This window comes from Adiantum capillus-veneris, chromosome 20, assembly GCF_014529385.1.
Source record: "Adiantum capillus-veneris isolate H3 chromosome 20, ASM1452938v2, whole genome shotgun sequence".
NCBI classification, from domain to species: Eukaryota; Viridiplantae; Streptophyta; class Polypodiopsida; order Polypodiales; family Pteridaceae; genus Adiantum; species Adiantum capillus-veneris.
In genome coordinates, this window is record NC_140950.1 from 130,573,087 (window position 1) to 130,645,175 (window position 72,089).

Here is a 72,089-nt window from a genome sequence, read left to right on the forward strand (position 1 = left end):
GATTGAGAAGGGTGATTTGGTGATGAAGTATGAGAGATACCTCAATTTCGATGTGAAGCAAAGGGAGAAAAGAGTGGCAAAGTTCAATCAACACTTGCCAAAGAAGTAGATAGAGAAGGGTGATTTGGTGATGAAGTATGAGAGCTACCTCAACTTTACATTCCAAAAAAAGTTCAAGAAGAAGTGGATAGGGCCATACAAGGTACATCCATCTTTTCCCAATGGTACCTACCAATTGATGAGGATGAATGGTTGATTTCTCAAGCACAAGGTGAACGGTGGACATCTCAAGTCATATTTTGAAAAAGAGTTGGTGACTTTGTGCATCATGTGTTGGTCAAGGGGGTTGGCAACAAACCTAAACAGGAGTCATCTACATCAAGAATAATTTCTTGTACATAAAGTAGTGATTTTTTGCCTAGCTTATAGTGTTTTCTAGTTTTGCAGTTTCTAAAGTTCAATAGACATGTTTTTGGTTGAACATAAATGTTTAACAAGGGGGTTCCACAATGATGGTGCAACTAAAGTTGGTCGATGATATAAAGTGTGCAAGGTAGAGCTATGTGTGTTTGCAGGTCTATGATGAGGCGGCAAAGCAGATACCAAGGTCAAGGGAAAGTAAAGGGTAGTAGGTGTGTATCCTCTATGTGGTATTTTGGGCCAATATGCCTTTCCAAGGTGCTTATCAAAGGTGTCTAGTCAAAGTGATCAAAATGCAAAAATGGAAGTGCTAGAGGTGGTCCTCATTGTGCTCTCCAACCTGGTCTAGATGGCGCTTCAAACGGAGCTATCGAGTGCAAGTTTTGGTAGTTTGAAATTAGAGATGGTTTGCAAATCCCTAGAAGATCAAGTAGTTGCGATGGTCAAAATGGAATTGAATGCATGGGCCTAAAGTGCTTAACTTACGGTGCATGTCGATCTTTTTGGATCGGCAATTGGAGTTCATATGGCCAAGTTATGAGCAGTTGAAGTTTTGTCGAGGGTCAGTTACGTGCTGCAAGAGTACTATGCAGCATGTGAGGTCCATTGGAATTTATGGTAACTCAACCGGAGTTCGGGGTACAAAGATATAGCCAATCAAATTTGGAGGGCAATCACTGCGGAATAGTGCTAGATGGTTTTTGACCGCTTTTGGGCTCATCGTTTGAGGGCATGGAAAAGTCAAGAAGCGATAGGATTTGTTGGGATCGAGGCCAACAATGTGGACTATTTGTGGAGTTTTATAAAAGATTTATCTGACACGCAGGCAGTAGATGACAGTTGATTGAAGGGGGACAAAAAAATCCTTAAAATTATGGGGGTATTTTTTGAGAATTTGGGAGGCCTTCTTGTGGGGGTGATGCCACATGGTGGGGCATATAGTCCCATATACAAGGGTGTAGGATAAGAAACTACCATATGTATAGAGCCTTGGGGTGCCTCCATTGTGCATCAAGGGGGGGCAGAGAGAGAGAGAGAGAGAGAGAGAGAGAGAGAGAGAGAGAGAGAGAGAGAGAGAGAGAGAGAGCTCATGGCCAGCTACGGCGAGGCTCTATGTGAGCGCTTCCTGTGGCGCATGGTGGTGTTCTCTCAAGTTAAAACATGACCAATGTACCATGGTGCAGCTTATGGAAAGTGGTCGTTCCCACAAGATTCCATGGCAAATTAAAGACGAGAGAGAGAGAGAGAGAGAGAGAGAGAGAGAGAGAGAGAGAGAGAGAGAGAGAGAGAGAGCTACCTATGCTTCTTCAAGAAGGAGAGAGAGGCCATGCCGAGACTTTCTTCCCGCTTCTCCATCGCTCTTCTCCCTTGAACTTTGATACCAATCTAAGAGAGAGGGGGCTGTCACATGCAAATCACCACCCAACCATGCCCTATAGCCATACTATTTACAGGACCCCCTTTATCGCATGTCTGCCCTTGGCCTTGGCCTGCCCAGTCTTACATTAGGCATGACATTATGGCAGTAGCTGCATATAATGTACATGCGTGGCAAAGTCACTACTAAACATATGCCATGTGATGCAAATAGTAAACCATATGCATAACCATCCCACACTTGTGAAATATTGCAAAACCATAACCTATCAAATACCTATTGTCTGCAAATCTATAAATTGTCAAGACATGTGATAGCCAACTAGGCTAGAGCAAGTCAAACAATAAATGTCATACATCACAGACAGAAACCCTCATGGAAATGCAAATCTTCTCTCAAAACGCAAGACATCTATGAGCGCATGAAATCTACTACAGAGGGCAATGTATAACTCCACTTGTACTTGTAAGTTGGCATGGCTATGCTAATAATTAGAGAAAACCATTCTCTGAACCACAAAGAACATACATCAATACGCACTCTTGTGTGTCTCAAAACACTGCTCATCAATGTCAAGGCTATGCTAGGAATGTTGGAGAAGAGCCTAATCTACTCTCTCTCTCTCTCTCTCTCTCTCTCTCTCTCTCTCTCTCTCTCTCTCTCTCTCTCTCGATTGCGCAATGTGTCGCTTGGAAGCCGGAAAGAGGGCTTATTATGCATTTGAGAATATGTGCAATGCTGGAGAGATCAAGTGTTGGGCTCTCAAAAAGTACCTCTTTGACACATTGGTGACACCGGTGCTTCTTAATGGAGTGGAGGTGTGGGGTGGTAGCATTGGGAAGTCTACTTGGAAAGAGTTTGAGAATGTCCAAAACCGTTTTCTCACCAACTTTCTCCAAGTCAAGACACAAACACCCTACATTCTCTTACTTCTCGAGTCTGGATCGCTTCCCATTGAGGTCTTGGGCATGCAAAGGGTTGTGGAATACATGCTTAAGACACAACGTAGCCCTTTGTATCAACTTCCTAGAATCCCATATGAAGCAAGCCAAAAGGTCCAAAAGACATGCAAGAACAAAATACTAAGTTCGGGGTGGATGCTTGACATCAAGAAATGGTTTGGAAGATGGGATGCATGTCACTTGGTCAAGGATGCGTCGAAGATCGACTCCCAAGTTAATGAGGCCTTCTTACAACGCCAATGTATCACGGCTTGGGAGAAATCCGGAGGTTCTCGCTTCCGCCATTACACCACACACATTGCCCCAAACTACAAATCTCTCTTCTTTTTTGAACGCAATAACCAAACCCATCCCTACATCCTTGAGCCCATCCCATTGAGTGCGATCCGCACCATTGCCTCCACTCGTCCATTCTCTACATTGAAAAACAGGACATTGGGGCAGTGGCGAGGAGTCTCATCGACTTTGTACCTTATGCCCTCGTCAAGTGCGAGAGAGTGAATACCACACACTACTTGAGTTCTCAGCTTTTGACCACATTAGGTCCTCTTTTCCCCACATATTCAGCCATGAGCTCTCCCTGCATACCTTCCTCTCCCAACCACGATGTGGACTCTCTATTGCGACGCTCGTTTCAGCCATTTTTGAGCATCGAGAGTCACTTATGACCTCCATTCACACCACGTGACATGTTCATTTGGTCCCATAGGTCATATTTGACCTTCGAGGATGATAATAGAACTCTCTCTCTCTCTCTCTCTCTCTCTCTCTCTCTCTCTCTCTCTCTCTCTCTCTCTCTCTCAAAGAAGCCGATGCCATTGAAGATGATGTTGTTGAAGTCAATGTCAAAAGTGCCGGAGGAGAGCCGATGTGCTCTCTCTCCCTCCCACGCTCTATGTCAAAGCCAAGAATAGTCTTTGAAAGATCGATTATTCCAATGAAACTAAGTGCCTTTCCATGAAGGCTATGCAAATCTGTGAGTTACTGTAGATAGGTAGAGCCATTGGGAGAGCTACCAACTATGTTGTGCTAAACTCTTATGAGTTGTTGGGTCATGCCTAGAGATGCCAGAGTGCCTCTCACTGAGTAGAGAGTGTTTCGTGCCGTTGTATATGGTTGTAAATGTTTGTGTGCACCTTCTTTTCTACATGCAAAAATGTTTTTTGTGTGTTCCTAGAGCTACATGATGGCCAATCACCTCCCTGTGTATGTGCCCATGCTTGCTACAGAGAGTTACCAAGATCTCAAAATGTCAAAACGTGAGCTTCTTTACTCTCATGATTCACCAATAATTTCAATGCTTTTTATATGGGAGGCTTTCAAAAGTCAAAACGTTGAATGATTGGCAAAGTCATTTCTATTTTGAGACTTTTGACACACAAAAACCTGCAAAAAATTTCAAATTGTTGAAGAAGCTTCCCCTATGCTTGCTTGTTTTGAACAACATCCCCCTCTTCTAGCTTTTCTCCTCCTCCTAGAACACAGAACACCTCGTGAGCTTCGATCTAAGTGAGCCTTAGCCGCCCCCATCCACTTGATTCCACTCTCTTTCTCTTGCTACATTTTTTACAAATCCATATTCTTTTGCTATGTGCTAAGGCACTAAACCTTATCTATTTTTGAAGCTTGTGCATGTGCCACAAAGGTGGGTCAAGCCAAGTGCTCCCCTCTCCAATCGGATCCGGATCTATGAGGTTAGATGACATGCTTTGTGGCCGTCGCTCCCATGCAAAGGGTCATCGCAAAGCTCCCAAAGAAACCATCCTCCTGCTCTGCCAAGCCGTAGCTCTGATACCACTTGTGAGTGCACGATGCATGCATGTGTGTGAGGAAGGGGAGAAGTAGGAGCACTCTATGTAGGTGAAGAATAGAGCACCAAGATTTGTCTCCTGATTCTATTGTATATAAATAATAAGGGGATAATGCATATAGTGGGTGGCCAGACACTGGACATCCAGCTTAAGGGAAAGATACATCCATCTTTAATCCCAACACAACAACACATTGGGCTTTTACAAGGAGCCCTAACCTGGTTTCTAAATACCAATCATAATTTTTGTCACATCAATTGATGAACCCTAATCAATTATGGTGTCTGTGGTTAGGATTGGTGCAAAGAGGTCCATAGAAGGGTAACAGGACTTCCAACTGCTTGTGGTGTGATTGCCTCAATTAGATCAAGAATGATTGATAAAAATTTGCAGAAGCAAAGAACAAAGATTTGGTTTTTTGGAAGGATGGGATGATCCACTTGCAAGAAACAAGTTTTCCCCTTAAAACCAAATTTGGGGAGAGGTGGATGAGGGAAAGCATGCAGAAGATGTTGTATCAACATAATGAAAGTCTTGTAGAAGCATTGACCTATGGCTTGCAAATTGAAAATAAATTCTAGGGTAATCCTACTGAAGGTTCTTATGGAAATGGATTTTTCTAGCCATATTCCATGACAACATCAGAGAAGAGGAAATTTAAACATCAACCACTATGCTAGGTGGGCAATTGCATCAAAAAGACCACTAAGTGGGAAGATCTTGTTGATTCCCTCTCAATGTATGTTTATATAGTTAGGTCTCAAGACAAAGAGGCTATTGTGAAAGATAAGAAAAAGAGAGGGAAGAGGAAATGGCTAGGACCTCAAAAAGGGCAATGAGGTTGGCAACAAGAAAGAAAGGAGAATCCAATGCAGGTGTGTCTCCTGCTCCACTAGAAATTTCAATGGAAAAGGTTGAGAAGGAGAAGGTAAATTGAAGGGACTTTCTTATAATTTCACATCAAAAATTAAATTGGCTATTAATGTGAAGAAGGTACATGAAGAGGGTATTTTCAATTGTAGGGTGGAGTTCACGTTGGATGAAATCCTAGGAATTGCAAAGCTAGAATTCAATGATAGCATTGTAGATTTCTAGACGAATCACATTATATTTTAAAGAATCGAGAATGAGTTGGAATTGTAGATACATCATAATTGATATCTTGAAGAGGAAGTGCCATATATTGTAAACACTCAAGAATGAGCCAAAAAGAACACATGGACTATAGAGCATTGACGAGAAGAGTGAAGCCATCTTAGCAAATGGAATTAATGAGGACAAATTTGGAAAAGAAAATGGGGGAGCATTGTGGATAATGGGGAGCTTCCTAAACAAGTAAAGCATGTTAGATTTCACGACAAGGGTCATTGTTGCGGGAGCGAATCACACCACCTATAAAGTGCATGCAACACTACCTAGATCAAGATAATGTCAATTGAGGACACAGATGACACGATAGGTGCACATAGGCAGTCTCTATAGCTTGTCAGGCTGAGACCATCCCACACATACAACACTCTGGAAGGCCAACTAAACCAAAATCAAGAATCTCACAGCTCTCAACTACACCATCCAACCCACATACACACAAATGGAAGGAAACTCATCAAATCATACCAGAATCATATGAAACTTAAGGAACACCATCCCCTCACTAGGATACACTTGCCCAAGAGCCTTTACACTCAAAATTCTCACTCCAAACCCATTTGTGAAAATCCCGTATGAAGACAGAGCAAAAATTTGAACGTGCCCAAAACTAAAATATATGAGTATCTATGCGTAGCTTATGTCGCCACGATTCTAATGACTACTTGCACGTAGAATACAGACATTGTTTGATACACTTACGACCACAAATAGCTCGTAGATGTGTTAGCACGTGTGCTCCATTTTGTGTAGAATGCTTGGCATTGTTGCGTAGCTCTCTCCAAGTTTATTGCAATGGTAATCAAATCTCCAATGCAACAAGCAAGCAGGGAGTTGCGTCAGGATGAAGCTCACGCTCTCTCTCTCTCACACACACAGTCGATGGCGGCAGCACAAAATTTGATTAAGATAAAAGTTCTCTTTACAGAATGACCTAGGTACCTTATATACTAAGGCTACCATAGGTTCAACCAAAAATAGAGTTCAAGGGTCAAATGGCTTTGTATTTACAATCTAGAAGTGCCATTGTACCCCAGCTTCTGCAACTAGAATAGCTACTCATTACAAATGATGTTTTTAACCATAATCCGCATCATTTCATAACTTCCAAAAAATAAGACTTTGGTATGAAAATTGAGTTATGCCATAGTGTTGACCCATGGGTCAACACTCCCCCCCTCCGAATTCATGTCATCCCTGATGTGACCTGATTGTCAATGTCGGTGTGGTCTTTGTTGTCGTTTTGCCTTTTTTTGTTCCCCTGCTTGTCTTTCATATGCCTCTATAAATTCCTTACTAGAATCTCTTTTGATGCCCAATGCTTGTTGGCCTCACTATAACTGCAGGAATGACTTAAGGCTTTGAGTCTTCAATTGTCTACCTTTTGAGTCTGCTCTTCTTCATTAGGGACTTCTTTGTTCCTACATCAACATGATCAAAGTCGCATTTTCCACTGTTAGCTTTTGTGTGCTGTGCAAATCATTATATTGCTTCTACTTTATACATGACTTAATTAAAGCTTGACAAAACCCAATTAATTCTCCAAGTTAGTAACTTGCTTCAAAAAGGGCTTATCCAACATCATTCATGATAGATGACCATCTATGAGCTATCATTGTCCATTTGTTCTCAAAACTCAGATAAATGATGTACAGGGTATGTCCGATGGCTATCATGGCTTCAAATTTGAAAAATTGTATCTCTGGCTAGGGGTTAGACCTGTTAAGTATGGAGCCTGATTTATCCTTGTAATTTTCTGTGGTAAAAGCGCACATTTGTAAGGCCCCCATTATGAGGAGAAGCCATCGTGCGTGAAGGAAAATCACTCACTGGAAACCAAAATTTTCACGAACAAGAATCAGGGGCAACTTTAGAGGCCTCGGGGGCAGAGGCCCCCGAGAATTTTTTTTTTCACCGGAATATTCCTTTTCGCCGGAATATTATGGCCGGACGGCGGCCGGAAAGTGGTCGAAAAACAACCGGTCGGTTGGCCGGTGGCCGGTAGTCAATGGCCGATGGCCGGTGGTCGAAATTAGTCAATGGCCGGTGGCCGGTGGTCAGAAGTCAATGGCCGGTGGCCGAATTCAAAAGCGGACTTGTCTTCTCAAGGGCGGTCACACATGGGCGGATTGGAGGGTCCGATTTGGACTTATTCGCACAAGGGCGGCTACACATGGCTGTCTCTCATAAGAGAGGGCAGCCCTTTTGGCCTATAAAAGGAGGCCATTTCTACACACATTTCATAGTGTGAAGTTGATGCAACAAGGTGAGTGTGAGGTGGTGAGAGTGAAGCAAGGCGGGAGCTCTATCAAGGGTTTAATCCCTTTGTAAACTACTTCTTCTTTTGAAGTGCTAAAGCCATTGAGTGGCTGCTTTCCCGTGGACGTAGCCCACATTGGGTGAACCACATATATCGTGTGTACTCTCTCTCTCTCTCTCTCTCTCTCTCTCTCTCTCTCTCTCTCTCTCTCTCTCTCTCTCTCTCTCTCTACTCTATAATCTCTTGTGTGTGAAATCTATCTCTCTCCATTAAGTAATCTACTCAAAAATCTATTTAGCTACGTCTTATTTCCTAACAAGACCTCTATCCTTTTTCAATTTTTCTTCACTCTTAGTTTGTTGATAGCCTATTGACAATGCTTGGCTTGATTTGAACTTGAATTTGGCTTTCTAAGCTAACTTTTTGGATTTCAGTCTCAAAAACAACTGATGGGCATCTCTAGCACCTTCTGGCTACCAAACTTGAAATGAATTATACCCTTAGCATTCTTTAAATATGTAGAACCAACGCTGATTACTAGAATTTGGCTTGACCCTTGGTTGCTCCTGCAGACATCTATCGCGATAGATGACTGAACTGACATTTTTGCCCCATATCCCCCCCCCCCCACACACCTTTTTTGTTAGTATTGTTGGTCTCTTTGGTTGTTAGGCTTCATTAAGTCACATACAAGATAGAAGATTTATAGTATAGAGATCTCATGTATACGGCCTTGTAGTTGTGTGAAGTGTCTATTAGGCAACTTTACACTTGTTGGGTGCTTTCAATTAGTCGCATCACCAACTTTATTTGTCCTTGTAGACCATCCTGGAGTTTTATGATTAATTTTAGTCATTTTTGGCCTCATATTGTTGTTGAAGACTGATCAGCATTTTTTTCTTACCTCTAACATTATAGCCTTGTGCATATGGCTTTGAGACATACCTCGTGAATTTTTGTCATTTTCATATACCTTCTTCTCTTTGTACTGCTCAAGCATCTCTTCAGTCTTTTCTTCATCTGGAGGATTATGGATTTTTCCATGTTTTTCTCAAGAAAATCATTAAAAATAACTAAATAGAACCAAAAATCAGCACAACAAAAATCAAAATCATTTGAATAGAATTCTAAATGCTATGTACAATGGACACCTATCCCTAGGGGCTCATATATGGCTTTTGTCCCCGTACTCCTCCTCTAACGCTATTATAAGGGCATATACTCTGAATTTTGTCAAAAAAATATACAATCTAATGCAAAAATTCAATGCAGCTCACAAAACATTGCCCTCTATTATTTATTATATTAGGTCCGCATTTAGAATGCCTCCCCCCTCCTATTTGGAGTCCTCCTGGATGACAGGGTATCGTCAAGGGTATGTGTTGTGCTTGGGAAATTAAAAATTGTGCCAATGCAAGCCTTGTAATGTAGCCCTATTATGCATACACATTCAATGCATGGGAAAAAATTATGATGTGCAAGATGTGGGTATGAGCAATTTGCTTATTGGCATTTGCTGGCGAGGCTTCCTATTCTAAGCAAGGTGATGGTCTTTGAACCTCCTGTGCCGTTGGCTTGATTGAAGGTTGTAGAGAGATTTGGACTTCCTCTTTGGTTGCCTCAAGTTATTTTGCTTCCGAGATTTTCTTGTGCATTTGCTTCAACTCCTGATCCGTAATCCTTGTGCAGCATGCAGTGGTGAAGTGAGCGACTTGTTCTCTTCTAAATGTAATGTAACCGTAGGAGGAATTGAAAGAATTCAAGCGACGATGCGGTGACAATAGTTTTATTGGTTTCCTTTGGGACCCACTTCTTTGTGATTATTGGTTGTTTCGTTGATGATGCTCGTTTGAGAACCCATACTTGTCCTTGCTTTGTCTCTATTTGAAGAGACTTCTTTGGAATTCACCTTGTCTTTGTGTGAGTCAGCAGCAGTCTTTGCTTGAGCCCTTGTACGCTTGTTTGGGGATGGGATTCAAAATTTGGGAGTTGATACTTTAATTGTTTTGGGAATCCAAATAAACTCTTGACCTCTTTGTGCTTGAATCAACTTCTTTGGAACCAAAATCAGAATTGCAAAAGCTTGTGACTTTGTGATTTTCTTAGTTGTTCTTGCATACTTTGACTGTTTTCCTTTCGGTGTCAGATCTTGTGATTTTCATCAGAGATCTTCATCTTCTTTGATCCGTACCTGCTTTTGGCCTAATTGGCTCTTTGGTATCCAGATTTGTCAAAAATTTTGGCTCTAACTTGTTCTTTGCTTTTGGCCTTCCATGGTTGTTACAAAAGCTGCTATTGATGGCCTAAGTTCCTGGTAGGGGATGTCATAAGAATCACTATTGTTGCTACTATCCTCAGCAAGGTTGATATCCAACGCTTTCCCTTGGTGGTTTGGCTGGTTATGGAAAGTTAATGTTTGTTTGCACTTGGATTGTTGTTTCTAGAAGGAATTTTCTAGCCCATTGGTCAGAGTGTCGTTAGCCCATTGACATGGCCGTCTTCTTCTTGGATGAGTCTTGTCTTCTTGTATAGGAGTCACATATGAGGATGCTTGTTGCGGTTGCATCACCACCGGGGATTTTGGAATCCACATTGGTTCTAGGTAATTCATCTGGATAATCATAAAATCGTGCATTAGTCAAAGTGTCATTCATGTCATCTACTGGGTTGTCCAGATTTCCATTGTCTGCATCTTCTTGAAGCTCCAAGTGTTCTATAGAGTCATAGAACTCGTCTTCTTCTTTGTCTTTTGATTTGCCACATTCCTTTGTTTTTGCTCTTTATCTTGGGAACTTCTTGATGCTTGGTTCTCTTTGTTTTCTTGGATCACACTCACTACAAAGTAAGGAACAATATCAAAGCCACCTTTATCACAAAACTTTGTTGTTGGACCGTCTTGAATAGCGCACATATCCAGAGTATCCAGCATGTGTTCCCATTCTAGTGGCTTTAATGCTTCTTCAAGAAATATAATCCTTATCTTTGATCACCTTGTCTAAAATACACTCCTTTTTTCAAGCTACCACATTGTGAAGCTCTACACATCCATAGTTCTTTAGGCTTACCCAACCATGCTGGAAGTCCTGATCTTGCTATCGTATCGAGATCAAACTCCTCCACAGGAGTTCGGTTCACGTCCGTGTAACTATGGTCCTTACGATTTATTCTCGTAGTGGTTTCCATATGTCTCAAGTAGATATGGTTGTATCCCCAATATTGGACCATTTTCACTTGCCGCATGACTGGTCTTCCCAATATTATGTTGTAATTGTTCTTCTTGCCGAAATAACCAATAGCAAAGGTATGCTCATACTCATGCCAGTGACAACTACTTTTCTAGTAGTCCTAGGGGCTTTTCCATGTGTTGTCTACAAGTTGCAATTTCATCTTGATAGCCCTTACTGCTGGTTTTCCCCATTGTATCTAGATCTCTTTTGTTGTGATGGCAACACCAGTTCCACTGTCAAGGATTGCCATGGTGTTTACTCCTTGGAGTTCCACAAGGATGGTTGTGTTGCCATCCTCACCTTCACAATACTCACCTACCTTGTTTAATGGCACTGGCCTAGTGTTTAGCTGAGGCATTTCAAGCTCTTTGATCCCTTCCTAGATTTGAGTCATTGGGTTTTTTACACCAAATTTCTCTAGGAATTTTCCCACAGTAGTCCACATGTTTGGTCTTATTTTGAGCAACTCGTCTAACGTTATCGTACAGGTCACTGGGGTAGATAGAATATCTATTAATCCTTTTGAATCGATGACCTTGTTGGAAGAAAATCTTTGTGATGGCACTGCAATGAAATCTGACTTGGCCTCATGCTCTCTCGTACAAGACGGTAGTGCTCTTAGCAAATGGGTTTGATTGTCCACCATAGATTGTACAGATCCTTTATCTCCCCAATACGATTGCACTTCTAGATTCATTGGAGATCCAGCCTCAAAATCCTCTATTGGTAAAAGAAACACTTCTCTTCCATCACTAGTTTGGTTTACTTGTCTTCTTAGCTCACTGGCTTCATTGGCCTCTCTGACTTGTTTCCACAATTCGTCAAGACCATCTATTTATTTACAACCCTCAGGTGTAGCTAGGTGAAATCCCTCAAAAGAGTTATCCATGATATTCAACACTATCCTTTGTTCTAACGTTGGGTCCTTGAGCTTTGGTCCATGCTTCTGACTGGGATCTGGCTCTATTTGTTCCTGGTGTGGTGGGATTACTGGTGTAGGTGGGACAAGGATCACATCCTCATGTTTTCCAATTGGTGGTTCTAGTAAAGCTTAGGCTTTTTGAATCATTTTTGGCACATTTCAAGCCTTTGCTTTTCTAGTTCCGCATAGGGATATGTCATCCACCTTTGTTCTTGGGTTTGGTTGTTTTTTAGCCGCACTTCATAGGCTTTCAAGAGGGCATCTAATGGATCATTAACCTTCTCGACCAACACTAATCCTCATGATCTAGCACTTCTAGATTTCTCTTCCGTGGATGGTTCTTCTGGAGGTTGAGATGTTTGCGTAAGAGGTGGAACCCTTTCCTCATGTTGTCTTATCTTCTCTTTAGCTTGGGTAAGCTCCTCAACTAGGGATTTCTGTTGTCCTTTCCTATGTGCTTTCATTCTAGTCTTTTTAGCTTTTCAACTATTATGTTTGCTCTTGGTTTTTTTACTAGGTGCGTCGGTCTTTGGTTCATCATCCATCTTTGGTCTCGCGTCAATTTTTGTTTTCTCTATCTCTAGGTTCTCATCGGCTTCCTTTTGAGCTTGTGCTCTCGTAACTACCTGAACTGGCACAGTGTGTTCATTTTTCAAGCTATTGGGTAGCTGAACGATACTTGATACATTCGTTGCAATCTTTATGACTCGGTTTGGCTTTTTTAGACAGTTGAGGATCAAGTGAATGACACCATATTCAAGATAATAGGCATTTAATTGAGTGATCTCTGTCTGAGGACATTGTTTGACCAAGTGACTGTTACAGCTTTTGTGACAATCTGTCTCTGGTTGAGGAGCTTCTTCTTGCATTTCCTCTTGGCTGTAAACAGGCTTTGACCTAGATAAGCCGCTATTCACAATGAACCACAATGTCCTTTTGTCCATCCTATACCTTCTTTCTTTAGGTCAAAACGTAAAAGGTGGAGGTTGTACCGGCCTCACCACTCCATGTGTTTCTCTCATCTTCTGTCGCTTTGGAGGACAGTACCCGCTTTGGTTGTTATAATACATTGTATTTGGTATTAGCGCTTGTTTATTAGATGCTTCCATCATCGACGTGTACCTCATGTCTACATGTATTCTAGAACCTGGTAGTGGAGGTTGTTGTCCTAAGACAGGTTGTGGCCTTGAAACTCCTACTGGACTTGGCGGATTTTTTGTAACATATCTAGGTGGAGTAGGTGCTACTGGAACAGATTGTACATACCTCTCCCTAGCATATTCTATGCTATAGTAGCACTCTTTCCTTGTATGGTTTGTCCATTATCTCTCAATTTTGCACCACTTAGGCTCCCCCAAATCAGACCTTACAAGAGGAGTTCTCTTGACCATGTCGTCGATAAACTTTTTCAGATCGATAGGTGCCGCTGGTTTTACAATGGACTCATGCATCTCTGAATCAATGTGATGAGAGGATGTGTTGTCCTCCTGACACCTACAATCCTTTTCTTGATATTCCTCACAGTTATCAACAACTAGATAAAGAGCTTCTTTGATCAGTTCATTTAAGCAAAAGGCTCCTTATCATATGCAGATCCTTTTGAAGACCCGCATGTCTCATTCCCTGGATAAAGATCAGTATCAATCATGCCTATGTAGGTAGTTCCACTCTCATACAAAACTTGACATATCTCTTGAGTTGTAATGTCGCCTTGTGCAATGATTCACCCTCTTTCTACTTGAATCTGTGAAGTTGCGAGGCCGTATTGTGAGCTATGCCTTTTTGCGAGAATTCTTCAATGAATTCCTCAAACAGCTCGTCTAGAGTCTCAAGATCTCGTCTTTCCACTGAGTCAAACCATGTAGCCGAGTCATCTTCCAAAGTCAGTCTGAATCCCGCAAACTATGTTGCAAAATCCAAAACTTCCTCTGCTCTAATTACTGTTTTAAAAGTCTCTACATGATCTCTTGGATCTTTATCTCCAAAGTATTTCTTTTTTACCCATTTTTGGACTTGGGACGGTCTAACTTGCCGATTGTCTACAAGTCTAACCATGTACTCTCCCAATCCTTCTCTCGCTCAAGCCTCCCAAGAAAGTTGGTCTAGGCCTATTTTGTGATGGCAAACACTTTTGTAATCACATATGTAAGTTTTGGCCTCTAATTTGGGACTTGAGACATCATACGGATCTGTTTTGTGGCGAAATAAAGTGACTTTTATCCCAAAGACTCTTTATCACTCAAACAACTCTCAACAACTTTCAGAATTCAATTTCAACACTTTTTGTGCAAGTTATGTGTTACCATATACATGTGGTAGTGATGTGAGTGAACACACTTAGGACCGCCGAGGCGTTTTTCCCTCACTAGGAGGTTTTTCCCCCCGTGCATTGTATAAACGCCCATCATTCTAGGGCTATCTATCTTTCTATAGCACACTAAGTAATACACTCTCTATCGTGTGCCTTGAGTTTCCTTCGTCTTCTCCAAGTTGTGTCTATTTTCCTACAACCCTAATTCCAACAATTTGTATTAGAGAAGGTTGCGTCCTCTCGGGCTTAGTCACCAACAGCTCCAACACATGCCTGCTCACTTTTCTTTGATTTCTCGAGCGTCAGTAGGTCAAAAATATTACGAGTGAGCTTTTAGAGATGGGTTTCCTCAAAATTTTCATTTGGGCTCATTTTGGCCTCCGTTTCCACTACATGCAGCAATATTGTGCAGGCTATTTTGTCATTTTGTGCAAAAATTATGTTAGTGCTGTTTTTTGCATAACATATCCCTTACAGTCTTCTACGGTTTGTGCTATATAGAACGTGTTGTTCCCACTTTGTTTCTCCTCTTTTTGAGCAATTTTCACATCGGGTGCAACATTTACCATGGCTAACAGCAACACAGATGTGTTCAGGATGTTTGTTGTTGAGGATAGATTGGATAGGGACAATTACCCTATGTGGGCTTATATAATGCAACATGTCCTTGTGTCAAAGGGTGTCTGGAATATTGTGAAGGGCATTGATGTACATCTTAGTTTTGAGGATGTTGCAGGTTTTGGTGGCAAGGTTGTTACTGCTATAGTTGTTTTGCCTACGGCTGAGCAAGCTTGTTGGCATGTAAAAGATGCGTAGGCTCATGCATTGATTGTGTTGTCTGTGAAGCGCACCATTACTCCTCACATTCATTCAGCCAAATTTGCAAAACAGGATTGGGATATTCTGGCTGGTCTTTATGCAAGTCGCAATGAGGCAAAAAATGCATTACTGTGTAAAGAGCTAGAGTCGAAGATTATGCATGAGGAAGATGACATGGACACTTTCCTTGATGGTGTCAAGGATATCAATGAGCAACTTATTTCTGCAGGCGAAGTCATTTCAGACAGTTCCCTTGTGCAGACTATTCTTGATGCCTTGCCAAATTCTTACCAAACTTTTGCTAGTACTTGGAAACTTATGACCCAAGGAAATCCTGAAGTTGTCAAGTTTGATGCATTATGCACATTGTTGTTGCAAGAGTCACTTTCCAAAAAAAATAGGACTAGACAGTGTGTAATTGAACATGCCTTTATTGCTGCTCAAAGAAAAGGTGGTAGTAGTAATGCAGCCACTTCTAATGGTTCTTCTGCGATTGGTAAATCACCTGGGTGTTAATGCTTCTGTTGGCAGCAATTTGTATGGGAATTCTGGTGATAAGGGCAAAAAGAAGATGCGTTGCCATTATTGTAAAGCTAATGATCACTTGATCAAGCAATGTCCTAAGTTGAAGACCAAAGAGGCTAAGAAGAAAGAGGTTGGTTCCACTACTAACATTGGTTCCACTACAACTGCACCTATTGTTTAGTCTTCTGTGAAAGGAGATTGTGATGCTGATGTTGATGCAGAATAGGCTTTTAGTGTAGAGTGCACTTATGATCCTACTATCAATGGCCATATTACGTTACTCCTCACTCAACCACGATATGCATGAACTATTGAGCATGAAATAAAAACCACTTTTGGACACTTGTGTGGCATAACAACCAGCTCAATGCCAATGTGAATGTTAGTGTAGATGATGTTAGCAGTGTCATGTCCAACATCCAAACTAATCATAAGGCATCTGAACCATACACACTCAACCGTAGTTGTGAAGACTGTCATGTACTCAGCTTCACAATTGGAAGTGGCCATAGTAGGTTTCTTCTTAAACCATGATATGCATGAGCTGTTGAGCATGAAATAAAAACCACTTTGGACACTTGTGTGGCATAACAACCAGTTCAATTTGAGTCCAAAAAAGCCTGCCTACCTTGGGCTATGCATAAATCTACCGAGCTATGAGATTGCAAATTGAATATTTGGCCTTGGAATACATACATAAATAAGGCATCCAACAATAGTTTGTGATAAAGAGTGATATCAACAATATCTCAAGCATCATGAAGACTCAATTTTAAACCCATTTCCATTGGAGTAGCAATAGGTTTGCAGTCCTCAAGTCCAAACTTACATGGTAATGTTTCTGTGTATCTTGCTTGACACAAAGAAATCCATCCATCACACTACTTAAATTGTATGTCCAAGTAATGATGCAAAAGCCCCAAGTCTTTTATCTTGAAAGTGGCATTGTCAGCCTTGAATTCAGCAATGTGTGTCTCATTCGGACTAGTAATCATCAAATCATCTAGATACAAAACAACAATGAGAAATACATTACCCTCACATTTGATATACAAAGTGCTCTCAATTGGATTGTTACAAAATCCCTGGTTAACCGAATGAATGTCAGGTTTCTCATACCAAGTACGAGGAGACTGCTTCAACCCATACAAAGCTTTCTTACATTTGCACACTTTATTTTCTTGTCCTCTCTTGACAAAAGCTTTGGGCATGCTTCCCTTTGTGGATCAATATGTCCATAGGGCATGGAACTTCCCTATACTCTATGTGCCAACTCTCGTTCACCATATCACTCCCGGGGGGGATTGTGGCCATGTATATGGTAGTGATATGTGTGAGCACACTTAGGACTATCAAGGCAGTGTTACATATACTTTCTCAAATATATCACCATTCAAAAAAGAAGTATCATTGTTTGAATGATGTACATTCCATCCAAAATAGCCGTCAATGTACATAAAAAACAAATAATAGTCATAGGACAAGTGGGATCAAAAAGTCTCTTCATAGTCAATGCCTTTCTACTAGGCATGACCTTTTCCAACAAGTCAAGTCTTTGTAGCAATCAATCTCATTATATGACTTACAACTTGTAAACCCATCTCATACCAATGGCCTTTTTTCCAGTTGCAATAATGGAAACACATTTTTTTCTTGCCTTTTTAACCAAAATTCCTAGATGAGTTGCTGCCAGCAGAAGCATTAGATATAGGTGATCTGCTACTCACTGAGGAACCATGAAAAGTGGCTACATTGCGATTACCACCTTTTCTTTGAGCACCAACAAAAGCATGCTCAACTGCATGTTGTTTAGTTTTGTTCTTTTTTGAAAGTGACCCCTATAATAGCTATGTGCATGATGCATCAAACTTGACAGCTTGAAGGTTTCCTTGGGTCATAATCTCCAAGTACTAGCAAAAGTCTGGTAAGATTTTTTCAACGCATCGAGAATAGTCCGCACAAGTGAATTGTTAGAAATAACTTCACTTGTAGAAACGAGTTTCTCATTGATATCCTTGATACCAGCAAGAAAAGTGTCCCATGTTGTCTTCCTATTGCATAATGTTCGACTCTAGCTCTTTATGCAGCAATGCAATTTTTGCCTCATTGCGACTTGCATAAAGACCAGCTAGAGTATCCCAACCTTGTTTTACTGATTTTGTTGAGCGAATGTGAGGAGTAATAATGCGCTTCACAGATAATGCAATCAATGTGTGAGCATGCGAATCTCTAACATCCCAATGAGATTTCTCAGGTGTAGACAAAACAACTCTAGCATCAACAGATCTACTACTTGCAACATCCTCAACAGAGCATGTATCCACAGAAGCCTGCCTTGCACAACATTCGAGATGCCCTTGACACAAGAACATGCGTCATCATGTAAGCCCACATTGCATAGTTATCCCCATATGTTAGCCATGGTGACTAACTGCACTTGTTATGAAAAGAGCTCCAAAAGAGGAAAAACAAAGTAGGAATAATTTATACTATATAGCACAACCCGAAGAGGACTGTAAATGACCTATTCAACAAAAAATTGCACTGATATAAATTTTACAAAAGGATGAAATTGCATATTGTTTGGAGTGGAAACGAAGAGCGAAATGATTTGATTCGAGCACACCATGGAGCTTATGAGTTTTTTATTATGGATTTTGGCTTAACCAATGTGCTAACTACTTTCATGATGCTCATGGATAGTGTCTTCAAACCATATCTGGGCAAGTTTTTCATTGTGGTTCTTGATGACATCTGTTGGAATTAGGGTTGCAGAGAAACACACACAGCTTGGAGAAGACGAAGGAAGCTCAAGGCACACAATAGAGAGTGTATAACTTAGTGTGCAATGGAAAGATAGATAGCCCTAGAGTGATGGGCGTATATACAATGCACAGGGGAAAAAACCTCCTAAAGAGGGAAAAAATGCCCCGACGGTCCTAGTGTGTTCACACACATCACTACCACATGTATATGGTAACAATTCCCCCCTGGAGTGATGCGGTGAACGAGAGCTGGCACATGAGTAAAGGGAAGTGCCATGCCCTGAGGACAGGATCAGTCCACAAAGGGGAGTAAGCCCAAAGCTTTGCGGAAAGCTTCAAGCTTCTCACGAGACAATGCCTTTGTGAAAAGATCTGCAAGGTTGTCCTGTGTTGGCACATAAGCCAAGCTGATCTCTCCTGCTGAGAGCCTCTCCCTGACATAGTGGTAATGCACCTCAATGTGCTTTGTGTGAGCATGAAAAACTGGGTTCCTCACAATTGCCAATGCGCTCTGACTGTCGGTGTAGATTGTGTTGGCAGTGTCCTGTCCAACACCCAAATCAGTCATAAGGCGTCTGAGCCATACACACTCAACCGTAGCTGTGAAGACTGCCCTGTACTCAGCCTCACAACTCGAAGTGGCCACAGTAGGTTGCTTCTTGATCAACCATGATATACATGAACTGCCAAGCATGAAACAAAAACCACTTGTGGACACTTGCGTGTCAAAACAACCAACCCAATCTGAGTCCGAAAAAGCATGTAAGTCTGGCGGCAATGATCCCCCCTTGGGATAAAACAAGCCAAGATGTAAAGTGCCACTAAGGTGGCGGAAAATCCTCTTGACAGCCTGCCAATGCTTAGACCCTGGGCTATGCATAAATCTGTTGACCTATGAGACTGAAAACTGAATATCCGGCCTCGTGTTGCATACATAAATGAGGCAGCCAGCAGCAGTTTGGTAAAGAGTGACATCAGCAGGATCACCAGCATCATGTAGACTCAACTTCAAACCTGTTTCCATGGGAGTGGCAATAGGTTTGCAATCCTCAAGTCCAAACTTACATAGCAATGTCTCTATGTAACTTTTTTGACACAAGGCAATACCACCATCACACTGCTTAAACTGTATACCCAAGTAATGATGCAACAGCCCCAAATCTTTCATCTTGAAAGTAGCATTCAAATCAGCCTTAAATTCAGCAATATGTCTCTCATTTGGTCCAGTGATCAACAAATCATCAACATAAAGAACCACAATGAGAAGTACATCACCCTCACGCTTGACATACAATGTGCTTTCTGTTGGACTGTTACGAAAGCCTTGTTTAACCAAATGAGTGTCAGCTTTCTCACACCAAGCACGAGGAGATTGCTTCAACCCATACAAAGCCTTCTTACATCTGCACACTTTGTCCTCTTGTCCTTTTATGACAAAACCGCGAGGTTGCGTTACAAGCAGTAACAATGTCTGATTGATGTACATCCCAACCAAAATGAGCTGCCAATGCACATAGAAAACGCATAGTAGTCATACGACAAGTGGGAGCAAAAGTCTCTTCATAATCTATGCCTTTTTGCTGTGCATAACCCTTTGCAACAAGTCGAGCCTTATGGCGATCGATCTCACCATCCGGCTTGCGTTTCAACTTGTAAACCCACTTCGTACCAATGGCCTTTTTGCCAGGAGGCAAATCACATAAAGTCCACGTGTCATTCTCTATAAGTGCATCATATTCTGATTGCATGGCAGCCATCCAATTTTCTGAATTTTGTGCTTCATCAACAGACAGAGTCTCCTCAACATCATGTAAGCTAGACACAACCAAAGCATAACAATCTGATGCATAAGATGCATGGCGAGAGCTTGAACGAGTACGACTAGACAAAGGTGCATCCAATTTACTGTCACGCAAAGTGTGCACCAGCCATTTTGGCATACCTCTAGCCTGCTCATTTTCAGCCCTTTCCTCATCAAGTACATCATGTACATCTGCATCAGTAATAGGCTGATCTACAACATTTTCAGAAACCCCCATAGGCTGTACATTTGCCTCATTGGAACTTACATTCGTATTTCCACCACTGAAAAGAGACAACAAAGTGTCATAAATGTCATGTGAGCTTACATTACTGTCTCTAGTACATGACAGTAAGGGCTGAACAGAATCTTCCACAAACACTACATCCCGAGAAACCAGAATACGGTTTGTTTGCGGATGATACAACCTGTAACCTTTGCTTTCAGCACTATAACCAACAAAAATACATTTGACAGCCTTATCATCCAATTTTCTGCGCTGCACTTGTGGCACCAAAGCATATGCCAAACAGCCAAAAACACGCATGTGCTCAATAGAAGGTTTTCTATCATGCCATGCTTCATATGGAGTAATAGACTGCAAAGCTTTCGTAGGACACCTGTTAAGTACATAAGTGGCACACATGATGGCCTCAAGCCAAAAAGAATGCGGTAAAGCTTGACTTTTGACCATACATCGTGCCATTTCCGTCAGTGACCTGTTTTTCCTCTCAGCAACACCATTTTGCTGAGGCGTATAAGGCACTGTACATTGGTGTTTTATCCCACGACTAGCCAGAAATGCATTAAATTCATGAGACATATACTCCCCCCCTCGATCGGAACGGAGGGTGCCCATAGTACATTTCGAGACATTTTCAGCCATAGCCAGAAATTGTTTGAAGCACATAAAAACTTCGGACTTCGCTTTAAGCGGAAATACCCATGCATGCCTGGAGTAATCATCAATGAAAGTCACGAAGTACAGGTAATTGCCCAAGGACGGAGTTTGCATGGGCCCACAAACATCACTATGCACAAGCTACAACCTGCATGTGGCCCGAACTGAACCATCCTTTGGAAATTTAGAACGCTGCATCTTACCCAAAATACAGCCTTCACAAACATGTTTGACAGGTGCTTCAAGAGGCGGCAAAGAAGCAACCATATCAGATTTCTGCAAACGCAGCAAACTGGCAAAATTCAGATGACCAAAACGTGCATGCCAAAGTTTTGCATCTGAAATAGCCCCCTTGAATCTGCAACAACATTTGCAAAATTTTGTCCACACTTGTCATACAAAGTGAGCTTATACAGCCCACGGCACAAAAGCCCAGATGCAACAATTTCATCACCAAAACTGAGATAATGAATTGTACTTCTGTCATCCACAAATTTGACTACAAGTCAAAGTCTAGCAAGTGCGGATACAGACAAGAGAGTCTTCTTGATCCCAGGTACATAAAGTGCATCAACAAGTGTGAAAGAACTGTCATTAGTAGCAATAAGCACAATCTTTCCAACTCCTTGAACTGGATAAGAGGCATTGTTGGCACAAGTGATTGAATTCCCATGAGGGACAGACTCGAGAGAGGTAAACAATTCACGATGTGAGGTAATGTGCTTTGTAGCACCACTGTCGAAATACCACACATGTGAATCTGCAGCAACTGACAAGCATGCATCATGGACAGCAGGATTGTAAGTGCACTCTGCGCTAAACGCCCATTCTGCATCAACATCAGCAACACATTTTCCTTTCACAGAAGACTCAACAATGGCTGCATTTGTAGTGGAACCAGCATTTGTAGTGGAACCACCCTCTTTCTTCTTAGCCTCTTTGGCCTTCAACTTCGGACATGACTTGATCAAGTGATCATTAGCTTTACAATAATGGCAACGCATCTTCTTTTTTCCCTTATCACCAGAATTGCCAGAGGAAGTGCTGCCAGCAGAAGCATTAGGAACACAATTTTTGCCACTCGCAGCAGAACCATAAGAAGTGGCTGCATTACTGTTACCACCCTTTCTTTGAGAAGCAATAAAACCCTGTTCAACTGCACGTTGCCTAGTCCTGTTTTTTCTAGAAAGTGACTCTTGCAACAGCAATGTGCATAATGCATCAAACTTGAAAACTTCAGGTTTCCTTGGGTCATCAGTCTCCAAGTACTAGCAAAAGTCTGGTAGGAATCTGGTAAGGCATCAAGAACAGTCTGCACAAGGGAACTGTCTGAAATGACTTCACCTGCAGAAATAAGCTGCTCATTGATATCCTTGACACTAGCAAGGAAAGTGTCCATATCATCTTCCTCATGCATAATCTTTGACTCCAGCTCTTTACACAGCAAAGCAATTTTAGCCTCATTGCGGCTTGCATAAAGACCTGCTAAAATATCACAAGCCTGTTTTGAAGATTTTGCTGAACGGATGTGAGGAACAATGGTGCGCTTCACAGACAACGCAATCAATGCATGAGCCTGCACATCCTTAACATCCCAACGAGCTTGTTCTGCCGTAGGCAAAACAACTCTAACAGCTGCAATCCTTGCAGCAAGACCTGCAACATCCTCAACATCGCCTACATCCTCAGAACCAGGACGTACATCAATGCCCTGCACAATGTTCCAGACACCTTTTGGCACAAGAACATGTTGCATCATATAAGCCCACATAGGGTAGTTGTCCCCATCCAGCCTGTCCTCAGCAGCAAACATCTTGAACACATCTGTGTTGTTGTTGGCAGCCATGGTAAATGCTGCACCTGATGTGAAAACTGCCTGAAAATAGGAGAAACAGAGTGGGAACAACCTGTGCTATATAGCACAAACCGTAGAAGACTATAAGGCACCTGTTATGCAGAAAACGACACTGACAGAAATTCTGCACAAAATGACGAAATAGCCTGTGCAGTACTGCCTGTAGTGGAAACGGAGGCCGAAATGAGCCCAAATCAAAATTCTGAGCAGACCGAGCTCTTCGGGTTTTCCCTAAATATTTGTCAACTTGCGAACGCTTTCCAAAGCTCACTGAAATCGGAGAAAGTGAGCAGGCGTGTGCTGGAGCAGCTGGCGACTAAGCCCGGGAGGACGTGACCTGCTCTGATACCAATTGTTGGAATTAGGGTTGCAGAGAAACACACACAGCTTGGAGAAGACGAAGGAAGCTCAAGGCACACAATAGAGAGTGTATAACTAAGTGTGCAATGGAAAGATAGATAGCCCTAGAGTGATGGGCGTATATACAATGCACAGGGGAAAAAACCTCGTAAAGAGGGAAAAAATGCCCCGACGGTCCTAGTGTGTTCACACACATCACTACCACATGTATATGGTAACAACATCCTAGTATAATGTATCTGAGATAGAACATTTACAACACTTGAAGCAGGTGTTTGATCTGCTATGACAACACAAATTATATGCTAAGGCATCCAAGTGCGATTTCTTGAAAACAAGAATTCACTGTTTGGGACATGTAATTTCTGTTGCAGGACCACATATGGATCAATCCAAAGTCCATGCCATTTGTAACTTGCCTACTCCAAAAATTTGGAAGAGCTCCAAAGTTTCTTGGAATTTGCAAGTTTTTATCGTAGGTTCTTTAAAAACTATGCCAAAATTGTTGTTCCTATGAGGGACCCAGTGAAAGCTAAGGGCAAAGCATTTCATTGGGGAGAAGTTCAACAACAAAGCTTCGATGCACTTAAGGTCGCTCTAGCTATTGCATCCATCTTAGTGATTGTGGATCTAATGAAACCTTTTGTGCTAGAGAATGGGTAGGCTGAACATGTTAATCAAGTGCTAGAGGATATGCTAAGAGCAGATGTTAGCAAGAATCAATCCGATTGGGAAGATTATCTTCCTATTTTGAAGTTTGTTTATAATAGTGCAAAGCATGTTATGACTAAGGTTTAGTCCCTTCGTGCTTATGTATGGTTCTTAGATTGGATCACCAATTATGGTGGGGTTGGCTACTGATAAAATTCAGCAAGTCAAGGACTTCATCAAAGACCATTTGGATATGCCAAAAATTGCTTGTCAAAATGTTCGTGTTCAAGCATAAGACAGATACAAGAAGTATGTGGATAAGAAACGTCGGCAAATCACTTTCATGGAAGGTGAAGAGGTATTCTTATGTATTCTAGAGCATTTAGAAAGTCTGAAAGCTGGGCCTAAGCCTAAATTATCTTCTAGGTATTGTGGTCCATTCAAAATACTAAAGTGATATGGTCTACAAACTTTCTTTTCCTGCACACTCTCGTATTCATCCAATTTTTTATGTAAGTTGTTTATGTAAATGCTTGCATAGGGACAACAATGTACTTGGTCATCAAGTTTTGGTCGTTTTCATTGAACCTCCAAGTTCGCCGCATGAACCTGAGCGCATTCTAAACTATCATGATTTATGAACTCTTCATCGTATGTGTTGCTAAGGATTAGTTAAGTGGAAAGACCGACGTGAAGAAGATGAGTAGCCATCATGCACTTTGCATCGCAAAATGTGGACAACACATCTCAAACTCCTTCCAGCCCATAGAAGTGCTCACTACTTTCCATTGAGGTATATCTTATTGGTTGAAACCTTTAAACTATTTTTGTACGCAAAGTTGCCTCCGCCCCTTGTGAACGAGAAGAACGGAGGCAAAATAAAACTCTTCAGTGTAGGGCTCGCATGAATGGGGTCTTAGTGTATCATTACATCTTTGGGGGCTAAAAGCAATCTCAGGGACAAAAGCAATCGTCTGACGCAATTCACCGTGAGAGTTGAGATGCACGCTTTAATAGGGCATTCACACTGTGCTAGTGAGACTTAGCATGCAAGCGCTCCATAATATATATCCTCCCATTCAGAGTAAGCTCATGAATTCTCAAAGCTTCAAAGCTGACAAGTAGTGTGCACCCAATCGGAGGAGAGCTTCTTATGTGTCTATTCGTCATTTGCAATGGGGGCCACATAATGGAGGAGGATGCCTTTGTTTGAAAGGCTTCGCACATGAGGCTCTTGTCACTCCAACGGCTTCCAACCCTTCTAGTTTAGACCTGCCGCCACAGTATTCTTGTGCACATGGAACTATGGCTTTCCCAAATGGCCAAACCACATAAGTACCGTGAGAACGCGATTGTAGCGAGAATTCCGTCAACGCAACGACAGACTGTGTGCAAAGTCCTACTCTCGTGGAGTAGCCGTGGAGGATGGAATCTTGGACCCATGTCAGCCTTCTGTGACATTGGGGCTTAGTTGCAGATGCATGTGCGAACCCTTTTAGAAGCCTGTGAAGGGCGAGTGCTGCCAAATTGATTGGTGGCTCATGAAATGAAAGGCTCGAGAGTCCATAGGTAACCAATCTTGGCAACTTTGCTAGACACATAGGAATTCGAATACACACTCTTGCACAGGCTCCTTGTCCTCGGAGTCTGAACCAATGCCTAAGAGTGACCATGCACCTCTCCTCAAGGCTGCCATGTCTGTGTCACTTTGTGTAAAGGGCGGCCATTTGCGTGCTTGTAGACATCAAGGTGCATGTAAGCTAGCATGTATGGAATATGTGTAGTAAAATCTAAGTAGAAGACACAACTCATTTTCAGTTTCAAATTTCTATGAGAGCCCACCTTCGCCATCGCCATTGCTACCTAAAGCTTAACCTGCGAACTGTCCTACCCCACTCCCAACCAGTAAGGGCAAAGAGGGGGCCCCCCCAAACCCTCGGCTTCCTCCGGACGTCCATGACTGCTCTCCGCACCCAGCATCACGTTCGCCATCTCTCCGCTTGTGTCTACGCATGTCTCTCTCTTCATTCCATCTGCCTCTCCCACCATATCTCCCGCTGGACCCCTCCCACATTGTGATTCCTGCGCCCGCATTTTCACCCCCTTTCACGCTTCCTGGTTGGATCTGCCTCTACCCGCCGTCCAGGTAAAGAATCAGGCAAGCTTTTATGGTCCCCTCGTTGCTTTGTCTCTGTGTGTGCGCTTGCGTGTGTGTGTACGCGCTGTTTATGGCTTCTTGCTTTAAAGCCGGCCTTTCTTTTTGCATTTCTCGATTCCAAGCATATCCCAAGGTCAACTAAGAGAGCTTCATTATCACCTTGCATTACAGCATTCACCTCAAATTTGAGCTCCTTGGATCTGTGGTAGATGATTACCTGTTAGAATTTTGAAGCTAGCAGTGTTGGGAGTCCTTCCCACCCCGCATATTCATTCCTGGAGCTAGTCAGAACGACTTGTCTGTGCAGCCTCAAGCAGACGTCTCTGTTCAGCTGCTTTGCTACGCAGGTCTGACTAGCACAGCTCTATATTCTTATCGACTACTTGCATTGTGTGTTTGATTTGCACACTCTCCGTCTCTAAATGAATTACGGCCTTTAGATCCAACATGCAGGCACTACCTCTTGTGGTGAAGTCTCTTGATTATTGATGACGCTCCAGCTGAAGCTAGCTCTGATAGCTTCTCCCTTTGTTTTTGGTGCGTTGGTGCAGATTTCTATAGCAGGCATGGATGACTTGTTACCATCAGATGATCACAGCTTAGTTTTGGCGGTATCAGTGAGCTCAGACTTATCTCATGAAAACATTAGTGGTAAGGCTTTTGGTGCTCGAAATGCAAAGATGTGGTGCATGACAGAAGCTAAAGAGTGGATGATCTGAATGCAGATGCTGACATTAAGGAGGTAGACTGCCAGAGTGTAGTAGAAACATGCAAAAAGGAGGAACTTGTTTCTGTTTCTGCCAGGAATTCCCATGAAGGGCGTTGCAATTTGGCCGATGGGAGTCTGAAGGCAAAAAAATCAGATGACTTTAAGAAGGGGACCGATCTAAAGGTGACAATTTATTCACATGCCTTTATTAGCCTCTCAATGTTGAAGTTGGTTTTGCCACTTGCTATTTGCAAGGTTTGTTTAAACTAGAAACTTTGTATGAGTGATAATCATTGTCTGGAAGCTGACTTGATTGCGTAATATTCACTACCTTTTTGACAGGTTCACATATTAAAGTTATGTTGTAGCGCTACTGTGGGTTTATGGGCTGTATATCATGGCTTTATTAACATAAAAGGAAGTCAACCTACATATGGTGAAGATTTTGGCTCCAAAATTATGCATCTTCATAGAATGATGATTTAGTTAAGGAAGCACTTGAGAACATGCAGTTACTTTTCAAGCATCATCTCACTTCTGAAGATTTGAGAGCAGCATCAATTAGCAGGTTGAAGTGAAGGACTTGTTGATTTTTTTATAGCTTGCTGAACTCTAGCTGCAATCTGTGCACGTTATCTGTTTAAGAGTTTTTTTCCAGATTTCCATCAAGTGTGTTTTTGGCCTTTTATGATGTGAGCCAATTAGAAGTAGCTGGTGTTGATGTAGGGGAATGCAAAGAAGGACCAAAAATTGGACTTTAAGGCACGAAAACCTCATACAGCAGAGCACAAGAAGGCTGGGATTGTCTCTACCCAGATCATCAAGGTCAAGGTTACTCAATCATTCTCGCTCACTCGATCCTCCGTTAAACATGCTGGAGCTCCAGAAGAAAATGGAACTGCTCAGCGTGTAACTTCATCAGACCATCCGCTCCGTAAATCTCTTGGTGGCAGTTTGTCAAGGTCGAATTATACTGTACCTCAGCCCTTTGCACTTGCTACAGACAAAAGGGCATCTACTGGAATGCGTCCAACTGCAGCAGAAGGACCTCCTCAGTCTCATCAATTTGATTGCTTGACGGGAACGCACGGAGGCTCAGCTGCCAAGGACGCCCAGGTTTATAATAAGTGATATGGTTTCTTTTTTTTAAACTTTCTCGAAAGTTGTAAAGCTCTTGAATGTGATGTGGCTACAACAGGTTATTCGGAAGAAAGGGTCAAGTTCTAGTAAAGCCTTGCACGAAGAGGATACTCAGTAAGTATTTTGATATGCCACTTGTTGGTGGAGCTAGTTGAATATTTGGCAAAAACATATGTGTTTGTATTCTGTTTGTGTGCACCATGATGCTAGTTCTCTTTTAGCCTGATAATCCTGTTTACATCATATTAACTACTTTGAAATTTTGTAAGGCATGTGGAAGACAAAGATACAAGCGTCGGAGAGCAGAAAGTTGATGATGATGATGTGCAGTCTGTATCTTCAACGTATCCTTTACTATCTGCTATTTTCATTCAAAAATTTGAAGTGTATATGATACCGGCATGGGTGAAGTTTGTAAGGGCTTGACGTCAATCAGGACTTCTAGGGCCACAAGGACAAAGGGTACAGTTGCTTCAAATGCAAGTAGTTTTAGCTTCAAGTGTGACGAGCGTGCTGAGAAACGCAAACAGGTGGGTTTTCTCTTGTCTTGCTTTTCTCAGGTTCTCAGGACTCTGATGCAATTATGCAAAGCTTGCTTTCAGAAGCACAAATCTTCAGCGGTACAGGAACCTATGGAATTTGAATTTGTTTGTTGTGTGGTAGTTTTATACAAAGCTAGAAGAAATGCAGATTGCCAAGGAAGAGGAGAAAAATCAAATTCAAGCAAAGACAAGGGTTTGCTTGAGCTATTTTCACACTGGTTTGCAGTTTTAGGCCATGGGTTTGTTTCTTGGAATAAATAAAGCTGGTCATGCTCTCACAGGAAGAAATGGAAGCTGAGATTAAAGAGCTAAGGAAAAGCCTAACGTTCAAGGCCACTCCTATGCCTACATTTTATAAAGAAGGGGTGCCTCCTAAAGTAGAGTTGAAGAAGGTGGTTAATTCTTTTGTAAGCATGGTATCTTGCAAGTACATTATTGTTTTGTTACATCCCTGGTTTTGATTGGCACCTCTTTGCAGATTCCTACAACTCGGGCCAAGTCTCCAAAACTTGGGAGACGGAGTTCTATTGGTATCCATTCTGAGAGCCCACGTGGGAACGCCCGGTGCAATGAGGATGGGAACCTTGAGAAGGGATCTGGCAAGAATTATATGGAGAGATCAACGATATTTGTGGGGAGATCTCTTTCATCTTCAGGGTCAGAAAAGTCAATGAAGTCAGGGTCAGAAAAGCTGACGAAGGTCAGCTTGTCAGAAAGTAATGAGATAGGAGATGATGTTCCAAAGGTAGGAGATGCATCCGAGGAATACGTTCAAAAGTTGGTGGAAATGAAAGTTCGAGAGACTTCGGAAGAAAGTGTATCAGTATCAGCATCTTTACATGCTGGTGATGAAGTTGCTGTAGCTCAGCTGCCACTCAAGGGTACAGAGAGACCAGAATTTGAGGGTGAAGCATGCGTACTTGAAACCAATGTTGAATCAGGGTATGCGGACATCACTCAACATTCAGATGCTTTGGATAAGGATCAGATGGTTAAGAATGGTGTACTGGATTGTGCTACTAATATAGCAGCTGACGAGAACAATTCTAGCAAGGCCAGGTCCTCACATGTTGGTGAACCAGCAAATGAACCACCCGCATTAAGCAATGGACGGGTTCCTCAACAAGCATTGAAGCATGCTGCTCAGACAAGCAAGAGTGGAAAGAAGGAAAAATTGAAGGCTTCCACTCCAATCTTTCGTACCAAAAAGGTTACTGGCACCAACCCTCTACTGAAACAGACCGTCAGGGCACAAGCTTCTGCAGAAGTAGCAAGCTCATGATCTTGTTACCTCATCCCCTCTCAATTCTCCGGACAATTCATCCGAGCAATCTAATATGGTCGTGGGTTTGGATAAACTGTCCTGCTGTATGGTTTGAGGGTTTGTGGAGCCAAGGTCTATTTACTGGTTGCTTAGCATCTTCCCGAGAGTCCACAGCTGTCAGTCATATCCCTGGTGCATGTTGTGCATTACATATGTGGCCTTCTACAGCGCAAATAAACCTCCCCAAGTCCATCCATGTATTAGATCACATCTATTTAGTATGGACCTCTGGTCCTTTCTTCAAGGTTCCTCCTTATGGCCATATAATTGGTTTCCTCAAGAACTTTTGCATTAACTTATGCACTTTGTGTTAGGTCATGGGACTATCTGAAGTTCCTGTTGTGGGTCCATGGAGGCTAGGTGCTTCTAAATAGTTTTGAGTGTTTGTAAATGTAAAAGGCTTGCTGAAGTAGAGAATATATTCGGACGACGACAATTTGACACATAGCTATGCAGACAGGACCAAACAAACTCATGATTTGCTTCAATGAGACTTAGAAGCCTCCCTAATGAAATCACTTGACGATGGAAATATGTTTGGATCTTGGTGATGTGCCTTATTAAGGATGGGTGCCCGTGGTTGTGCTCATATTCATAGATACTAATCCTCCTTTGAGAGAGTGAAGATAAATCAGGTAGATACTAAACCTCCTTTGAGAGAGTATGAAGATAAATTAAAAAATGGCAATTGTGAATTCTTCTTTAAATTCATCTTATCTTGAAGTGTTCATCACAAATTTCGAAACTTCAGTTTGGCAAAATTTGAGAAAATCCAGGTTTATCAAGGACATTGGATGAATATGGTAATTCAAAATCAGACACGACTAGGTTGGCCCCTTCACTTTACCCCTTGAACACCTCCAGGGCTTAAATGCTTTATTTTTGGAAACTTTTAGCAAACTATCTTGCTTGGCCCCTTCACTTTACCTCTTGAACACCTCCAGCGCGTAAATGCTTTATTTTTGAAAACTTTTAGCAAACCAGTCTTGCTTGGTGGGCCTTGCTATATAACATATATTGAATATAACAAGACATGCAAATTGACATTTGACATCTAGCATTGAAGGGAACAAGAGAATGACTAATTTGGCAAGGGTGACATTGTGTGAAAGGGATATACATTTGAAAAATTCTGTAATGTTTATGGAACGAGACAAAGTTAAGTGTATCAATTACTAGAAATTATAGGGATGGTTACATTTGAGATTATATCCAAACGAGGTTGTATCACTATGTCTATTGATGAATGGTTATTTTAGTATACGTGCTACATGTAAATTCTTGCAAACGGAAAGTATTTAAAAAAGTAAATTTTCATTGAATGGTTGGTAGCGCAAAATGTCGGCTCACACTTTTGAAGGTGGATGTCGAGTGTGTTTTGTCTTTAATACATGCACCCAAGGTACAATTGATCTCATCTATGGCTAGTTTTCTTTCACGAATAATGGTCAAGAACTGAAGCAATTTAGGGTCCGTTGCATGTCTTACAAAGCATGACATCTTGTACAAAGTTGCATGTAGCCAGTGGAACAAGCTTGTGATACTGCATGTGTTACGAGCAAGAGAACACATTTGTTGTTGAAGGGATCTACCAGTGTACTACTTGTTATGTTGACATTTTGTCTTACAGTAAGGTCAAAAGTCGTTAGGTTAACATGGATAGCTCGTCTATAATTATAATATTTGCCTCTTTATGTCCAAATATGGCTCATCGGTCTCATGAATAGAGAGGGAATATTGTTGATTCGTGGTTGGTATTTTGAACTGGTAATGGAATGTAGATACAATGCTGCTAAGTTTTGTTGATGACGCTCCAATGGCAAAGCATCCAACAATAATACAAAAGTGAGGGCCGTAAGAGTGTCTATTTCATTTGTTTTTCGACCTCGTTTATCGCTATATATGTGAGGTATGCCACCATAGGAGGGACATATTTCTAGATTGTGAGCAAGGATGTCACATTGCATGCTCCAATCTTTATAAAATACAGTAATTTCAAACCATGACCTAGCATATAGACGATAAGTTAGTTTCAAGTTGACTGTAATTTTCTCCCTAGCTTATTGACGCGCGCTTGGATTGTAATCTTCTAGGTCTTGAGAACTTTATATTGATACCTAGTACGGGAGAAACGAGGACATATATAATATGGAATTAATTATTTAGACACCTAGTATGGTATCAATTATTCAGAGGTAAAGTAAAGATGCACAAGGTGAATTCACTATTGCGATACATCACATGCATTCACTACTTGTGTATTCACTATTGTAATACATCACATGCATTGGCTAGCAATCGTATGCAAAGAGTTGCATGTGTATCTAACATGTACAAATGTTGATCGACATCGAGAGTATAGTTCTAAAAACGAAATTTAAATAAACTGAAGCAAAGGAAGTAATGCGCAAATAGATAAAGCATGAATGAACTGCAACAATAAATGAGGTGCTTTACTGACCTGCAATGTTGTACTGATGCTTTTCAATTGTCCAATCTACAGACCGATATTTGAGTCAAGCTACAAAAAAGCAATGTGAATAGTTAAACATATCATCTTGCAATGAAACTTCACAGACTGAAAGTACAATGTATACAGTGCACGTCATACAGAGGTGCCATACAAAAGTATGGTGGAGAGCTGGTCTCTCCAAACAATTATAAGAAACGGAAGCCGTGTCTTGCCCCGTAGCGTTTATGTGTTGCGCCAAGCAAACGTATGCGCATAGAAAATTGGATGCAGATAATGGACCTTGCACCGTTGTCGAGCTAGAGTCGCGCTTGTGCAATTGAAAGGTGTAGTGTTGTGAATATTTGTCCCCCCTGCCATAACAAAACACGCAATGAAACTTTATGATCTATGTCCTCTGATCAGTATTACCTTCTCTCTCTCTCTCTATTGTAAGCTGCTTCGATCATCAATTATATCTTCTTGCCTCCTTGCTGACTAACCTGCGTTATGTATTGTGCTTCCTAACTTCACATGGTAATGGGCATCTTAAGGTCGGTATCCACATAGCGGAAGGCACTATATTCAGTCCACTCATCAATAATCCAAATGCGCATCTGGCGAACTACTATTACATGATTCTCATGGGCATTAGTACGTGTGGCATTCTGCTCGATATCATTCACCTTCAAAACAGAGCCAAAAAATGGCAAGGACATTGCTATATTTAGCAGTTATGAAGCCCATACTACCTTGCATTCAGCTACCTATCAGGCATTGTGGCAAGCTATGACCAACTAGAACTTGTAAATGCCCCACGTTATACTTCTCAACACATCAACCTACAGTTCAAGGCAACACAACGTCGAATTTGTCAGTCTGTTTGACGTATGTTATTTTCAAGGGGTTTTAATCAAGGTCTCAATCAAGTAGCAATTCTCTTCAACACCACTCGAAGGTTAGGGTGTAATGAGTGTGTTTTTATGGCCATAGAGACGGTATACTCAAGCTCATCACCAACAACTGCAAAAGATCTATTGATGCCTTTGACAACGATCTCATTTTCAAGAGCAATAGATTTTGTTTCCTGCATTGAGCGTCCGCTTTTGAATGTTCAACAAAAAACAAATTTAAAGATCCATCAATTTTGGGCCTCCAATAACCACTTTCCGTGTGCAGGGGATGCAACAACCATCCATTAGAAACTAATATCTCTAGTCAAAAGATGCAACTTGAAGGCTGTCAAGGTGCAATCCCTCCAAAAGATGCAGCTTACAACAGAGGTACTAGTAGTTATGTTAATGATGCAATTAAGATGGCGGCATGAAGCCTGCGAGAAATCTAGCCCTTTTTTGCATACAATTAGATTCCATATGTCCAGCTCAATCGATGTCATTGCCACTACCCCATCCAACTCTCCTTCTCAAGCCCTGGCGGCCCTCCAATCCACAACACCCCAGCTAACCCCTATGTCCAGACAACCCTCCTCGAATTTTTGCTGATGTAATGGATCTTATATGCTAAGCCAGTAAGAGATGCAAAAAAAGCTGACTCATCTCTTAAAGAAAATCAAGATAAGATGCAGCATCATGAGAACTTTATTTTCACAAGAGGACGCTTGGCACCCAACATATATGATATATTGAGTGTATAACTAAATAACATAATTTTTGAATCTTGAGGTTGCAAAATGCATTCGACAGTAGATCACAATCTCTGTCCTCTTGACGCTAAAATTGGTTTCGCACTCAGGCAATATATTAACAGCAGCATGCCTTGCAATATGGAATGTTAAGTCGTTGTTGGCAATAATTGCACTCGGCCTGTTCGGCATACTATAACTACTATATGGAGTTTCTACCTTGACCGCCTACTACACAAAAGACCTTTGAGAAGATGTGAATAGATTATAATTGCCCGCCCTGGAGTAGCTTTCCTCCAAGGGAAAATGAGAGTTTGTGTTGACTTCTATACCAAATTGATGTCTGCCACCTGCAGCCACCTGAACTTGATCCGATAGCTGCTGCATACATGGACCTTTGCCACCACCAAATCGTGGTTATTAACAAGAAGGGAGCTTTGAAGTGGTAACTGCTCGGCGTTCAAATCCACACCACCAGCATTCCTTGATTTGCATGCAGCTGCTCAAGAGAAAACCGCAGTATACTATTGTTGCTAATCTCAACTGCACCCGCGTTGGCTACCACTTGCATGCGGTTTAGCAAGAGAAGCTCTTTACATGTCGCAATATTGGCCATATTTTCTGTAAAGTTTTTGCTATCCCATCTGGTTGTTGAATGGCCAACGGTGAACTGTTGTTGGAGACTAATAGGTGCTGACGTATTGGTATGTCTGTCTCCAAAAATGCCATTACTCCGCAGTCCATGTTCTTCGGCTTCTCTAGAGTCAAATCTCTTTGTGTAGAAAAAAGAATTAGCTTCCTCTTCTGATCTTTGACTATTCTTTTGATCCTGGTCGGTAGCGTAGGCACCTGCATGATTGACTACTTGACTTTCGCTGCAATGTTGCTGTATCTCCTTGGAGCTACACATTAACCAACTCCCGCGGATGCCATATTCTGCATTGAATTGATCATGAGAGATGTTTCTGTTTGTCTGCAGATCGTTTCGAAACGCTTGCCTCATCAAATTTTCAGATAGGCTATCAATAGAGTTGGACGAGGAGTGTAACTGAAGCCAAACGGCTCATCAAACCATGACTTGCACTAGTGGCAATATTCCCCAATGCCTATCCCTCGACATTGAGCTGTGTGTCACTAATCCCCTCACACTCTCTGCTAAAAGTGCAAGCAGCTAGCACTGAAGCCGCTGGCTTAAGTACTTGAGGATAACCATCATAAGCTTCGGTGTGATCAATCCTCCTAAGATTTTCTGCCATCATGTCCACTTCAACGTTTACTCTTTCCATTTCTTTGGCCTCTGCCGTCTACATCGCCAACATCCTGATAGCATCAATAGAAACATGTGTTGAACGGACCTAGGAAAGCAACGAGTTTTGGTGATTCGATTGCAGATTAGGCCAATTGATAATCGATTGAAATCTAATATTTCTGTTTCAGTAGCACTAGAATAGACCTTCGCCATGGGTTGATCGCACGAAATATCTGATCTTTGAGAGTACTTGCAGATAAATGGCCTATGAACTTTTAGAATAGCGGAATTAAGAGAATTAGAGTGAGCATTTTTGTGAGATTACTTTGAGAACTTGGAGGGTGAACTTAATTGATGGTAGCAACATAAACATAGTACTTAATTAACTTGGCATGAACAATACTTTTGCAAGAGAGAGAGTATTAGAGAACATGACAATAGATGAGGACCGGATTTACTTAGAGTTGGTACCCCCTCCAAAAGGCGTTTGTATTATAGATTCTCCATCAAGAGAGACTTGTTACAATACAATCTTTGTGTTCCTTGTGACCTTGGCGATGCTATGAATATGGAAAGCTTCATGCATCACAAGCATAACATAAACTTTGCAAAAAACATTAACTATCCCAAGCCTCAGTCCCAAGGCCTCAAACACCTTTGAAGGTGGAGAGAGCTAGTGGGGAATGAGGGTAGGGAAGAGGAAGAAGAAACATTCCATAGGAGAAAGAAATAGTTCCTCACTTATCATCACTCTTCTTGATTAACATAGCATAATAGCATAGTAATGAACATGAAGAAGATGGCAAGCTTAAGCATCGAAGCATGGCTCTTGGTTGGATTTGCATTCCTTAGCTAAGAGTGTTGGTGTAGGCTCTCCACTTCTCAACAAACTTGGAGAAGGAGATCGAGCTCTTGAATTTTGCATGCCACACAATGAGAGAATGTGTGTGTGTGTGTGTGTGTGTGTGGGGTAGTATACCCTCTCTCTCATGCTTGGTCCACACCTCTCTCTCTCTCTCTCTCTCTCTCTCTCTCTCTCTCTTTTGTATTATTTTATTATTTCCTTTGGACATGTGTCCTCTTTTTTTCTCTTTGAAAGAAATAACTTAATTATTTATTTTTATGTATCTAAATTCTCATTGGACTCCTTTAAAACCTATCCAATAGCATTCAAACACATCATGAGGGCCACATGTGGAGGATCATTTGAACATGTGTCTTTTATGCTTATTAAGTCATTTGGTTGAATGGAATACTTCAAGGACTAATTCAATGAAGCAAGCATGTGTCTTTTATGGTTCTTAAGTCATTTGTTTTGAATTGAATACTTAAAGTCTTAGTCAATCAAGCATGGACAGCATGCTTGATTGACAGCTTCTTAAGTCATTTGTTTTGAATTGAATACTTAAAGTCTTAGTCAATCAAGCATGGACGTTCATGCCTCTTGAGAATTTATCTTTGAATTTAACATTTCAATAACCTTAGTCATTTAAGCATAAAAATCACCTCAAGATTTGGGCAAGGTTCCCACAACCACTTTAAGCGTCTTAGCACCTCATGCTTGGGTACGATTCCCACCTCGAGGTTAGTCCTGGCTTGCGTAAGGTCAAAGGACTTTTTAACACTAACTTTTAGAGGTCTTTAATGAAGCTAACCCTAAGGTCTTTTAAGCTCCATTAGGTAGCATTGCTCTTTGACAGACCATTTCTCATTTGAACCCCTTTACCATTGGCCCCATGTTGAGATAGATCCGTAAACACATGTCTATATTCTAACCCTTGTTCCCGTTTATTATCCCACACTAAATGATCGATTTAATATGAGGAAATCATTTGGGTTGGTTAGATATTAGATTTTATGATAGTGCTCGTCACGTCAGCAAGCATCTGAAGTACCCTCCAAATTGATGATCTGAAAAATATAACGAGGTTTTGAAAGGTCTCCGATACTCCTTTCCGGTTCTGCCCGACTTGTTGCTGCACGCGCAAAAACAACGCGGAAGAGAATTGGTGTGAATCTTGAGAATTAGGCATGGGGACCTGCTACATATCTTTTCCATGATATTGAAGGATGGCCGAGGGCACAAGGTTGTTGAATCTGCATGAGCTATACTTGGAGCGGTATAATGCTGGCCATAACTAGTTGTGCTTGCAAAAACGAGCTAAGTAAGGTAGTTGAAGCTCGACATATTGTTCAGCTGGTCACTGGGTCTTGTTGCACACAAAGCTCCTATGATCGCTAAACGGGATGGTGCATGTAGGCTTATAATTAGGTATTGAGGCTTCATTGCAAAAGAAGGCCAATTCCAGTATGTCGATGGGGCAAACAATGACATTGTCGACCTTGTACTATTGGATTGAATTGGGAGGAGTTTGGCCTACAGACTCTATGTTACTGAAGAATGCTCTCATGTCAATGAGGTAGTCTTTTATTCATGGCTCTTTGCTTTCATGTGAACAAGTATAAGGTGCCAATACAGCTAGTTGGGCGTTGCCACTTCCAACATCATAGATGGGCCTTTCCACTTCCAGCACCATAGAGCAGAGGATGAGAAGGCAGTAGGGTCCGCGTTTGATGGTACCATTAAAGCTCATGCACGAGCAAAGCCATCATCGCCTACTAGCATCATATCCTTCTCTCTCTCTCTCTCTCTCTCTCTCTCTCTCTCTCTCTCTCTCTCTCTCTCTCTCTCTCTCTCTCTCTCTCTCTCTAAGAGTGGACAAAGAAAAACCTGCAGACAAAGTTCCAAGAAGCAAGACAAAGCTCCGAGCTGCTTCTGGGGAACCGGTGAACTGCTACTTGTGGAGAAGATTGAACTACTTTTGAGAGCAATTGAGCAACACAGAGTGCTTTTTTTAATTTATTCACATGGTAGATTTTCACGCAGTGTTTTTTATTTATAGCTTTTCATGGCAGCGATGTCTTTTTTAATGTTAAAATTTAATGCCACGTGGTGGATTCTGCATTCCATAAGTCTTTGAAATGTTATTGAGGAAAAGAGATTGATGATGAAGGTCTACAACCTTTCTATCACCTCGTCTCCATCTAGTAGTCAATTTATGATATATGTAGGGCGCTAGAGTTCTATAGGAGCACAAGTTTCATTGATGCTTCTTTATGCTCACTTAAATCTTCAAACTCTGCCTCTCTCTCTTGAACAAGTATTGCGGGGGCTTCTTGTTCGCTTTTTCCTTTGTTCTTACCCCTCTCCATGTCCTCGAGCACCAACAAAGATAGGACCATGTCCCAATTAAGGAATTTGGTACCTATACACCTCAAGTCAATGAGATCATCTTATTGTAGTCCCTTTTAGCAAGACTTTTGATGAATCTCAATTACCCTCACAATTGTGGGCATCTGGATTTTCCTTGCTCAGTGGGGCCCTGTCACTCAGTGTACCTCTTGTACAAGTGGACTATGAAGTCTGCTGTGATGCCTGATCATCTGAATGTCGTGCATGTAGTCTGAAAAAATGAGTGTTCTCCCTCTATGATTGTCTCCTACTGTCTGGTCTCCTCAAGAGGATCTCCCTATGTCTATGTAGATCCATAAAAATAGCCCAAGGCATCTCTGATCGTGGTATCTCATAAATTTGGCCAGTGGTCCAAAACCCTCTCTGAATAGGTAGTGGAAATGGCCGCGTATCTCGTAGTAGACTGGGCAATGACAGATGTGATGTAGCTCTGTCTCTAGCTTTATATGGCATAGCTGAAAAATCTTGGTCTCTTATGGTACTCCTCTAAATCTACCAGTCTCAATCTCTAACTGATGTGACGATGTGTGCATCTATCCAATAGCACATCATGATCCATGGGATAGATGAGTGTCCATGTAGGCAGGTATGATCCCCAAGGTAGTCACTTATCAAAATCTTCCTATATCACGTGCGTTCAAGAGGTTATTAATAATACCTCAATATACATACTATATTTACACTACGTTCCTATTTAAAAAACCCCCACCCCCCTCTAATGTATACATAAAAGTATACATTTTGATCTTTTAATAATCCTCTCCGGTTAACTCACGTGATAGCATACACATTCTAAAAGGTGACAGCCTGGGGGTATGATCACAAAATCATCCTTTGTAAGCTCAAGGAGATGCTCTCTATAGAAATCCATCGTTGTGCCAAGCACACGCATAGGCTGTATCCATGTCCTCCTAATGTCTAGCTAAATCAAGTCCTGTCTGATAAGCTGAGTGATCTCGGTCTGTGTGAGAGACAAGGAGAGTGCGTCCAACAAATACTGGAAGGGGGGTAGTCTATCCATGTCAAAACCATGCAGCTTGAACCAAGCTGTCATCTGTGTGTCTCCCTGTGAGGCAAGCTGTTGAGAAGACTCCAAGGCTAGATGGGCATATCTATTTCTGGGGAGATCCCAGATACTGTACATGAAAGAAACAGATCTAGTGAGTGCCTCGATGACCAATGGTGGAGCAGCGAGCTCTACACGAATAATCTCATGTGGTACGGAGGGCTTGGCCCTAATCATCCAAGAAATCATAGATACCAGAGGCCTCTCCATGCACCTCCATCCATGAGTACTACAAGCTCAGCTATGGTGGTCCACCAATGGCCCCCAAATCTGCACCCCATAAAGCATAGCTGATGTGACCAAAGTATTGAAAAGCCATAGTTTTGTTTGAGGTTCCTGAAATTGAACATGCAAACACATCCTCTCCATCTTCCCTAAAGCAGCATACGCTCTCGTTAGCCTAGTCTCTACTGCTCTCCTCAAAGAAAACAGTGGGCCACTGAAGATCACACCAAGGTAAGTATATGCATATGTATACTCCACTATCTCCTGACCATATGCAAAGGTAGGTTCATATTGCCTGACCCACTGCGGTGTGGTGTTGAACACCATAACCTTGGTCTTGCCAAGGTTCACCGATAAGACGATATCACTAGCAAAATGTGTGCAATGTATCCAAATGTCGCTGCATTCCCTCTGGTAAATTTGAGATCAACACAATATCATTTTCATATAGTAGCAATGAGATCCATGTCCCTGCTAAGTGTGCTCCTCTGTCGCCTCTCCTCTCAATGTATTTTGAAACCTCATACACATAAATACCAAATATAGGGGAGAGTGGACAACCTTGTTTCAACCCAATAGTGGAGTGAAAGCAGACTAGACCCACAACTGTCCTGTACAGGGCCTTGATCCCCCAAATCAGCTCTATGGGTACATCCATCTCCTATAACCTACGCATTAGTCAAGCTCTAGAGACTGTGTCAAATGCTTTGCGGAAGTCCACAAAAGTGCAGTAAATCCTCCTACCATGTTATTTGCCCTCCTCAATAATAGCTCTGAGTTCCAATATGTGATCAAGAGTGGAGAAACCTCTCCTAAAACCTGCCTGTTTTGATGCTCGTATGCCTGCTCTCTTTGCCCATCTACTCAATTGATGCAAAATAATAGAAGCATATAACTTGGCCAATGTGTGCCCAATCATAAAGGTGTGATAGTTCCCAGGCATCATTGGATCTCCTACCTTGAAAATAGGCACAACAATTGACATACTCCACGTATCATGAAAACCCTCACACATGGCTCGATTAAACATCAGTGCTAGGAGTTTTGCAAGCATATCTTGGGCATGTATAAAGTGCTCCGCTACCAATCCATCATGATCATATGCTCTCGTAGTCCTCATCCTGTCAATAGCTTTCTTCACCATCTCCGTGGTAAAGAAAATGCATGTCTCTGGACAAGGCATCGGGGGGTCTAGTAGAGGCGGCTGTCCTGGAACTGTGTAAATAGATGCTACATACTCACCCCAAGTCTCAATGGCTGGTGGAGGGGAGTGCTCATGAAAGAATCTTGATGCCTAACCTGAGTCTTGGCTCAAACATAGCTTATACAACTCCTTGTCTAGCTGAGCAAGATAAGCCCTTTTCTTTTGTCGCACAAGCCAACGCAAGGAAATCTGTGATTTTCTATGAGTAATGACTCCCAAAGACACCTCTCTCTGAAGTGTGGCTCTCGTTTCTCTACACTCCTCATAATACCAACTGTTCTGGGGCATGCTCCCAAAATGACGTTTGTGCTCAGGTTGGCTGTGTGGGTATGCCTTTGCTGCTACATCATGTAGTGTCTTTGTCAGTATCTGGGTAAGCTCCTCTAATGGAATTCTCGGCTCCTCAGTAGCTAAGCATTTGTATATGACATCTATGTAGACAGAATCAGTCTCTGACGTGAACTCTATCTCAAGGGAAAGATAAGCGGACAACAAGGCCTTATTCATTGCTCCAAAGGACACCGTGCCGGTCCGGAATGCTTTTGGGAAGGTGACCTTGGCTGACACAATGGAAATAATGCCGACACAACCGGATATCAACAAATCTTTTCATTAATGTGCTTCCAAATTGGAGCTCGAAAATGGCACCACCGTAGATTCGATTGAAGCCAAGGAAAAAATTGATGGCGTTAGGTAAAGAGGGCATGGTGCCATCCTGTGAGTGATGACCGTCCTCATGAATTGGATGTGCTCAAAAGGAAATTTACAAGACATGTGTGTGCACTTTTATCATGTGCATAATGTAAATGTTGGCCTACTATGTTGGCACATGTTCACCATCCCTATGTAAGAGAGCTACTAACTTCGAAAATATGTGAGTTCAATGTGGAAAACAATCACGCTCAAATAGAGTTTTGGAACATGCTTAATGAAGTTGAGGTTGATCAAGGTTTTGATAAGCCAACATTTAGAGGTTTCAAGGCGGATGAGGCAAATGAAAACTAAATTGTTGTATGCACTTTCTACTTTGGTGGAGCCAAGAAAAAGATTCCTAAGAAGGAGAGATCATGTGTGTTTCACTGGGAGCAAACCTAGTAAAGGGAAGTAATATTGGTGCCAAATGGGTTGCACTTTTTTCATGCGAGCACAACTCGTTCATTTCAAAAGGGGGTCATGCCATGGACATTGCATTTTATTAGCTTAGATAACTTAAAGCAAGTATGCAGTTTGTATCAAGTATTTATTTGACTAGCTTTGCTCGAAAAAATATCTCGCTCAGTTTTGTTTGCTTGGGATATGGATCTCCTGAGAATGGGGTTTAGAAGGACATCTTTATTTGATAGTTTAAGGGAGTCAAACCTTTAGTATTAACAAAGTAACCAAAGGAAAGCTTTTGATTTCAAACAGACATAAATGGCTAGGTTTGAATTCAAAATTTTCCTCCATAATGAAATTTACATATATTTTCCAAAATTTCAAAATGTTCATAATCTCACAGCAAGTTAGGAGGCCCTCCTAAACCCCATTTCTCTTTGAGTTAGCACAAATATTTTTGGATGATGTTTACAAAATTTATAGGTTGTCTAGTAGCATTTTGTTAGTGATCTTACAAAAGTCACTCTTGGTGAGCAATATGCTTACTTTGAGTAGCGCTAAACATCCATAGACTCATGATAGCCAATTAGTCCAAGGTATAGCAAGTGCAAAAGATATGCGTTGAGTATACGTAAGAAAGAAACAGGAAGAGTATTGCCCCATATAATAGAGTTTTCTTACAACACTTCCAAGTATGTAACTACAGGCTTTAGACTATTCACAATGATGTTACCTTTGAGAAATGTGGACGTGTATTCCTAAAAGTTTTAAAGTATTTTTAAAAATTGATTATTAGAGAAGTACCCACATTGTCTCCTAGGTAATTAAGAAGGTAGGTGAAGCTACCCACAAGTTATGCCTACCAGATAAATCACGTTGTTGTGCCATGTAGATGGTGGCAACAATTTCCTTGTCAACCTCAAGGATGTATATCTTGATAGCACTCTCCCCAGAGACAAAATCTATGCTCTTGGAAGCTGTCCCATTGAGATGTTGTAGCAAATTCCATACTAAGGTATTTCACCAACTCCATACTATATGCGTAGTGGAACAATCATAGACCTATGGTGCTGCTATAAATAGGACCCACTAATCTCATTTTGGGATAGACTCTTATGAGAGACTCTTACAAGATCTTAGGAGAGCTTATGAGAGGTTATTGTTGACCATTTGTGCTATTGTATATTTTTGAGCTAAAACTTGATCCCAAGCTGCCAATCAATGATTTTCAGAGTCTTCTATCTATTGTATCACATTGAGTCTTGAGTCTCAGTCTAAATCATTAGTATCTAGCTATAATTTGAATCATATTCAAAGTTGTGTCTTGTTCAGTGCTTTTGTAATCTGAACTTGTATTAGGAAGGGAATGGGGTGTAGGAGGGCCTCTTTATTTGCCATGGGATAAAAATTGAGATCAAGGAATCAACTGCCATGTGGATTGAAATGGGGGACTACCATCTAAGCTGAAATGGTGGGTGTGGCAAGATCTAAAAGTGAGTGGTCAAACTTATAGGCCTAGAAGTGGAGGGGTCTTCTTTTATTGGTAACATGAAAAAATAAAAAAAATTGAACCTTTTTGCATAATGTTGGGATAAAAGCCAACTCTTTCTCTCTCTAGAGGCCGCTAACCCCCTTAAAAGGGGGTCTTTCAAAAAACACATTAACATTCTGTGTGTGTGTGTGACATCACGCCATCTCGCAGGAAAACACGCCATAGTGAAACCCTAACCCGCCGATAGGTCTCTCTTGTCCTTCTCTCTCTCTCTCTCTCTCACACACACACACACACACACACACACATTAAGATTCTGTGTGTGTGTGACATCACGCCATCTCGCAGGACAACACGCCATGGTGAAACCCTAACCCGCCGATAGGTCTCTCTTGTCCTTCTCTCTCTCTCTCTCTCTCTCTCTCTCTCTCTCTCTCTCTCTCAGCAGCATGTAGGTATAAAGGCCAGTGCGCAAAGCTGAGCAAGCCTCTAATCCGGGCTTCAGAGTCTCTTCAGGTCAACTCTCTCTCTCTCTCTCTCTCTCTCTCTCTCTCTCTCTCTCTCAGACAGGGAAGCCAAAGGGCATGAGGAGCAACAGGGAAGCCGAGGACCAAGGCAAGAAGGACGACTGCAAAGGAGAGGGAGAAGGGAAAAATCCCTTTATCCCTTTTACCACCCATTTTTCCCTCTCTCCCCCCTATTATGCTTTACGGTGCATGCAAGGCAATCGAAGGCTTGTAAACCCCCTGACGCATGCCGTGGGGACAAAACTCTCTATACCTAGTGGAGGGTGCTTAGATGGACCCATCTATGAATGAAGAGGGTGATGACTACCAGACTCCACCCAAGGCGACAACCACTTTTCAACGAAAGATACGGGATAGTGTGTTGTCACCGAACTCTATGAGAGCAGGCAAGCTCAACAAGATCAAGGATGAAACCATATATGAAAAGGTTCAAATGATGATTCGGGTTGAACTTAATCTCATGAGAGCATACATGGAAAAAGAACTTGTGAAAGCCAAGGAGGAGTGCAAAGTTCAATGGTACAACAAACTAACAACAGAAATGCAAAAAAGGATGAGGGCATAGATAGAGGTAGCACAATCCCTTTGGAGAAAGGATTTGGATGCAACAATCACCACCTTTACGATTTGGAAATCAGAGATGGAGAAGCGTATGAATGAAAAGGATGCCATGATTGAAGAACTCAAGAGAGAGTTGACATAATGCAAAAGTAAATCAGAAAAAGCTAAAGATGACCAACCCAAAGCGATCGAGGAGTTGAACAATATCAAAGAGCAGGTAAAATTTTTTAAGGAGGAGGAGCAACAAAAAACACAGGAAGCTTCCTCGTGGGCAGAAGCTTCCTTGTGGGCAGATAGGCTTTTCCAAACATAGAAGAAGGCGGACGAAGCAAAGAAGTGGATTGAGACTGCAAGTTGCTACCGCTAATCATGTTCACACTCTATTTTCTCCAAGTAGTCTCATAAAAATGCTCAGTATAGTTCTCTTAAATCCGCTATTCTCAATGTTCATAGGCCATTTCCATTACATATTTTATGTTAAATACTTGCATAAGTAGGGCCTGCGTGCTGAATGGGGGGAAGGGGAACATACCCGGAACCCAAATAGTTTGCCTCTCTATAGCCAAAGATAATCACTGCACCTCAATCCACTAGAGTTCACCTTCAAAACTCGCACAATCGACAACAACCCACACCGATCCGGCCCGTTTATGACCGTGCTGTAGCACACTTCAGTGTCTCTTTCTCTTTCACACACAGAGAGGTTTGGGGAGGCACACACATCTCCAACACCGGCACCAGATTGTCGGAACAGAGCAAGGAGAAGAAGGGAGGAAAGGGGAAGAAACGACACCAAAAATCGATATAGTCTGCTTCAATTATGACAAAAAAACATCATCTACACCAACTGACAATTCTGCTACAACTCGCTCGGCATGGAGACCTCAAGCAACAAGGGAAAAATTGCAATTGTGGCTTCACCACTTGTTCGGCTCTCCCCACTGAGAGCACGAAAACAAAACACATGTATGATGGCCCCTTCGCTCCAAAAGAAAGCTCGCCTTCATCCTGCCTTGGGATCTCAAGCACACCCCTCTAAGTTCGTCCCCTTTCGGCCAAGATCTTCTCCCTTGAGCAAAAACCGGCCCGTTCTTCTTCCTCCTCGCCGCTCTCCAAGAGCTCACCTCCAAAAACCCGTCCTAAACTCTGCCCTCAAAACTGCCAAAAATGGGGGCCCCTATGGGCGCGTGCATGGACCCCTTCCTATTCCTGGCTGAGCTTTTTTCTTTTTTAGCACACCAAAGGAACTATCCATTTTAGCTTGCATGGGCCCCAAACCTTGCATGAGCCACCCCTTATCCAAGCGTGGCACCAACGGCGTCGTCGGTGCACCCAACCTCGCTTCTCAAAAGAGTTTTGACCCTCAATGGGCATGTGAACACGGGCCTACGACATCATCACTGTCCACATTGGAAGCGCCACCAAACGGCCACCCAAAATTTCCGGCACTATCGCCCCCGCCACCGCGCGTAGTGCCACAGGTTGGACACCATTGCTGGGAGCTCAAGGAGTGCATGTGTCCTTTGTGATGCTCATGAAGTGTCCACGACACATCCCATATAGTTTGAACCCCCTGCTTGTGGCTTGGCATGTGGGATTTTCCCCTTTCTCTTCTGCCACATGGCACCCGCCCAGTGATCCGCCTCCTAAGGCTGTATCTAGTACACTATGGCTCCGTTTGACACTATGGCTTCGTTTGACGAGCCGTCTGGACCTTTTTATTTAGCACTTCAAGCTCTACATATTAAGCCAAAAAAAAAACACTTTGATCACCCTTCATCTGCCACCTTGTCAGGCCCTATCTGGGGCCCTTTTGTCCTAAAGAACCACATAAAGCATACATCCCTTCTGCTACTTGCCTGCACAAGCTCTTCCATCTGCTCCGGCCCTCTGCCATGCATCCATAAGCATACACATCACTGCATGTGCCCTCTGCTAGGATCGACACACTTTGGCTGCACCAACACCCTCTACTTCAGCCACATTATTACCTCCAACAATCAAATTATCCACATAGATACATATTACCACAATTCCTGCCTCATTCTTTCTCACATACAATAAATGGTCTACACCAGACATCTCAAAGAAAATGAAATGAGGAATGCCACAATCCTCTCATAAAAAGCTCTAGGTGATTGCTTCAGCCCATACAATGCTTTCTTTAACCTGCATACAAGGTCACGTAGCCTCATATTTGCAAAACCTTGTGGTTGCTCCATATACACAGCTTCCTCCAAGTCTCCATTCAAAAACACATTCTTTACATCCATTTCTTTCAGCACCCATTTTAATGTGGCAACCATTGCAATAAACACATGAACGGTAGCCATCTTAGCTACGGGGTTGAATGTCTCCTCATAATCAATCCTATAAGTTTGTGCATAACCTTTGGCCAAAATTCTAGCCTTGGACCCACTCACAGTGCCATCAGCATTATGATTTATTTTGTGAACCCACTTACATCTAATTGCCTTCTTATCCTTTGGCAAAATCACCAATTCCTATGTTCCATTTGCATCAGTGTAGCCATCTCTTCATCCATTGCTTGCCACCATTTTTCATCCTTGACAGCATCCTCAAAACATTGGGTTCTACTTCCTCTGTAATCTTCACCATAAATGTACAATGGCGAGTCACATAACTGTCATAAGTCAATCTCTGCACATGATTTCTTGCTCTTTCTGACATGCATGGTCCAAGATCACTTCCAGGTGCCCTATTACCTACTTGCACTCTTCAGAGTCTTCACTAAGGGTATGCCAAACTCCTCATCCAAACTCTGCTCAGAACCACTGCTATCGCCATCATCATAACCAACACTCAAATTTGGCAACTTAGGGGCATCATCAACTTTTTCCTCTCCTTTTCTTGATGCATTTGAAGAGTTTGCAGGACTTGCTCTTACCCGGCACTCCATGGATTCTCACCATGACTTGCACTAGAGGGCTCTTGCGGCCCACTCAAAACTTGTGACCTTGTACCTGTATTTTTTGCAACCACATTCTCTCTTACATCAGCCCCCAAATCATCTTTTACATCAGCATATCAACTTGCCATTTCATAAAAAACAACATCTTTGATCACCCTCACTTTACCCGTGATAGGATCGTAACACTTGTATCATTTTTGCTCAAGGGAATAGCCAATAAACACACATTTTTCAGCTTTTAGATCAGGCTTATGCTCATCTAGCACATGCACATAAGCAATATATCCAAACACTTTAAAATATGATACATTTGGTTTTTCACCACCCACTGAAATTTTCTTCAGGTGTCATATCATGTACTGCAGCAGTAGGGGTCCTGTTCATAATGTAGACACCTGTAGGAACAACCTTAGCCCAATAACAATGAGGCATGTTCTTCTCATTCACCAATACTCTAGCCACTTCTACAATGTGCATGTTCTTTTGCTCAGCAACATCATTTTGTTGCGGAGTATACCTGCATGAAAACTGCCTTTGAATTCCATGCTTTTTCAAAAACCATTGAATTCATTGGAGAAGTATTCTCCCCCTCCATCTGACCTGAGACACTTTATATGTTTTCCAGTCTGTTTTTCAACCAAAACTTTGAAATTTTGAAAATGCATAAACACCTAACTTTTTTTGCTGCATGCAGTAGACCCATACCTTCCTCGTATGGTCGTCAATGAAACTCACATAGTATCTACATCCACCCATAGATGCAGTCTTTGCCGGACCCCATGCATCTGTATGCATTAAATCCAATGCATTCTTGCTTACATGCTTATCATGAGGAAATGATGTTTTTGCCCGTTTTCCAAATTGACAAGCTTCACATACTTTTTGCATTGCAACAACTCAAAACGTAGGTAAACCTGTAACCATCTCTTTAGTTTTCATCATTTTTAGCCTCTGCAAATTTACATGACCAGTACGTTTTTGCCAAGTCTCTATACCTAGAACAACACATGCACCTCGTGCAAACATGGCATCATTCACCTATGGCACATTTACATCTAAAGTAAACATTTTGACCACTTTATTTCCTTGCGCAACCAACCTTCCATCCTTCTTATGCTCTTTGACAAAGAGACCATTGGAGGTAAACCTGACTTGTAAACCCTGGTCAACCATTTTCCCAACAAAAACCAGGTTCTTTGTAATGTTGGGTACATAGAGTACATCAGCCAGGTCCTTCACTTTACCATCTGTCTCATAGACAATGGTACATTTCTTGTATGCATAATAGGATGTGAAGTATTATCCTGAGTTTCTACATAACTAGGACTTTGTAAAGTCTGCATTTCCTTAAACCATTCACCATGGCTGGTCATGTGATTAGATGCACCAAAATCCACATACCAGACATTATCACTAGATTTTTCCACATTTGCAGACATAGTATTCAGCATGTTCTGCATCACAAATAGCCTCTCGGGCTCATCTGCATTCTTGCTAGTAATTGCATAATTGTTTTGTTGCCTCCTGTCTGGGTCACGTTCAAAGTGACCATGTCTTCCATATCCCCAACAAAATACATTTTTATGTTGACATGCATTATTGTGCTGCACATTTCCACGACCTCTTAGACTCCCTCTGCCTTGAAAGTTTCTCGACCACCATCTGTGTTCTGACCATGATTGTTATTTTGTTGTTGTGGTTGGTGGTTGCCTCTTTCTTGGCCTCGTCCACGACATGTACCACGTCCTCTTCCTCTTCCTTTGTTGTTGAAAAGGACTTGTTCAAAATTGTTTCCACCCTGCATAGAGGAGTCTTCCTCAAGTTCCTTCTCTTCCACAATCAATAAGGACACCAAATCTGTAAATGATGGAATGTTCTCTCAAAGATGGATGCCAGTTTTGAATTGTTTGTATTCAAGACCCAAACCTCGCAGATAGACTTCTACTTTATCATCATCATCGACTGTAACACCAATCGATGCAAGTGACTCACATATGTTCTTTATCTTCAACAAATAGTCATTGATGGACAAACTTTTCTTCAACACAATATTCAGCTCAGTCTTCAACTGCAGCTTCCTTGCCTTAGTATTAGTCACATCCAATGACATCAAAGTATCTCAAGCCTCCTTAGGAGATTGAGCATCATGTTATGCCCAATCATAGTGTCCTGTACACTGGCAGAAATACAATACATGACTTTCAAGCTCCCTGGTTCCAATCTTTAAATGTCTTAATTTGCACAACACTCGCACCTTCCTCTGGCAGTAGTGGTGCTACCTCATGCTCTCCATCAATGTAGTCCCAATAACCTTTGCCCATAAGAAAATTGGTCATTCTGAACTTCCAAGCACGGAAGTTCTTGTCCAGCTTCTCACTGACAACCTGGTTAAGCCCATCATTGTTGGACGACATGTTTCAACCCTTTACACAATCTTTGAGCAACCCGCTAAAAATAGTTAGTTACCACTTGTAACCCAATCTATGTACATACACATGTTTCACTATACTAAACAGTGTATGTGCACACCAGAGCCAAACCAAATCTTTTTTGCACCACCTATATGTAGATCTGCAGAATCCTGAACCTTAGCGTTTTTGCACACGAACGCACTCTAACTCCAAAATGGGGGTCGAAACGCGCCCGAAATGGAAATTTGGATGCACAATCGTACTTCAAAGGATTCTATTGAACCCTAAGATGTACACTCTACAAGTGGAATCACCTGAATCAAAGATCGTTGGCGATAGCACCCAAGAATACCAAAGCTGCTTCCTAGGTTGCTCCTGCTTGCTACTCCAAGCTCCTTAGAAACAACCAGGCTTTGATACCATGTCAAGAGTTAGAGAGGGAGAGAGCTTGAGCTCTTGCAAGCACACACACACACTCACACACACAAAGATGGAGGCAAAAAGATTGTACTTATTCTTCTTCTTTAACTCAAGATAAGAGGTCTACAAAACATAAGGGAAAATACAACATGAAAAGGAACTAGTACTACGGTCTAGTAAGAACAGCTAATGAGTGACGTGTGTAGGCAAGTGTGACATCACTTTGGTAGGTAGACTAGCTCGGTGTAGTCTAGCTGTAGTATCACTTACAAAGATATGTGTATTGACCAAGGCGTGCCAATGATGATGACTGTCGGTGAGTCATCCAAGACTTATACATGTTGAGCTTGACATCTCAACACTTCTCATGTTTACTATCTCTTTTTAGTTTAGCACAACTTGATTGAAACAGACATCCACACATACCACTTGTTGTAGGTTCCCTTTTATGTACACTGCTTGTAGATATATCACGTTGACGTTGTATAGTTTTGAGAAAAAAAATGAGTAACCACGTATCTCCCGCTGACACTAATGTCATCTCCTCTCTTGTCTACATTTGGGTGCATTTAAGCACTTGCTTAAGTGAATCCAATTTGATTATACATTAGCTTATCTTGTCTAGAACTAGATTGTCCAGTTGCTTTGAGTGTCCTCTTGTGCCACTAGGGAAGCTCATTCCACATGCTAGAGCTTGAAGCTTAAGGTATGATGTGATAACCTTAAGCTCTAATATAATCTTATAATTTTACAATCCTCTTTGCTCAATAAGATAGGATATTCTATTTGTTTTTTTTCTTCAGAGGCCATTATGGAGGAGTGGGATCTTATATGGAAACAAATCAACCAATAGTATGAAGCAAAGCTTGCTGCCCATCCTCAATTTGAGTGCCTTTCTTAGAAGGTGTTCTTCATTTAGGTTGAAAACCATAGAAGTATGGCTTGGTAGGCATCCATCAAAGAGATGTACACTATGAATAGAGATAAACATTCAAGAGTTTTGTGTATTGTGTTTGATTCCACAAAGGTGTCAGAGATTGCTCTATTGACAAGTGCTCAATGAATGAAGCTGTGAGTTTAGAGCTTAACAAAGTTAAGTTTCCTTATGTCACAAGATTTTAAACTTGTTTATGGCATTTTTAAGCACAAGTACACGTCCTCTGATTACCTCTTGCTTGAGAGATGGGTTTGTGAATTGTATAAATATTTGTCTGGGCGATCATGAATATTATCTGCGTGCTTTACCAGAGGCAAAATAAGAACTCATTGATAGGATTTGCAAAAGAGGCACAAAATGAGGAGAGCCATGGCATCTTCTTACCAGGAGATATCTTGCTTGCCTATTATTTGATGTAAGTACAATAAAGAGGTATTTTGGTCAAGAATTTTATTGTTGTTTTGGTAAGATGTAGATTGATAAAGTAGTTTTATAATTTGTTAAATTATTTATGCTAAAGGTCCAAATGTCTAAGGAGTTGCAAAGTAAGCTAGATAACAAGAAGGATGTTCTCTCTACAAAGCTTTCAAAAAAAGAGGAAAAACACATTTGATATTGGTGAAATGTATTTGAAATACACATATCTTGTTGGAAAGGTTTTTCTCTTGCATTATGTTTTATTGCCTTTATATCTTTCTAATTTCTAAATAAGATTAAGTTTTATGTTTGCCAATTTTGAACATAGAGTGGTTTGATAAGGTGATGAGTTTAAAATGGAATCAAGACATCTAGGCTACTCTAGAAAAGATTAATCTCATAGCTTTTCACAAGGCAAAGATAGAGAACAAGATTATATGGTTATCTTTGTTGGAGCCTTTTTGTTTTTGTGTTATTTCTCTCCTTGAAAATTTCTATCAACAAATGTTGGGTAAAGTAGGGATGGCAGATGTGTTCCATGGGTGGCAAGCTTGGTTTTCTTATATCTTCCTTTTGGAGGTGTCTTGCATTCTACTTTTTTGTAGGTAGTATGGAATGTATTAATTGATAAGCACTTGAGAGACACTATCCATTTGACACGCAATGCATTGCCTCACTTTGGTTGGCTCCTTCTTTGACCTAATGGGTCAGTTTGTGTTTATTTTTTACAATACTAGGAGTGAGTCAATTGGCTTTAATATTAAACCACTCTTAAAAGGGGCGACTAGAATGGAGCTTTGGAAATTATGGGTTTTTTGCTCTTTTGGTATTATTCTATATCATCCAAGGCCACTATGTTGGCTCTCCATTACCTATTCTTGTTATTCATTAGTGGTGGGGGAGGAGGTGGCTGCCATTTCCATGATTGGACATCGTTTTACTTTTTTCTTCACTCTTTTGGGTCTATCCATTACCTTGTGGTTTGAGCCATATTCTTTTTCCTCTTTTAAAATTTTCTTTGGCGTGTTCGCTGAGCTGGTCTTGTGTACCCTCTTTGCAAGAAGACTTATTTGGGAAATGGGGTCAATTGGAAAATGGGGTCAAAATATGGGGGTGTTTTTGTACCATGATCAAGTTCCATGCTTCATTTTTGGGGCCATGTTTTGGAGAAAATTATGACCAAATTAGGCAGCATATGCACCAAAGAACCATGTTGAGGAGTGTTTAATAACCCGAGGAGCCTGAAAGATGCCTCATGTGCCACAATGTGCAAAATACATTTGACCAAGTCAAGTTGTTCTTTTGCACGCCGTGTCGCACGAGGCATCTTCTGGGCTCCCCGGGTCCTGATTTGGCCATAACTTGCCTTGGAAACATGGCATCACATGGAAAAGTCCTCTTTTCGATAGCTCGAATTGGTCTTTTGTGCATCGTGGTGCACGAGGCATCTTTCGGGCTCCTTGGGTCCCAATTTCACCATAATTTGCCCCAAAAACATGTCATTGCATGGAAAAATCCTATTTTTGGCCACCATCTGACCAAGATATTTTGAATTTTTATCGACGAGTGATTTTGGTTCTTTTTGGCCAGTGATTGTTTTCATGCATGCTGGCTTCTCCTCATAACGGGGGTTTTACAAATGTGTTTTTCTAGAATAAAAATTACAAGAGTAAATCAAGCTCCATAGTTAACACATTGTCATGCCCATCGTTAAGGGGACAAACTAACAAATTGTAGGAATTTTTACTAAATCATAAATGTAGGTCATATATTTCTTAAGCTGGCTCAATTTTTTTTGAAAATTCCATTTTTAGGTATGTAGTAGAGTTGTGAAGCTTCTACAATGTCTCAATAAGGAATGATGGAATTTAATACTCATTTAAGATCGTCAATAAATTGCATAAAGTTGCAACTTAATGCATAAAGTTCTATTTTAGAAAAAGCTCCTTTGTTTGGGTCCTTTGAAATCAAATATGAATCTTATCGTTTTTTTCACATATTAAAACTATAATTCCATAAATATTTCATATTGTATACAAAAGTTGTGGTCAAATTACCAAAACCTACATAAGGGAGTTTCTGTGTGTTCTGGGTGTTTCTCCATTTCCCCTCTCCATCGTGATGAAGGGGTTCTTGGTAGGCTACTTTACAAAAAGGGTGCCCTAGCATGAGGATAGGAGGACAGAGAGATTCTAAGGCATTTAGAGAGAGAGAGAGAGAGAGAGAGAGAGAGAGAGAGAGAGAGAGAGAGAGAGTGGAAATAAAGTTTGCAAACTTGCACTTTTCAATAGATGAGGAGAGAGAAAGAGAGCTTGGAATACTTTTGGAGGGGAAAAAAGAAGAAGAGAGACAAGACAAAGAGAGAAAATTTTAATATTTAAGAATTAAATAAGTACTTTTGGAGGGGAGAGTAACTACAAACAAATCTAGTAAAATTGACATATACTGTTTAAGAAAAAAAGCAAAAGCATGTTTATATAGGCATGTATAGGCTATCTACCCCACCATTCTAGCCTTTGATTAAAGCTTGATTAAGTTTTAAGTATTTCCTTAAACTACCAAATAAAGAGGCCCTCCTATACGCGTTCTCTTTCTAATTATCCAATCATTTGATCCATTTATATAATCTATTCTAATGTTCTATGATCTGATTATGGGTTCCCTTTGACAAAAGTAAAATAGGGTTTCTAAGCGGATAGAATGTACTTGATCTCAAATACATCAAGATATCACCCTTGCAAAACCTTAACCTGTTACCTCTTTGATCACTTCCAAATCTTCCACTCAGAATCACTTCAGGCTGCTCTGATCTAGCCCTTGCAATCTGCACAACAAACATTTGATGGATATGAGCTTGCAAATTACTTTGTTAGTCAAAATTCTTGAATTAACAAACAATCACGCTTTTGTAACAAAAACTATATTTTTTTGCAAAATCTTCTAATGATGTCCAAATTCAATTTTGAAAAGACCTCTATGCTCCTTATGACTATATCTAGCTATGGTATTGATTTGCTCTTGATCTGTGATAGGGGGAAGTGGGCCACAATCCATGTACCTCAATGGAAAAATGCGATGAAACTTTGTACACACCATGCCCTTGGTACCCTAATACCAATTACATACTTTTTGAGTGATTTGAACTTGTGTAGGTCAGCTAAATGTCAAACCCTACATCTGACTTTACAATTTTTTACCCTAGAGTATTTTTGACCCTTTGGTGTACTTTTTGGATTGTTTTTGCAAGTTTTATTTGGGGAGTTTTATTTTTATAGGTCTCTCCTACACTCTGTACAAGTCTCTATCAAAAATCCCAAATGGGGGACATGGATCACAATCCATGTTCCATCACTTTTGAACTTGAAATTTGGCAAGTTGGTAGACTATGATTTTTAGATTCTATCCCCCAAATCCTTTTGGATTTGGATTAGTTTTTGTCAGCAAAAAATGAAATCCCAAGTCTGTTTTAACGATTTTTGGCTGTCTACTATTTTAGGCCCTTTTGGCCACTTTTTCAGCTCCTTTTGCAAATTTGACTTTGGGAATATATTTCTATGTATCTTAGCTACTCACTATTCAATTTTCAGCCAAAATGTCAGCTGAGGTACATCGATCGCAATGTGAGGCCAAGGGCGAGAGGCTAGGAGGGCAAGTCTGAATGGCTTGGGGGTGCCTATGTAGATGTAGTGGATGGGTGGTGAGTGGAAGGTTCAAACATCCTATGTTCTTAGATTGGTATTAGAGGCTTAAGTTCTTGGGAAGGGAAAGGGTGTGGTCCCTCTAGTCTTGCATGCGTGACTTGCATGTTCATGCAATTGGGGAATAAGCAGGGGGCAAGGAGATTCTGTAGCCACATGAGAAGGAGAGTCTGTAGCCACATGAGAAGGAGCTCTTAGAAAGGATGTAAGTCATGGATCAACTAGCACAAAAATGCAATCAAGTGGTCTTGCTGAGGTCACCCTGTGGAGGGGAGAACTTCATGTTTCATGGCCGCTAGCGTTTGAATCTTGTAGCAAGCACAACGGGCATCGACTGTTTTCTTGCAAAATTGGATTAGTTTTTGTTAGCAAAAAATGAAATCCCAGATTTGTTTTAAAGGTTTTCGGCTATCTACTATTTTAGGCCCCTTTGATCATGTTTTTAGCTCCTTTTACAATTTTGACTTTGGGAATATATTTATATGTATCTCAGCTACTCACTATTTGATTTTTAGCCAAAATGTCAGATGAGGTACATGGATCACGATGTCAGGCCAAGGGCCAGAGGCTAGGAGGGCAAGTTTCAATGGATTGGGGGTGCATATATAGAGGCAGTGGATGGGTGGTGATTGGAAGGTTTAGACATCCTTTGTTCTTAGATTGATAATAGAGCCTCAAGGCTTTGAGAAAGGAAAGGGTGTGGTCCCTCTAGTCTTGCATGACTTTCATGTTCATGCAATTGGGGAAGAATGAGGGCATGAGGAGAGTTCATAGCCACATGAGCAAGAGCTCTTAGCAAGGACGCAGGCCGTGGCTTGACTATCACAAAAACGCAAGCAAGTGGTCTTGTTGAGGTCGCACTGCGAAGGGGAGAACTTCACGTTTCATGGCTGCTAGCATATGAGCCTTCTAGAAAGCACCATGGGCATTGATTTTTTTCCTGCAAAATTAAATTAGTTTTTGGATTTGGATTAGTTTTTGTCAGCCAAAAATGAAATCCCAACTTTGTTTTAGTGGTTTTTGGCTATCTACTATTTTAGGCCTTTTTGGTCATTTTTTAAGCCCCTTTTGCAATTTTGACTTTGGGAATATATTTATATGTATCTCAGCTAATCACTATTCAATTTTTAGCCAAAATGTTAGATGTGGTATATGGATCGCAATGCCAGGACAAGGGCCAAAGGCTAGGAGGGTAAGTATGAGTGGCTTGGGGGTTCCTATATAGAGATAGTGGCTGGGCGGTGAGTGGAAGGTTCAAATATCCGCTATTCTTAGATTGGTAATAGAGCCTCAAGTGTTTAGGAAAGGAAAGGGCGTGGTCCCTCTAGTCTTGCATGACTTGCATGCTCAAGTAATTGGGGAAGAACGAGGGAGCGAGGAGAGTCCGTAGCCGCATGAGCAGGATCTCTTAGCAAGGACGTAGGCCATGGGTTGACTAGCACAAAAATTCAACCAAGTGGTCTTGTTGAGATTGCACTGCAGAGGGTAGAACTTCACATTGTCGTGCGGCTCCGCTTCCATGATGGGAAAAAGATCAAAAGGATGCACATTGTGCTTGATTGACGTTGATGGAGCAAAAGACATCGTGCGCACACTCACACACCTAGAAACATTATCACAACACAAGGTATTCCATTAATTTTCTCACCCCACTCACCACCACTCAAAAGCTGAATGAAAATACTACCCACAAGTTTCATTCAAACCCCAAACACCTCGACCTACAAGCCCTTGCCTGCCCGCAGACACTACAAGGTGAGTCGAGCTGATCAACGTTTAAAATCACTCTCGATGGTGACCAAAATATACAAGAAAAAACCATTAAAAAATCAAAAAATCCAGCCACAAAAAGCCTCTCTCAAACCATTGCAAAAGCTTCACCAAACTCCACTCTGTTGGACTATTTGGAGTAGCCCCAACCCAAATGGCACCGATCCAGTGTCACATAGTCTTGCAGAAAGCCGCACCTTCTTCCCTCAATTCCTTGCACACACACATCCATGGAGACCTCAAAACTTCCATAGACTCTCCCAAGTGAAATATTGAAGAGAAAATTTCTCATTCACTCCTCCACACACTCGAAATCAGAATGCGAACGCGACGGGACTGCATTAACCACCCGTAGGAACCCTGCTTCCTCCCACACACAGAGAGGTGAAATTTCCAAGAATGAACTTCAAAATCCTCCTTCAGCTTGAACAACCAAAGAACCATGAGTGATGTGTCAAATTTCAGCCTTTTCACATCAATTTTGACCATTTTTTGACTTTTTTAGACCCAATTTTGGCCAGTTTTGACCCTCGGTGGTCATTTTTCGCAAGAAAAGTACCAAAGGGACTCCAAAATCCATCAAATTTTTTAGGCTTGATCCTTGACACCCAAACCACATTGTCACATGGCCAAATTCCACTTTTGAAAACTTCTAGGGTGGTTCGCGCAATCGCTACATATCAGGCGTGGCAAATAGACTTTTACTGCATGTGCCAAACTTCTCAGGTGGGATGAGAGTGACCTCACTTGTTTCTTGCATTATTTACATTCTAAAAAGCTCAAAGAAATTTCCTAGAGACAAAAGAAGCCACTTGGAACCATATCTAAAGCCCTGACACCCTGTCCAAACACGTGTGCCGGACCGTCGGCACGCAACATGACTATTTGACATATATACATCATTCGCCATACTTGAAACCAGATACCACATTAAAAAATCTTCCAAATGCATGTAAAAACCTCTTTATATACACAATTATTCTCAACGCTTGCTTCAAATAGTGCTATAAAACTACAAAAGTGACCCCAAAATTCCTCATGGATCATATGGAAAGTCATCCACTTGCATATCACCACCCATGTAGCCAAGCATGCCACTCACACCAAATGCAAAATAATATATTTTCTTGCCAAAACGCCACCACCCACCTAGATGCCAAGCACGATATGAATCTTCTCCAAGGTTGGCACATGCCATGTTGTACCATACTTTGTTCCAACAATTAGCCAAACCCACAAATACCTCAAAACGCATCTCATAATTAGAGCCCATTTGACTAACAACCATAAATCACACATCATCTTCCTGACTAAATAGTTGCTCTTCATTTCCTATGCCCAAGAAACCATCACTCCAAGCATTAACAGCTCCATTCCAAAATTGAAAACGCTCTTCAAAAACACTTTCACCAGCATCTCCTTCTTCCACATAAGATGTTTGCCACCCATATATCCAAAGACGTGCATACCAGGCCACATAAGACATCATTACCTAGTCTTCATCATGCCAACTAGCCCCAAGACTTACCAACTGCCAATCAGGATCTTCACAGATAAAGAAATATGGCCCAAACATACATTGAAGCATGTGAAATACATCCATCAAATCATCGTGCAAGCAAAAGGTCACTTGAACCTCCTTGTCTACCCCATCCTCAAGGAGTTTATACTTAACAACCGCATGTCGCATATTGTCACAGACATCCCTTGGAGATGGCACTAGCATCAAACCATTGCATACATAGAATTCATCCCTATAACCTTCATGACCCAATATCTTTGCATCACAACCACTAGAGGGTTGCCCAACCCCCATCTCTGGTAAAGCACATGGAACCAAGGTCGCATCAACCAGCATAACATCATGCTCTCTTGTACCATCTTCACTCGGTGTAGAAACTCCTTGTCCATAGCCCACCATCTCATCATCAATGCAAGCATCCATGCCCTGTTGCTACAAAACCCCTTCCCAAAATATACATTGCTCTTTGTGCGAGGCTACCATATCCTTCAATGGATCTAGTGACTCTATGTCATCATCACATACATCATCGTACCAACTCTCACAAGCATAAGATGTGTCACCATCATAGGTTGCCTCATCCTTGTCAATTTCACTCTCATCATATTTACTTCCCATGCTAGTGCTCAAACTTTTGTATTCATCTACTATGTCCTTGCCATTTTGCACCATAGGCATGTGTATGTTATCCAATGCTTGTGACATACTTCATTTGCATCAACTTTGAGCATATGGGCATTCGCACTTGTCTCCAAACTGTTATCCTTGCCAGCATGAGCATCTACAATCATAACTCTATGCACATAAAGGTCATCCACACTATCCATACTAGGGATTGAGAAAGGGTACTTCATGCCTGTAGAAACACATAGCTTTCTCTCTTTTTGTAGCACTCTCTTCAATGCTTCACACATAGATTTGCACTCTTTCTCTTGCTCTTTCATCTTAAGGACTAGCCACAATGGACTCATGAATACTTGTATTCTTTGGATATTTGTAAATGCAAAATAGAATTCCTCTTTAGACATGGCTTCCACATGCAATAGAGCATCTTTCCAAACTCTCCAAGCATCATCAAATCTTGACCAAAAATCTGCAACAGACTCTTGCTCTTGCATAAAAAAACTAGTGACCTGTTTCCATGCATCTTGGTGAGGAATCACCTTCTTAAACTGCTTCAAAAATCATCTCTTAAGCATGTCCCAGTTAACCTTCTCATCTTGTGACAAGACCTCATACCAATCTCTTGCATTCCCTCCGACCACTAGATTTATACTTGCAAGCTTTTGGGCCTCACTTGGAACTGCACGGCATAAACATGTCAAATCAAACTTATAAGACACAAGCCAATCCTCTGCATCCTCAGAACCTATGAAAATTGATGGTTGGAATAAAATCACCATCATGAATTTCCTTCAAAACCCAAAATATGGATACATCACGGCTCAAACTATGTGAGTGCACAAATGGCAATTTTCATTCCCCAGCGGGATCGCCAAAGTATGATGGAGCAAAAGACGCCGTGCACACACTCACACACCCAGAAACCTTAACACAACACAAGTTATTCACTTAAGTTTTTCCCCTCAAACAACACCACTCAAAATATCAATGAAAATACTACCGAAAAGCTTCATTCAAACCCCGAACACCTTGACCTACAAGCCCTTGCCTGCCCGCAGACACTACAAGGTGAGTCAAGCTGATCAACGTTTAAAATCACGCTTGATGGTGACCAAAACATACAAGAAAGACCATCAAAAGCTCAAAAAATCGAGCCACAAAAAGCCTCTCTCAAACCATTGCAAAAGCTTCACCAAAATCCACTTTGTTGGACTATTTGGAGTAGCCCCAATCCTAATGGCACCGATACAGTGTCACATAGTCTTGCAGAAAGCCGCACCTTCTTCCCTCAATTACTTGCACACACACATCCATGGAGACTTCAAAACTTCCATAGACTCCTTCAAGTGCAAAATTGAAGAGAAAAAGCTCTCATTCACTCCTCTACACACTCGAAATCAGCACAACACCGTGAGTGATGTGTCAAATTTCAGCCTTTTAACACCAATTTTGACCATTTTTGACCCGGGGAAAATACCAAACGGACTCCAAAATCCACAAAATTTTGTAGTATTGATTCTTGAAACCCAAAAGACATTGCCACATGCCCTCATTCCACTTTTGGTAACTTCTAGGGTGATTTGTGCATTGCTACATATCAGGCGACACAAACAGACATTTACTGCATGTGCCAAACTTCTCGGGTGGGATGAGAGTTCCCTCACTTGTTTCTTGCATTATTTACATTCTAAAAAGCTCAAACACATTCCTTAGAGACAAAAGAAGCCACTTGGAACCGTATCTAAGGTGTCGACATCCTGACCAGACACGTGCGTGTGCCCGATCATCGGCACGCAACATGCAACATGACTTTTTGACATATATACATCATTTGCCATACTTGAAACCAAATGTCACGTTAAAAAATATTCCAAATGCAAGAAAACACCTCTTTATATACATATTTCCATGCATATACCCACTACTATGTACATACAAAAAGTGGTTTATCAATGTCTACATGATTGCTGACTAGTGGTTAGGGCTTAATAACAAGCTAATTTTATGCTAAGTGTATGACAGATGCAACTTTAAAGGGCTAAATGTTATCTTGATTAATACTAAGAGATACTATGCTTGAAGTGATCACACATGGGAGTTTATAGACTAGAATTGCAGTAGTTGAAGTGCTCTACAAACTTGTCTTTACATCTCGTTGATTGGAGCCACGGAGATGAAGATATGTCAGTTTGAAGTTTGAGCAGTTTGCATATCTGTACCAGATTGGGAAGCTACAGATCAAGAATCACGGATGAAGTAAGTGCATGGACCTGAATTGCTCATCTTGTGGAGTGTGTTGGTCTTTTCAGATTGGAAATCGAAGTTTTGGCTGCCAAGATACTGCCAGTTTAAATTTCATCGAGGGCTATTTCTGTACCATAATGGTCGCCACGGTTAATGTGCCATCTGAAGGGTTTACAACCTTGTCAGGATTTTTATGTGTTTTATGTAGCATATGAAGGCCACAAAAAGTGACGGCACATCAAACGGAGTCCGGAGCAATAAAATATTAGAGTTTGAAATCGACGACAGTTGGCCGACAAGGATGCATGAGATGGTTTTCTGCCATTTTTGTGGTCTCGGTTGGCAAGCACAACAAAGTGAAGGCGCACAGAGGATCACATGGCTTCAGGTGGACAAAGTGCAATTTTTGTGGGAATTTATAGCTCGGCAAAAGGAGCTCTAAACACCCTAAAGCAAGCAATGGAAATATGTATTTTTTAGTGATGCTTTGTTTTTGGAAACTTTTTGATTGCTTTTGGAAGAGCTTGGAGGAGGGGTGCTCCCGGGCTGCCTTGTGACATGGGGCATGATCCCATATGTGCAACAGAGGCCAATACTTTCATGCTATATAGTGTGCAACAAGAGGCTATTGTGGGCATTTGAGTGGAGAGAGAGCTTGTTGAGATCCGTTGGCTATGGTGATGCCGCTTGGCACCACTATGGGTGTTAGTCGGCGGCCTTGAGGTGTTTTTGGGTGGTGCCAAGGCTAGTTTTGATGGTGATGGGGGTCGCGTGCTAGTCAACAACTCCCAATGGGAAGTCATATGTGATGTTGATGTGGCATCTTAAGAGCTTGCTCCCACGCCATACACTTTTGAAGACTAAGTGGGGGAGCACGGACGATGCCGTTGGTGCCCCACCCAAGAGCTTGTGCATGGGTATCTTGAAGCTCAGGACAATGCCTAAAATAGTCAACCTTGGCAGAGCAGCGTTCAATCAAGGACCATAAGGTTAAATTATTTATTAAGGTTTCTAACCCACGGATTCAAAAGAGTTTGGCACAATTTGCGATCCTAAATAGTAAAGTGGAGCTCACATTGGATGATATTCTGGGGACTGCCAAGAACGAATTCCATGAGGAGATCATTAATATTATCAAGAGGAAGTGGCATATACCAAGTGAGCTAGAGCCAGAATCAATTAAAAGCCAGATGATTCGACACATTGAAGCAATTCTCGATGATTGTGAAGAAGAATTTGAAGAGATTGAAGATGAAGAGTCAAGGTTTGTGGTGGTTTCAAACTCGATTATACCCGAGGTAAGAAATGTGCATTTTAATGATGAGAGAGATAATGAAATTATACTATCACAATAACTAATAACTAATTCTCTTAAATGGTTTTCTCATGTTAAATTGATCATTTAATATGGGGAAGTACCAGGGGAGAAAAAGCTAGAACATTGGTTAGGCTGGCAGACTCGTCACAGTAGGGGGGGCCATCTACAAAAGAGAAATGTGCAACAATAGCCTTCAAAGACCCTAAGGTTCAGCCCATTAAGACTTCCAAAATGCTAAGGTTCTAAAATTCAAAGGTAAGGTCCAATGGACAAAACCTAGGAAATATTGGATGCTTGTGGGAAGACTCAAAAGTCTTCCCACATCCCTATCCTTGAGGGGGCGAGCCCTTTTAGTAGGGGATGGGAGAGAAACACACACACATTCTAGCAAGCTCCCTTTACACAAAGGGAATAGGGGACACATGTCAGCTCCCTAGCCCAGTTGCCCCCAAGGTGCGTTCAAATCCTATTGGATGGCCATAGAGGTGGACCAATGAGAATTAGGCTAGAGTATATTTAGTTTAATTCATTTAAAATCACTTGATAAAAGAACCAATAGAAATTAAGCTCTCTAGAAGACTATTGGACAATCTCCCAAGGGGTCCAATGAGCATTTAGCAGCCCAATGGCTTGCGCGATTCCTACTAGCCAGAAGACTAAGGGGTCCAATGAGAGTTTAATTGCATTATTTAAATACCTAAAGCTCTCACAAAAGGGGGACACATGTCACAAGGCTATCAGTTATGCTTCTTAACTGCCACTGGCTAAGCTTTGCAGGGGCCAATAGGATGCCATCATGGGTAAAAAGCAAGAGGGGTTGACCAAGAGATAGAGGGGGCTAATTTTTGCAAGGAATTATCACACACACACTCACACAATCTCATGTGTGGAGTAAAGAATACTATCTCCTTCTCAAGCTTTAATGGAAATCTCATCATCTACTCTAAGCTTGTGAGAAGGGAGGCCTACACCAACAACCCTTGGATTTGTGATGCAAATCCAACCAAGAGCCAAGATCCAATGAATGCTCATCTCCTCTACCATGCTAATTACTAAGCTATGCTAAGCTATTATGAGTGATTATGTGAGGAGACATACTTCTTTCTCGTAAGAATACTCCTTCCTCTCAATCTACTCTCATACCCCACTAGCTCTCACCATCTTTGAAGGTGTGTGAGGTCTTGGGTCTGAGACCGTGAGGGAATTGATGTTGTGTTTTATAAGTATGAGCTTGGTGCTTGAAGCTTCCATCTTCATTGCACCAGCAAGTTATTGAAGGAACACCAAGTATTGTATTGTAAAATGTCTCCCTTGATGGGAAACCTATAATACAAAGCCTTTTGGAGGGGGGACCGGCTCCATGTAAATCCGGTCCTCAACTCTTGTCAATAAGCTTAATTTCTCTCTCTTTTTGAAGTATTGTTCATGCCTATCTAACTAGGTGTTAAGCTTTTGTTGCTCTCTCCATCCAAGCACTCTTGCTATGCTCATTAGGAATCTATTGTAATGAAATGCTCAGTATGTCAATGTTATTTTACGCTACACACAAGTTACTAGACCATTAAATGTTACATTGGTATCAGAGCACAAGGTTTCTCTTTTCTTGCTCAAGAAGGGAGGTCCTCAAGATAACTATAAATGGTTGGTATTATTAATTGCAATTGAATAATTAGAGTAGGGATTTTTCAGCCTTGCAGTGTGCCTGCTTCGTGCAGATAACGGGGTATCACCGTCAAGAGCTATGGTCTTAATAGTGGAGTCCTATGGGGCTTGCCTATGGCTTAACCACTATTGAGCTATTAGAAGCTTGAGAGGAGCCGGTACTGTTTTGGTGTTGAAAGACCCTCTCTTCTATTCCTTGCAATTAATGATATTCAAGCCATGAGTAGTACAGGAGCTTGAGTGCTTTTCTAAAGGGGTTAAGAGGAGTAGCAACTAGGGCTTGAAGTGCCAAAGTACACCTATAAAATTTTACACCTAAAAGTTGTTAATGGCTGAAAATAGTAAAGAGAATGAAATTAATGCTGATAGCTTTGATTTTGATAATGAACAGGCTACTAATGATGCCCCTATGCTTGTTAACTACCTTGTTTTTAGGCCTCAACAAGCCATGGGCAATCCATCCCTCCAAAGTGAAGTGCAACGGCATCTACGTGCTCATGGAATTCTTCAAAATCCCCACCAAGAAGAGAGAGTACTTAGGAACCCTCCTTGTGAGACTTCCAAAAGAGGCCTCTCTCCAATAAGGGAAGAAGAAGAGGATCCGTACAAAGGGCTCAAAAATCTACTACTTGACGACACATCTCCTTTCCAAAGGAGAGCTCAAGTTTCAATGGTAGAGCCCCCACCAAAAGAGCGAGAAAGAAGTGAGTCTTTTTCCACCTCGGCGGAGATGGCTCCACGAAGATGGCGGGAAAAACGCTCTCCAACACCCCCTAAATGGAGAAGACCATCACACACTTATCCACACCATAATTCAAAGAGGGACGAGAGAAAACAAGAGAAGAAAAAGGCGAGAAAGAGGTCACCCTCTTCTCCATCTTCTTCATCCTCTTCCTCTTATGAAGAAAGTGATGGTGCAGACAAGGAGGAACAAGGGAAGAAAAAAAGAGAAAGAGGTCACCCTCTTCTCCATCCTCCTCAAATTCTTCCTCCTCTGAAGAAAGTGACGGTGCACCTTTCGAACCACCAAAAAGAAGACGCCATAGGAAATCCTATGCCACATGTGGAAGAGGTTGTGTTTGACCTTGGTTGTATTCACAATTTCATATCCACAGAGTTGGCCACCAAGCTAGGCATCCAAGCCTATGAGATGGGAGATTCCTACCGTCGATGGTGCTTTCAAGGGGCAAGAAGCTTTAGTCACTCCCTTAATTAGGAAATTGAGGCTCCATGTCCAAAGCTATGTGGACAAAGAGGACTTCTTTATCTCTCCTCTCAAGCATGAGGATGTAATCCTAGGGGCACCATGGTTTGATTGCATGGCAATGTCAAGTTCCCTGAAAGGCAAATCTACTTTAGGTTCAGGAAATAAGATATGTACATAGATACTAAGGAGTTGGGTAACACCATACCCATTGTACATACGCAAGCTTTCAATAAGTCAATAAAGAACTCTATTTCTGTGTACATAATTTTTGTTAAAGATTATCAAAACAAACCTAATGCTTTAGCAAAAGAAAATATAAACAATCACAAGGAATTAGAGTTATCCAATTTTCTCAACGCATTTCAAGATGTTTTTATTGATGACATCCCTTGTGAACTACCTCCTAAACAAGGCAATGATGACCATGCAATTGAACTTCTTCCAGGAAGTTCACCGCCTAATAAACCTCCTTATAGAGTTTTTCAAGCTCAACAAGAGGAGATTATGCGGCAAGTGCATGGGTTAGTTGAGAAGGGCATGGTTAGGCCTAGCTCATCTCCTTTTTGTTCACCCGTGTTATTAGTGCAAAAGAAAGACGACAGATATCGTATGTGTGTCGACTATGGAGCACCAAATAGAATCACTATCAAGAATAGTTTCCCATTCCACGGGTAGAAGACCTATTTGATAAGTTGCAAGGGTCTACCTACTTCAGTAGGATTGACCTAAAAAGTGGCTACCATCAAATAAGGATAGTTGATATAGACATTGTAAAGACTGCATTTTGCACTACGTTTGGTATTTATGAATACATTGTCATGCCTTTTGGCTTGACCAATGCAGCAGCCACATTTAACCGCTTGATGGAGAAGCTATTTAGGCCTCATTCTTTGATGATATAATCATCTACTCTAATTCATTAGACGAACACAAGCAACATCTCCAGGTAATATTTCAAGTCTTACGAGAGAATAAACTTTATATTAATCAAAAGAAAAGTGAGTTTTCTAACAAGAGATTCAGTATTTAGGTCACATTATCTCTCAATATGGCATCCAAATGGATCCATCAAAGCTAGAGGTAATAAAAGAATGCCCTAATCCAAGGAATCTACATGAATTAAGAAGCTTTATAGGTATGTGTGCATACTATAGATGCTTCATAGAAAAGTTCTCACAAATCGCGGGACCATTACATGATCTAACAAAGAAAATATTTAGGTATAAATGGTCTGCCAAGGAGAACAATGCTTTCAAGAAGCTTAAAGAAAAGCTTATCTCTCAACCTGTGCTTACACTACCGGAGCTCTCAAAGCCATTTGAGGTTCAATGTGACACTTGTGGTGATTGCCTTGGAGCTATTTTGGTCCAAGAAGGGCATGCCATAGCCTATGAAAGTCGAAGGCTCAACCCTGTTGAGCAAGCTCTAGGCATATATGAAAAGGAGCTCCTCGCAGTTCTACATGCCTTAGACTCATGGAAGCCCTATTCATTGGGGACTCCTTTTATTCTGCAAAAGGATCACCAAAGCCTTAAGTACTTCATGACACAGACCATGCTCTCCGACAAACAAATGAGGTGAGAAAATTTCCTTTTGCAATTTCATTTTAATAGTGCTCACATTGCTGGCAAGCATATTCAAGTAGCCGATGAACTCTCAAGACGGCCGAGAGTGAATGCGGTGTTAACCACCGACGTCCACTTCTAGTAGTCATGGGCCGGGCTTGTTGGTCCAATAGGAAAAGGGTATGAGTGATCGCCAATGAGAGGCGCACTCTAACTGGAACATTCAAGGGTTAGTTGGCCAAGCATGGGCACCCAAGTGTGAATGGGCGAGCTCATATAAAAGTCACCTAAATCTAAAAATCACACTCTCTCATTTGTGCAATTGAAGAGTGTTGTTGCTCCATCTCCATCTTCTTCTTCATCTCCTTGTGTGTGTGTGTGTGTGTGTGTATGCGAGAGAGCGCGCGCGCACGCGCACGCGCGCGAGAGAGAGAGAGAGAGAGAGAGAGAGAGAGAGAGAGAGAGAGAGAGAGAGAGAGAGAGAGAGAGAGAGAGAGAGAGAGAGAGAGAGAGAGAGAGAGAGAGAGAGAGAGAGAGAGAGAGAGAGAGAGAGTATTGCGATGGCACGGCGGCGGCGAGGTGGTTGAGCATGGCACGGTGGTAGCTTACTCTTCTTTGCGACGAGGAATCCTCCACAAAGGCGAGCGTAGGGTGGTGAGTGACACACCCTTGCTCTCTTGACTTGCTAGATTAATCTGGTTGTGTGCTTGCAGCCATTTGTGGCTCACACACAGTGTAGCTTACTCTTCTTTGCGACGAGGAATCCTCCACAAAGGCAAGCGTAGGGTGGTGAGTGACACACCCTTGCTCTCTTGACATGCTAGATTAATCTGGTTGTGTGCTTGCAACCATTTGTGGCTCACACACAGTGTATGGCAAATCCCTTGCTTTGACACGTTGTGACGTGTTTTGGCAAAATGGTGCGGACCACCCCAAATTCTTTGAGATATGTTTTTTAATGCTTTCGGGGGCCTTAGATATAAATAAATCATGCTTGTACAAAGTGTACAAAGGTGGTGTGTGCCAGCTGTCTCTACGCATGCGTGCCAGTTGTGCGGGGTACATAGTTTTGCTGTTTTTGTACATAGAAGTGTCGAGACTTAAAAGTGTGATTAAGTGCTTTAAAAATATGAAGAAAAACTGAACTTTTATCAACTTGGGGTCGTGAGTGAGGAGGAGTTTTCAGTTGTGAAGAAGAAAGCCTCTCTTGCTGCAGTCTGCGGTGGTGCATGGGGATTGTGTAGTGGAGGTGCCCGTGTGTGTGTGCGAGGGCCTGGAGCCTTGATTGGAGAGTGTGTCTCTCATCAAGAAGGCCATGAACATGGGTGGTGACCTCTGCACTTTCACCCCTCTTCTCTCATTTTGGTGATGGAAGCTGCGTGAAGCGAAGCTTTCTTGTACGTGTGTGCCTGCTACTCAGGTTTGGCAGTGAAAGCCCCTTGTTATTGTTGTGAATGGGAGGTTGTTTCCCCATGTTTTCCATGGTTTTTTCTAATTTTTTTGGCTGAGCATCATGAGTTTTTGTATAACTCATGATTGGCATGGTTTTTGATGGGTTTGTGTACATGGTTGGGAGCGACTATGGAGCCCCTTCTTGCATATGCAAGGTCTGCTGAGATGGTGTGAGGGTATGGTGTTTATGAACAAAAGTGCAGATATTTTCCTTGGTTTTCATTGGTTTGTTTTCCCAAAATTTAGTGCCTTTTTTGCTCCCTTGACTGCAATTGATCATACCTAGGGCTATGACAGTATAGAGGGAAGCTAGTTGAGTGTAGCCGGGGTTTTGTGCATGCAAGGGTGAGTGTGTTTGTGAGTGGAGATTGGATCCTATCCTCTTGTGAGAGCTACTTTACTTTTCCTCATATATCTTGTGAGTATGGAGGTGTTATAGAGGCCACCCCCAAATCCTTCACATGTTTTGGTGCCCCCTTTCTGAGGATCTATTTTGGCTCTCCGGTTGAGACTTTCCCTGGTATCAAGCTCAACCTTCTATTTGTAAGTTGTTTTCATGAGTTCTCCAAGTTTTACAGGTAAAGATGATAAGGATCCGAGAAGGTTCTTGAGACAGTTACAATTGCAATGTTTACTGACAGGAAATGATTGTGAAGGAGAATGGTTGCGTATGTTTCCTCTCCTTCTTGAGGGTGATGCTTATGTCTGGTATAAGAGCTTGAATGATGCAAATAAGAGTTGTTGGTCACTCTTGGAATCATTATTTCTTCAAAGATATGTAGTGATGACAACTCCAAATGAAGCTTGGTGAAGGGTGAAGAGCTTATCTGTGCGCGAAGATGAGTTTGTTTCTTGTTTTTGGAAGAGGTTCAATGATGTATGGATGCAATGGGAAAAGTGTGTAAAGTATGCTAATGTGATGTCAGTGAAAGAGTTACATGGTACACACATGCAATTTGAGAGGTTGAAAATGTTGATAAGCAAGTTGAAACCTACCTTGCGTTCACATGTGGAATTGAAGAATCCAAAAAGCATGAAAGAAGCACTACAGATTGCCTACAACAAAGAGAGGAAGATAAGGCTTATGGTAGGTTTGGATGCGCCACCGAAGATAGAGGATCTGCACTTGGTTGATTTACTGTATAAGGTTGTTGAAAATGGTCATGAACTTGAGAAGCCACTTTCTATTGATGAGGAGGAAACAAAGCATGAAAATGTAGCAACATGTGATCACGTGGAAGAAAATGACATACATGTGGTGAATGCTTATGATGTAGACATAAACAATTCTATGGATTCTTCTCTTGATGTTGGAGATGCTGATTTTTTTTCTTTGAAAAATGGTTTGAATCCCATGGTTAAGAGTGATGTTGATGTGGATGGATATTATGTGTCTACATATGGCTTATTTGATGAAAATGCTTTGGTATGCAAAGTTGTGGGAGCATCTATAATGGATGATGTATGTGATGAGGGTTGTATAGACTCTCCTCTTGAGTATGAGGATGCTGATGTGGTTGAGTTTCATGGTCTACAAGAATCTCATGCTACTCTTGTGGTTGATGATGAAGACTATGCCTCTACTCCTGGGTTGCTTGATGAGTTACCTATGGCTGCCAATGATGATGTAAATGCTTTTGGTGATTTGGATTATCACTTGGATGTTAATGAGGTCAATATGGATTCATTTAATTTCACCAAAGAACCCATTGGTGAGGATGAGATGGCTGATATCCAAGACTTTGTTTCCACTTATGACATGTTTCATGATATGCATATGGTTGTCGATCATGTGGACGGTTGTGCGCTCCTTGCCGCACTGTCGAAGCAAGGGACTTGCCAATACACCGTATGCGAGCCACAAACGGCTCCAAGCACACAACAAGCCTAAACTAGCAAGCTCAAGAAAACAAAGGGTGTGTCACTCACCGCTCTACGCTCGCCTTCGTGGTGGATTCCTCGCCGCGATGAAGAAGAAGCTGCAGTCGTGCCGCGCTCAACCGCTTCGCCGCCGTCGTGCCTTCGTAATGCTCGATCGCACACACACTCTCCCTCTCTCTCTCTCTCTCACACACACACACACAAGGAGGTGAAGAAGAAGAAGATGGAGATGGAGCAAGAGCACTCTTCAATTGCACAAATGAGAGAATGAGTAAAAATTAGGTTTAGTTGGCTTTTATAGGAGCTCACCCCATTCACACTTGGGCGCCCATGCTTAACCAACTAATCCCTTGAATGTCCAAGTTAAAGTGCGCCTCTCATCGACGATCACTCTACCTTTCCCTATTGGTCCGACAAGCCCGGTACCTGACTCTAAATCATACATAATACGCGTCCATCGTAGGTGATGGGTGTCCGTGTGCCGTGAGGGTTAACATGCCCCCCTTCCTGATGTAGATTCCGTCCTCGGAAGCTATTGAGTTGAAGCTGGTTCGTCGAGGTGGAAGAGAATTTGAGATGAATGTCCTTAGCCTTCTTCAGTCACTGCAAAATCAAACAACATTGGCACAGTAATTGCATTCTCTTAAAAAGCATATGCAGTTTTAGGTAGACAAATTGATTGGTAAAAGAATTTCAAACAATTTGGCAGCAATGAACATTAAATTGCAATGTAATCAAATGCATAAACAGATGTAAAGGTAGAAAATTAAACAAGTCTGGGGTCGCTAATTTGACGGTCGAAAGGCACTAGAGATCGAATATTAATACCATGGATAAGCTTCTTAACTTTCTGTGGTCAATTAAGTTGTTTAATCGCGAGAGCCAAGTATTCATGTTCAAGGGCTGACTAGAGGCTATATCTAGAAAACCTTGTAGTTAAGCTACCATAAAAGGAATTTCTCATGAAATCATCGCCTGACTGATTACTTTTTCTTTGACCCCCCAAGGCCTTTTCACAGTGATTCAATTATGATGTGTGTGCTTATTTTGTATGCCTTGGGTTTTTTGCTTTTCAAGGAAAAGCGTCCACACTGGGAACCTCTAGGGCTCTAGTACCATAGGCAATACATGTGAGTGAAGTACCAAATCAAGTTGAGATTTCTCTTCCAGCTTAAAATTTTACATTGTGGCACTTTGATTTTTTGTTTGTTCATTTTCAGCATTTAAATTTTGTAACTTTGGGGGGTCATATAACATTGTTACACTCCCCAGGCTC

General features: G+C 41.6%; 1 protein-coding gene across 6 annotated transcripts; it reads left to right on the forward strand.

The window, feature by feature from the left end:
* Nucleotides 1–25,909: 25,909 nt before the first annotated feature.
* LOC147433238 (uncharacterized) lies at nucleotides 25,910–30,303 on the forward strand. Of its 6 annotated transcripts, none has more exons than XM_086492866.1 (11): nucleotides 25,911–26,275; nucleotides 26,447–26,622; nucleotides 26,827–26,926; nucleotides 27,001–27,167; nucleotides 27,711–28,100; nucleotides 28,183–28,238; nucleotides 28,394–28,468; nucleotides 28,561–28,654; nucleotides 28,788–28,859; nucleotides 28,948–29,058; nucleotides 29,145–30,303. In XM_086492866.1, exons 3-11 carry the CDS (start codon nucleotides 26,842–26,844, stop codon nucleotides 29,946–29,948), a joined length of 1,854 nt encoding a protein of 617 aa, XP_086348992.1. In that variant the 5' UTR covers nucleotides 25,911–26,275; nucleotides 26,447–26,622; nucleotides 26,827–26,841; the 3' UTR covers nucleotides 29,949–30,303. The 6 variants fall into 6 exon arrangements, with proteins under 6 accessions (XP_086348994.1, XP_086348993.1, XP_086348992.1 ...); XM_086492865.1 differs by having other exon boundaries at nucleotides 25,911–26,263; XM_086492868.1 differs by lacking the exon at nucleotides 26,447–26,622 and having other exon boundaries at nucleotides 25,910–26,275.
* Nucleotides 30,304–72,089: the final 41,786 nt, after the last annotated feature.

What these genes read in the sequence shown, in the direction of transcription:
- LOC147433238 (XM_086492868.1), top strand. Translation starts at nt 26,842, where the DNA reads ATGGATGACTTGTTACCATCAGATGATCACAGCTTAGTTTTGGCGGTA. An exon ending in ATCTCATGAAAACATTAGTG is followed by an intron (nt 26,927 to 27,000) that starts GTAAGGCTTTTG and finishes ATCTGAATGCAG; the next exon opens with ATGCTGACATTAAGGAGGTA. An exon ending in GTGCAGTCTGTATCTTCAAC is followed by an intron (nt 28,469 to 28,560) that starts GTATCCTTTACT and finishes GACGTCAATCAG; the next exon opens with GACTTCTAGGGCCACAAGGA.